The 72,089-nt window shown below is 46.5% G+C and overlaps 3 protein-coding genes and 2 non-coding genes across 5 annotated transcripts; 1 reads left to right on the top strand and 4 right to left on the bottom strand.

Moving 5' to 3' along the window:
- The first annotated feature begins 27,465 nt into the window (after positions 1–27,465).
- Positions 27,466–29,188, top strand: LOC123050216 (beta-fructofuranosidase, insoluble isoenzyme 7). The gene is made up of 3 exons (XM_044473041.1): positions 27,466–27,705; positions 27,835–27,843; positions 28,112–29,188. The coding sequence occupies exons 1-3, from the start codon at positions 27,633–27,635 to the stop codon at positions 29,068–29,070; spliced, it is 1,041 nt and encodes a 346-aa protein (XP_044328976.1). The 5' UTR covers positions 27,466–27,632; the 3' UTR covers positions 29,071–29,188.
- Positions 29,189–34,872: 5,684 nt separating this feature from the next.
- Positions 34,873–34,991, bottom strand: LOC123056248 (U5 spliceosomal RNA). Its single transcript, XR_006426681.1, has one exon. It is a non-coding gene; the product is annotated as a U5 spliceosomal RNA (small nuclear RNA).
- A 5,102-nt stretch (positions 34,992–40,093) lies between these two features.
- Positions 40,094–41,604, bottom strand: LOC123054766 (uncharacterized). The gene has a single exon (XM_044478612.1). It carries the CDS (start codon positions 41,587–41,589, stop codon positions 40,261–40,263), a length of 1,329 nt encoding a protein of 442 aa, XP_044334547.1. The 5' UTR covers positions 41,590–41,604; the 3' UTR covers positions 40,094–40,260.
- A 24,586-nt stretch (positions 41,605–66,190) lies between these two features.
- On the bottom strand, positions 66,191–66,309 carry LOC123056246 (U5 spliceosomal RNA). The gene has a single exon (XR_006426680.1). It is a non-coding gene; the product is annotated as a U5 spliceosomal RNA (small nuclear RNA).
- A 707-nt stretch (positions 66,310–67,016) lies between these two features.
- LOC123054765 (cell division protein FtsZ homolog 1, chloroplastic) lies at positions 67,017–70,021 on the bottom strand. Its single transcript, XM_044478611.1, has 6 exons — positions 69,689–70,021; positions 69,174–69,273; positions 68,749–68,978; positions 68,200–68,367; positions 67,675–67,908; positions 67,017–67,489 (listed from the first exon to the last, which is right to left on the bottom strand). Exons 1-6 carry the CDS (start codon positions 69,911–69,913, stop codon positions 67,235–67,237), a joined length of 1,212 nt encoding a protein of 403 aa, XP_044334546.1. The 5' UTR covers positions 69,914–70,021; the 3' UTR covers positions 67,017–67,234.
- Between the last annotated feature and the right edge of the window lie 2,068 nt (positions 70,022–72,089).

Below are 72,089 nucleotides of genomic sequence, written 5' to 3'. Positions count from 1 at the left end.
AATCAAACTTGTTGATTTTCTAGGGGTTGGTTGAGAAGGCCCGGATCTACACTTCCACCAAGAGAAATTTGATTCCCCCCACTAATCCCTTGCGGACCTTGTTACTCTTGGGTGTTTGAGCACCCTAGACGATTGAGGTCACCTCGGAGCCACATTCCATTGTGGTGAAGCTCCGTGGTGTTGTTGGGAGCCTCCAATCAAGTTGTGGAGATTGCCCCAACCTTGTTTCTAAAGGTTCGGTCGCCGCCTTCAAGGGCACCACTAGTGGAATCACGGCATCTCACATTGTGTGAGGGCGTGAGAAGAATACAGTGGCCCTAGTGGCTTCTTGGGGAGCATTGTGCCACCGCACCGCTCCAACGGAGGCGTACTTCCATTCAAAGGGAAGGAACTTCGGTAACACATCCTCGTCTCCACCGGCTCCACTTGTGGTTATCTCTTCCCTTTACTTTGTGCAAGCTATTGTTGTGTTGTATCATTTGCTTGCACTTGTTGTTATTGTTATTAGCATCATATAGGTTGCTCATCTAGTTGTAAAGCTAGACAACCTATTTGTTGCTAAACCTAATTTGTGAAGAAAATCTAAAAATTGTTAGTTGCCTATTCACCCCCCCCCCCTCTAGTCAACCATATCGATCCTTTCAATTGGTATCAGAGCCTCATCTCTTTATTAAGGGTTTCACCACCCGAAGAGTATGGTTGATGACGGTGGTATTGGGGATGAAGTGCCCGAGGCCGTGGAGTTGACTTCGATCACTCGAGACGACTTAAACAAAGCTATGGCTTCACTTAAGACGTCTATGACGACCGAAGTCAAGTCCATGCTTAAAGAATTGCTTGAGGGATTGAAATCCACTACCGATCCTTTGCTTATGGTTAATCCCACGGCATCAGAGTCGGAGGCCAATTCCGGGATGGAAGCATCTAAAGGCACTCAAACTTCTTCCCCTCATGAAAAGAATGGGATGGTAACCTTTGCCTTGGTTCCCCCTCCCTCGGTCTATGGAGGACCGGTTCCTACACCTCATATTAATAACCTTGGTCCTCCTCCTAAGCTTATTAAGGGTGATTTTGCTAATTGGGTTTTTCGCATCAAGTCACATTTGAATCACAGCTCAACAAATCTTTAGAGAATCATCGAGCAAGGGTTCTATCCACATGATCCAAACAACTTCACCCCAAGAGAAGAGGTGGACAATCAATACAATCATTTCACTTTGTGGATTCTTCAAGCCGCGGTTCCTCCCGAAGATCTATCACACTTGCGCCCTTTCACTCGTGCATAGGATTGTTGGGAACATATCACTTCGTTGTACAAGGGGAGTTCAACCATCCAACGGTCCAAATTTGAAGTGGTCCTTGATGAGGCCGATGAATTTGTGATGCTAGAGGATGAGGATTCATGTGAACTCTACAGAAGAGTGACAACTCTTGCGGTTCCTCTCCAAGACCATGGGAGCAAGGATACTGAGGACACTTGGATCAAGCACAAGTTTATCAAGGCCATCATGACTTTCAACAAGGCCATGTCCTCCGTGATCCATCAAAGGCCAGACTTCCACACCTTGTCCTCAAGCGAAGTGTTGGATGAGTTTATTGCCATGAACATCATGAACAAGACCGCTGACAATGCCATTGCCCGTGTTCGGTCAAAAAAAAGCTCACCCACCCTTGCTTTGAAGGCCAAGGCCATTCCTGGAGAAGAAGAAGATGATGATGATGATGATGATGATGAAGAGGAGAGTTGCCCCAAAGACACCAAATATGCTTATCACGAGCACATGGCTCTTGCGTCAAGGCAATTTTGGGGCAACAAGAGGAACTCAAGGCCCAACTTCACCAAGAACAACTCAAGTGGGTCAAAGAACAAGCAACGAGTGAGGACTTGCTACAATTGCAGAAATGTGAGTCACTTTGTGGTGGATTGTCCTTCTGAGAAGAGGGAAGACAACGGTGGCAAACTCATTTGCAAAGACAAAGCCAAGTCCTTCCAAAGCAAGAACAACTTCACAAAGAAGATACCTTCAAAGGGCTTGGTGGCACTTGAAGGTTACCCCTCTGATGATGATGAAGAAGATACACGCGGTGAAGGGATGGCAACAGCAACCTTGGCCATTGCTACCTCTTCTCCCTCCAAGGTGTCTCTCTTCGGTGCCCCCAACGAGAACCACATTGCCAAGTTCCTCATGGACAAAGGTATCAACAAGGTAACCTCAAACATCAAAACCACCATCACTACTACTCCTTCATTGTTAGATTGTGTGGATGTTAGTGAGGCGACGTATGTTGATGAGAATGAGTTTACCATGTTCGTGAGTAAGCTCAAGGGTGAATCCAAGAAGCACTTTGTTGCTCTCTTGGAACAACTTGGTGAGGCAAATGATATCATTGAATCCCATGAGGATACTATCTCCAAGTTGGAGGGGCATAGTCGTGACTACGCCGATGAGATTGCGGATCTCTCCATTGCTCTTGAGGAAGAGCGATGTCTTTGTTTGACTCTTGAGGAGTTACACAACGTTGATCATGCTAAATTGCAAAAAGATCTTGATCATGCTATCGTTCCTACTCGTGTGCTTAAATCCGAGAAAGTTGCACTTGGGGTTGGCCATGATAGACTCAAGGAAGAGTTTGATACACTTGACAAGGCTCACAAGGTCTTGAAGGGTGTTCATGCCTCTCTCAAAGAGTCTCATGATCAACTCCAAGTGAAGCTAACTAGGGAGATTTCCACATGTCCTCCTTTTGTTCTAATTGATAATTCCCATGCTACTAATCCTTGTTGTGAGCATGTGCGTCTTGTGGAGAAAAATGCCAAGTTGAAAGAGCAACTTGAGAAAGGCCTTGTGACATGCATACAAGGCGAAAAGAATCCCAATGACCTTTTGAGTAACCAAAAGGAAGTGGTGAGGAAGGAAGGACTTGGGTTTGTGCCCAAGTCAAAGAAGAACAAGAAAGAACAAGACCAAGCAACCTCTCCCACTCAAGGAGACTTTTGTCAAGGCGGGTGAGGGTACTCATGAGAAGAAGAAGAAGAATAAGGAAGTGGGTGGTAATGCCAAGAAGGGCAAAACCTCCCCTACCGACAAAGCCGGTGACTTTAACCCCTCTTATGTTTTATGTCGTGCTAGTGATGGACATGTTTATGCTAAATTCGTTGGTTCTTATTATGAGTACATTGAATGGTCTATTTGGGTTCCTAAGACCCTTGTTATTAACCTCAAAGGACCCATTCAAAAATTTCTACCTAAATCCAAGCATTGATATCTTGTAGGAGTTTGCTTCCGGTGGAGTGTCATAGTTGCTTGATAGTGGAGCAACAAATCATATGACCGGGAGCAAGGACTTGGTGGTGGATGTGCATACAATTCCATCTATGCCCACCCATGTCCAATTTAGTGATGCATCAACATCTAAGGTATTGGGACTTGGCAAAGTGGTCATCTCTCAAGTTTATTCTATTGAGAAGGTCATGCTTGTTGAGTCCCTTGCATACAATTTGCTTTCTGTTCGTCAACTTGCATTATGGGCTTTGCAACGTTCTTTGATCTTGATACCGTGGCCCTTTTGTGGAGCAAGACTCTTAAAGTAGCCTTTGTTGGGCATTTCGAGAACGGTCTCTATGTGGTGAACTTTTCAGAGCGACCCACTAAGACCGCGACTTGCCTAATGGCTAAAGTTGATGTGGTTTGGCTTTGGCATCGCCGACTAGCCCATGTCAATATGAGATCTTTGCAAAGTCTCCTCAAAGGGGATCACGTCTGTGGACTAACAAATGTGAGTTTTGCCAAAGGCCATGCTTGCAATGCTTGTATCGAAGGAAAGCTTCATGAAACAGCTCACCGACCCACGACTGTCATCTACTCAAAGAGGCCCTTTGGTCCTCCATCTTTTGATAGTCTTGGGGGAAGAAAGTATTGTTTGGTGATTGTGGATGACTACTCAAGATACACTTGGGTATATTTCTTCAAGAGGAAGAGTGGGACCCAACAAACCATCATTGACTTTGCTAATGAAGCTCAACGTTAACATGAAGCAAAGATTTTGATGATCAGAAGTGACAACGGCACCGAGTTCAAGAACTACACCTTGGATGAGTTTCTTAGTGGTGAGGGGATCAAGCACCAATATTCCGCACCCTATACCCCTGAACAAAATGGTGTAGCGGAGAGGAAGAACCGGACATTGATGGATGCGGCAAGAACCATGATGGCGGAATTCAAATCTCCGTACAACTTTTGGGCCGAAGCCATCAACACCGCATTTCATGCATCCAATCGGCTCTATCTCTGCAAAGGCTTGAACAAGACTCCTTATGAGATACTTATCGGTAACAAGCCCAATGTCAAGTACTTTCAGGTGTTCGGACGTAAGTGTTTCATTCTCAAGAAAGGTGTTCGCTTGTCTAAATTTGAACCTAGAGCTCAAGAGGGCATATTTGTTGGTTATGCTACAAACTCTCATGCTTACCGTGTTCTCAACAAGTCCACCGGGCTCATTGAGGAGACATGTAACGTACAGTTTGATGAGAATAATGGCTCCCAAGTGGAGAACAGTGGTCTTTGTGATGTAGGTGATGAAATTCCTCCTCAAGCCATAAGAAAAATGGGGATCGGTCAAATACTCCCCATTGAGGAACCCCTTGTGGTCGAAGGAGAAGGAAAATGCTCTACTCAAGTTGAGCCATCACCAACGCTTGACCCACACGCTTCCGAAGAACAAAGTGAAGTCCCTCATCTTGATGAACAAGATCATGGGCAAGATCAACCTCATGGAGATGGTGATGCACCAAATTATGCCCAAGATCAAGTTCATGACTCTGAGCAAGCTCAAGATCAAGCACAAAGTTCATGATCAAGAGCAAGCTCAAGACGGTGCTCAAGATAATCAAGATGAAGATCCTCAACTGCCTCTTGAGGAACTCTTGGAGCGTCGTGCCGCCAAGGTGGCTTCCAAGCTCGAGCGTCAACAACATGTCAAGGAGAATGTACTTGTAAGCTTGAGAAAAGGGGTAACCACTCATAAACAATTGTCAAACTTTTGTGAGCATCACGTGTTTGTTTCATGTGTTGAACCCCAAAAGGTACATGAGGTGCTCGATGATGAGGATTGGCTTGAAGCCATGCATGATGAACTCAACAACTTTGAGCGCAATCAAGTTTGGGAATTACTGCTGAGGCCAACGAAGGAACATAATGTCACTGGGACCAAATGGATCTTCAAGAACAAGCAAGATGTGAATGGTGTGGTTGTTCGAAACAAGGCAAGATTGGTGGCACAAGGCTACTCCCAAGTCGAGGGTATCGACTACAGTGAAACCTTTGCCCCCGTTGCATGTCTTGAATCTATGCGCATGTTGCTTGCATATGCATCTCATCATGGTTTTAAGTTGCAACAAATGGATGTGAAAAGTGCATTTCTTAATGGTCCATTGAATGAGTTGGTATATGTCAAACAACCTCCGGGATTCGAGGATCCCAAGCTCCCCAATCATGTATACAGACTCAAGAAAGCGCTCTATGGCCTTAAACAAGCCCCACGTGCATGATATGAGCATCTCACTGAGTTGTTGCAAGATCGTGGGTTTGAAATTGGGAAAATGATCCCACTCTTTTTACTAAGAGGGTCAAAGGGGACTTGTTCATATGCCAACTATATGTTGATGATATTATTTTTGGTTCTCCTAACAAATCTTTCAATGATGAGTTTGCCGCACTAATGACCGAGAAGTTTGAGATGTATATGATGGGAGAGTTGAAGTTCTTTCTTGGATTCGAAGTCAAGAAAAGAAGGGAAGGAACATTCATCAACCAAGCCAAGTATACCCACGACATGCTCAAGAGATTCAATCTAGAAGATGTCAAGCCGGTCAAGTTTCCCATGCCCACCAAATGCAAGCTTGACAGTGGTCCCAATGGTAAAGCGGTGGATCAAAAGGTATATCGCTCCATGATTGGATCCTTGCTTTACCTTTGCGCATCTAGACCGGATATAATGTTGAGTATGAGAATTTGTGCATGGTTTCAAGCCGCACCTAAGGAAAGCCACTATGTGGCGGTCAAGCGAATCTTTCGATATTTGGCTCATACCCCAAACTCTGGCTTATGGTACCCCAAAGGATCAAGCTTTGATCTCATGGGCTACTTGGCCACTCAGATTGGGTGGGAGATTGTGTGGAAAGGAAGTCAACCTCCGGAGGGTGCCAATTCCTTGGTCGCTCTTTCGTGAGTTGGTCTTCAAAGAAACAAAATTGTGTGCGTCTCTCTTCCACCGAGGCCGAGTATGTTGCCACCGCAAGTTGTTGTGCACAATTGCAATGGATGAGGCAAACTTTAAAGGATTACGGTGTCACTTGTGACAAAGTGCCTCTTCTATGTGACAATGAAAGTGCTATCAAGATTTCTCTCAATCCGGTGCAACATAGCAAGACGAAGCATATTGAGATTCTTCATCATTTCATTCGGATCACATAAAGCGCAGAGATATTTGAGATCATCTACATCAACACTCAAGAGTAACTAGTGGATATTTTCACAAGCCTCTAGATGAAGCAAGATTTCGCGAGTTAAGGCATGAGCTAAATATCATTGATTCGAGCAATGTGGCTTGATTCTAGGCACACCCTACCGCTCTCATCATTTTATCTTGTTCTAGATGTAGGCATGGACATTGGGGGGTGTTGTTCTCTCAATGAGCTCTCCCTCCCCCCCATTATGCATAAATCGATCAAGTCTTTCACATTAGCCATTTTTATGGTACTTGTGCTTCAAAGATGAGTATTGGTCATGGGCCCAAGGTTAAAATCTTCGCGGTACCATACCTATTAACTCAAACATAGGTGGCTTCGTCCACCTCCCTCCCCTCGTGATAGACGATTGTTGTTGGTCTTGAGGTCATTGTGTGTGTTTGAGACACTTCTTGTGTGGTTCTTTTTCTTGATTTTGTACTTGAGGTGTCTCTTCCCGTGTTGTTGTTCCTTGTCTTGTTCCTCTCATTCTTTTTCTTCTGGTTTTCCTGTTTGCATAAGCCTCTTTTATTTTTGCTCCTGCCTGTTTTTGCCTGAGCGGTACTACCATTGAGCATGCGCGGTACTACCGCTTATTAGCGGTACTACTGCCCGGACCCACGGTACTACCGCGCGGGGAGTTGAGCGAGGGCAGGGGGAGGTTTCTCTCCCCATACCCATTCACTCACCCCCTCTCTTCTCTCTCATGCGACGAACAGGCAGCGGAGGGCTGCCATCGGGCCACTGTCTCTGGGCCGTCTTCCGCGTTTTCGTCCAGTGGGATCGATCCCCACCTCTTCATCTTGCCATGGATATCGGTATTGCCCCCGTTCTTCTCCTCGTTGGTTCTAGTTTTTGTATCTAGGATTTAGGGCAATATCCATTGCATTCTTTGATTTTTTGCTAAATTGGGGCATGAGTAGGACGTAGAAGACTGCTAGAGTAGGTAGATTGAAGTTTGAACCGCGAAAATTTGAATTTGGCATCTCCGGTACTACCGGATCTCCCCGCGGAAGTTGTCGGCCCCTTTGACATCCGCCTCGAGCGGTACTACCACTTGAAGGTGGCACTACCGCTGGGAGATGCGGTACTACCGCTCAGAGCTACCAACTTCAACTTTTCCCCGCTCCACCTTCACTCTTGGGGCTTTCTTCTTCCTTGGCTTATGCATTTTGTCTCTTTCGTGTTCTTGTGTGTGTGTTCTAGGTGGTAGTAGCTCCGGGCATCAGGCTCGTTGCAAGAACCCTGCCCATACCAGTGGCTCCAAGCACTACCGTTCTGCCAATGTGTCAATGGGCAGCACCGTGCTAGAGAGTGCCTTGGTGCCTCTGAGTGGCTCCGATGAGCAGTCAAGACAGGAAGTCAAAGTGATTGTGTCCAAGAACAAGGGGCCCAAGGGAGCTCATCAGATGTCTGCTATGGAGTTTGTTACGACACGTAAGCGCAACCCGTACCGGGAGCCTCAGGATCCTGCACTTGTTCATCGCCCGTTCTGGAACCAGTTTCAGCAGTCCATCTTCCATGATGTGTTGAAGGCAAAGAAGAATCTATATGTGAAAGTGAAGTCTATTGATCTCTCTCACATGGAGAGGGACTTGCCGTACTTTGGGGCTGCTCTTTAGAGGTGCGAGGAGCTGGACATCAAGAGGATCATCTCTTTCAACAAGGATTTTGATGCGGAGCTTGTGGCCCAATTCTATGCCACAATTCACTTTGGGCATGATGAGGACAGGACCCTCTCCTGGATGACCAATGGTCAGCGTTTGTCTGCTTCTTGGAAGAACTTTATGGAGTTGATGTCGTATGAGGATAAGGGCGCCCAAACCCCAATTGGGTTTCGCCCTCACCGTGAGGCCAATGCTACCCACAAGGAGGCTCTGTGGCAGTTCTCTACCAGGAAGGTGTCTGATACTAGACATGTCTCCTACAAGCTTTGGCCCTTTCTGGATATCATGCATAGGATCTTCAAAACACTCTGTTCCCTCGTGTTGGCAATCAGGACATGGTGCACTCCTATCTGGTGGACCTTCTTCTCTTTTGCCAGAAGGAGCAGGGCTCTCAAGAAGTGTTGGATGTTTCTAATGTCATGTGGTCAGAACTCTGATGTGCGATCTTGGAGCGCAAGTGCATCATCTATGGCCCTTACCTGATGCGGCTCATTGAGGAGACATGGGCTTCTATGTTTCCAGATGAGGAGCTTCTCACTAGGGACCTAGTGTCTCATTATGTTATTCAGTTGAGGCAGAAGGAGAAGTGGGGAACGACTACTCCAGCCACATAAGAGCCAGTGCATTCTGAGGATGATGAGCAGGACTATGAGCCGTCTGAGGAGCCATCTTGGGCCAAGAAGCTCAAGCAGAAGATGAAGAAGTTGTTTTGCCTTCAGGCCAAGGGACAGTATAAGGCTCATGTTGCTAAGAAGAAGGCCCGTTGTCATGAAAATGCCATTATGAGACAGGTTGGCCTCACCGTTTCTGATGGCTCTGAGGACAGGTTCACTGATGAGGAGGCTTGGGTCCATGTGCACTACCCGTGGACTGATTCTGATGATGATATTGGAGGCCCTACATATGCTGCAGAGGAGTCTGACAGGGAGGAGGAGCATGATGAGTGATGTCCTGGAGTGTTGCTACCACCGTCGTGCTTAGCTGTCCTCTCTACTCTTTTGGTGTCTTGATGCCAAAGGGGGAGAGAGTGTAGGGATTTGCTGTGTGTTGTGAGTCGAGTGTCGAGTGTGTTTCTCTCCTTGTCGTTGCTTTCCTCGCTCGATCTCTTTCATTTGCTTTAGTTTGTATCTGTCCCGTGTGTTCGAGACCATATGGTGTGAGACATATGAGCTATCCTATCTCTATCTATCTATGTCAAGTACTTTATGTTAGTAATCGCTTGTGAGTTTTATCTTATATTTATGCTCTTATTCATATGCTCACATAGTTTCACTTGTCTGCCTTCATCTTACTATCTATGCAAGTATGGTTTGGTCTATAAAATATAGGGGGTGTGGATCCTATATGTGTGTATTTTGCATTCCAAAAGCATATCTAAAATAGTGCACACATCTAGGGGGAGCCCGTCTATATTTTGTAGATAGTGGGGTTGCACACCTCCTTTTGCTATATTCTTGTGCAAATCTCACGTTGTCATCAATCCACCAAAAAGGGGAAGATTATTAGGGCATATTTCTCCCTAAGTGGTTTTGGTGATTGATGGCAATGTGTTTGTGGACTGATCGTGTGCATTGAGTATTTCAGATGATCAAGCATATGGCACAAGACGATTTGTGCCCCTCTGAGTGTCAAGCGAAGACAATTTTCTTTCCCGCATTTCTTTTCTGGTGGACTTGAGTCGTAGGGAAAACCGTACTATCAAGAGGGGGTCCACGTCGGAAAGGTTTGGGTGAAATCAACACATACACACTCATATTGCACCCATCGACCCCTTCCGTTTCTTTGGAGTTGTCCTCCGTTTGCTTCGAAGTAGGGGAGAAGAGCTACAAGTGGTAGTACCGCTGGGCACAACGGTAGTACCGCCTATAAGCGGTAGTACCGTTGTTACCACCGCCCGTACTACCGCTTCTAGTTGGGGCCTTGGCTTTTTCGTGTCGGATGTTATGGTAGTAACTCAGGGCCTCTACCGTGCTATTCGTTTGCCCCTGGAAAGCTGACGGTTGTGGCAGCGGCAGTAGTAGCAGTAGTACCGCCTATAGGAGGTAGTACCGCTCCTACTACCGCGGCGGCCACCGCCCGTTCTCTATTTTCTCCCATGTTCTTCATTTCTCCTATACATCATGTAAGGAGCGGTAGTACCGCCCCTGGAGCGGTAGTACCGCCCTGGTGCGGTAGTACCGCTCGTCTGCAGGCTGAGAGTCGCATAACGGTTGTATTTGTCCTCCCCCCACTATAAAAGAGGGTCTTCTTCCTCTAGAAGATTTACCTCTTCCTTCCCAAACTCCATTGTTGCTCCAAAGCTCATTTTCGCCCGATCTCTCTCCCTAGCCAATCAAACTTGTTGATTTTCTAGGGATTGGTTGAGAAGGCCCAGATCTACACTTCCACCAAGAGAAATTTGATTCCCCCCACTAATCCCTTGCGGATCTTTCTACTCTTGGGTGTTTGAGCACTCTAGATGGTTGAGGTCACCTTGGAGCCACATTCCATTGTGGTGAAGCTCGGTGGTGTTGTTGGGAGCCTCCAATCAAGTTGTGGAGATTGCCTCAACCTTGTTTGTAAAGGTTCGATCGCCGCCTTCAAGGGCACCACTAGTGGAATCACGGCATATCGCATTGTGTGAGGGCGTGAGGAGAATACAGTAGCCCTAGTGGCTTCTTGGGGAGCATTGTGCCTACACACCACTCCAACGGAGACGTACTTCCCTTCAAAGGGAAGGAACTTCGGTAACACATCCTCGTCTCCACCGGCTCCACTTGTGGTTATCTCTTCCCTTTACTTTGTGCAAGCTATTGTTGTGTTGTCACCTTTGCTTGCGCTTGTTGTTGTTGTTATTAGCATCATATAGGTTGCTCACCTAGTTGCACATCTAGACAACCTATTTGTTGCTAAACCTAATTTGTGAAGAAAAGCTAAAAATTGTTAGTTGCCTATTCACCCCCGCCCCCTCTAGTCAACCATATCGATCCTTCCAGGCGTTGTTCTCCTATGTGGTCGCCTGCAACTGCACCTCCGCAACGGCAGCTTCCTGGCAAGTGGCAGCTTGAGCGCGGACAACATCGTAGATGGCATGTTGCTCCGTGACGAAGTTCCGGTTCATCGCGGCCATTGCCGCCACGTCTCCTCACTTGCCCGCTTGCCGTAGATCTGACCCTCCGCCAGCCGGTGCTGCTCTAGGAGGAACATGTTGTACCGCTCTTCCTCCTGCGCCTCCTGGAACACCGACAAAGGCGCCAGCGTAGGCTGCACCTCCGTCATGGTGGCATTGTAGGGTGCCTGCGCCTGCTCCATGGTGAAGCCGGCGTGCACATGAGGCACGGGAGCCGGGGCGGTGTCATCGGAGCCCGTCTCCATCATGGTGTCGACGGAGTCCTCGGGCAAGCTGACCTCGATCCGCCTAGCACGGCGGCTCTGCCAAGCGATAGCAAGGGCGGCCACGGCGTGCTTCATCGCCGTGGAAAGGCTCTCCCACAGAGCTTCACCGCATGTAGTCATGGCGGATGCGGTGCAAAGGAGGAGGATGGGAAGGGGCTTGTGTTGTGGTGTGAAGTTAGCTGGGTGTGGCCGCCTTTAAATAGCGGACTCCGGTGAGGCCACCGAGAGGATGGTGGTGGTGGTGGTGGTGGCCGAGACGATGGTGGTGGTGGTGGCCGACGAGAGGATGGTGGTGCTGGTGGCAGTGGTGATGTGTGGCACCCCGATCCACATGGAGCAGGGGGCCTTCGCACGTCAGCCCAGGATAACACCTGACCCACGACAGGTCCAAGATACAGCATTCCAAGTACAAGAATATTCATCAAATACATGTATAGAAGAGTACATCATTGATGAATACAATCATCTGGCATAGCCCTAAGGCTATTTAAATGGCGGCGGAAGTCTATTTAAATGGCGGCGAAAGTCTTGGTTTGACAGCATAACAACTCTGGCTGGGCTCCACAACTCACAGGACTGGCAAGGTTACGGCCTAGCACGACGGAACAAGCGAACAATCCAGGCAGGACCTACAAAACTGGCATGACACGCCAGGTCAGTACATTGAATGTACTTGCAAGACAACCAAATACATAGCATCCAAACAAGCAGAAGACAAAGCAAGAACCAAGCGCATGCAACAACCTATCTCATATCAATTACTAAACATGGCATGATATAGGTCAACCAAGCATGAACAACATCATAGCATCTACTAACATGGTAATAACATGGCATATCAAAACATGCTTATAACATAGCAATAGCAAAACATAGCATATCATCTCAATCATGGCATAATTTAACATATCACTTAAAGCATGGCATGGCATCATGAAACTATGCTGAATATAAACTACCGGTCATATCCAATGCAGACATAGCAGGTTAACTTTATGCAACTATCTGTTGTTCTTCCATTGTTCTTTAAATGCAAACATGATAATCATGCAATGCAACCAAACTTGAGCACTGAGTCCCTCGGACTCTCTTACCAACGGGTTGCCTCGCAACCGAACGGTGATCGCTCACGGATCACAAACGGAACCATACTCGGTTCAACGGGTTACCTTGTAACCAAACGGTGATCACTCACGGATCACAAACGGAACCACACTTGGTTCAACACTCACCGAGACCTCGTCTCGTGATCATATCAACACATCACCATGACATCTCACGACTATCTCATAGTCCAAGTCACCACATTCTTGTTACCACATTAATTAACTTAATTATTTCAGGTTTATCCTCCATTTCGACCAAGACCCGATAGTGTGACCTACTACGAACTGCGTTGCTATCGCTAAACTTAATAAACACTCTGCAGAGGTAGCACATTGTACCCACACCACGGAACACATGGCCTCGTCATCCCATTCGGGTGGACCAACGGCATTCCGACGAAACCGACCTACTATCATGACACTCTCCCGGCCACTCCGACTCACTCCCCACTGGGCTAGTCCTGGGTGGCCCCATGTCTACCAAAGACACCAACGGCCACCGTCGTGGCCAAACATAAATGGTCCCAAACGGGGACATGAGCTCAAAAACACTCCCGGGCACACAAGGCTTATGTCCGCCTACCTGATCAGGGTAGCGCGCGCCCATAACCTTCCCTCATTGGAGGCACCGGTGAGAGGCACGACAATAGATCGCATTAAGGCCTTCCCATAAAGGCAAAATGTGGCTGCACTGAAAAAGTTCGATTTGGTGGCACTATGACTCGATCCCATCGATGACGGAGGAGGTTTGTTATTATTAAGTCATTTTATTACCTTCTCCATCATCATGTACATGAATGCAACAATGATCATGCGTCATACAAATGCTTTAATACAATACCGAACTTCTCAAGTGAACAACTATAGCATAAAGAACATGACAATACCAAGTACTAGCATATCAACGGTGCATTACAATCATCATAGCATTTTATAATGAGGACATGAAAATAAAGTAGAGCAGTGCATGGCATTATCAATAATAACATTCTAATTAGCATGGCAAAAGATATCATCAATACACAAGCATGCATGATAAGCATAACGGAATAACTGCAGACGAAAACGATAAGAAACAACTGCAACTACACACACATAAGGTGCAAGCAAAGTCAACATGCAAGTTCGGGGCTCATGATAAGAGGTTGGCTTGCCTGGGGTTGACAAATACTTCAGGAAGAAGTGTGAAACGATCGCGGAAAGATTTGCCGGAAACAGTTCTCTCTCGGAGGGGGCTGTTTACGGGCAAGGGCAAAATGGTCATTTTCACTGTGTGAAAACATTATGAAAATGATACCAACGGAAAGAGCTCGACGAACAGAGAAAGTGAGCGCTGGAATCACCTCAACCGGAGTTACGAGCGCAAAGTTGTGGCCGTTCACTTTTTTAGGCAGAAAACAAACTAAAGCAGTGAACGTTCACAAAATAAGCACTTCGGCCGGCTGAGCCGAAAAAGAGAAAACGCCTTTCTTAGAATACGCCTTTAGAGAAGTAAAAACATATTTTTCATCTAAAAGAACAAAAGAATGCGCTTTCTAACCTGGGAAACGTACTCAGGGAAGAATACGTTTTCAGCGCAGGGAAACGGCTTCGGCTTCGGGCGCGTCCACTTATCCGACGTGGCAGACTGGGCAACGCCCTTCTCTCGCCGACAGGTGGGGTCGCGCGGGAAGGGGGCCCGCCTGGCCTGGCTTCTTCTTCCTCCCGCTCGGGATCGAGCGAGGCAGAGGGAGGGGGTTGCCCCGAGGGCGATCGCCGGCGACTCCGGCCACCGCTCGCAACGGCCGACCTACCCAGATGCTCAGGGAGGAGAGACGCATCTCGAGGTGGTAGCCGCTGCCACCGACGAGCGTTGTAGCGGAAGCAGCAAGGCACGCGGCGGAGAGGGGCTTCGGGCTCGGGTGGACACGAGGTTCTGGTGGGGGAAACGGACGGGCGGCGAGCTAGGGAGGGTCGCCGGGATGTGGCGCATCCATCCACGATGCGCATGGGGTGCGGGGGTGCTCGGGTGAGGGGTTGGGCGGCGGAGCAGAGAGGTGGGCTCGCCGGAAATCCGAGCGCTCCGGCGAGGGATTCGGTCGGGCTCGGGCGCTGGAGTGCTCTGGAGGGAGGGGGAAGGGGTTTGAGAGAGCTGGCTTGCTCGGGGAGGGTCGTGCACGTGCTATTTATAGACGGGCAAGGGCACTCAAGCCGGGCACCGCCGAACGCGTCCGACCACGGCTCTGCCGGCCGCAGCAGTCACGGGAGTGCACGGGAAGGCGACGAGGAGGGTGCGGACGAGGGACAGAGGCTCATGGAGACGAGAAGCGCTCGGAGACAAACGGAGGAGGAGGACAGGGGCGCGGAAGAAGAGGTTGGCCACAGTAGCGCATTGTTTGGTCGTTGGCACGGCTCGCCGGAGAAGAAAACAGAGGGGGCGAGTGGTCCAGAGGGAAGAGGACGCCGAGGGGGAACTGTTGGGCATTAATGGCGAGGCCAGAGCCGGTCGGAGCAGCGTTGCCAACGAGAACAGTGGCTAGACCACCGTTTTGGGTTGGCTACACTCGTGATCACCACGAGCAAGGCGCGCTCTGGAGTTTTTACTGAGGCCAGCTCATGTCTACCGCGTAGTCCTTCGAAGATAGAGTGTTACTACGGTAAAGAAACGAGCAGAGACAAATTGAGCTGAGTAAACTGAGCTCCACAAGTTTGCTGTTGCAAACTTGACCGCATCCTAGAGATAAAACCAGAGGAGTTAAAAGGTAAATTTGATGTCTGGGAAGCTTAGGGTAGCAAGGACTACGGTCCTGGGAATTATGAAGTCATTAGGACAATGATTTAGCATAGTTGCAATACAAATGCCAAATCTGACCCAGAAATCAAATGATGAAGAAGCACTCACTAGGAGTGATGTATTGGGCTAATACTTGGCTAAGCTTGATGATTTGATCATAGGTAGACGCTGCAAAAATATCATACCAAATGGACTTGCCAAAATGGTACTTCCTTCACAGCTATCAGTTTTTCCGAGAAACTTGAGAAAAATCCTCAGGGCAAATGGCAAACTCAAATGAGCCAAAAAAATGTTGGAGCTAGGTTATAGGAGTAGGAGAAGACCTGGGAATATTTTCAGCCATAATGGAGCAAGATAAAATGCACTTGCTTCACAAACTAAAAAATTGGACAGAAACCAAGAATCGCTCCTGTGCTCACATAGTTCAATGAAATGAACTGAATTTAGGTGGAGTCTAATGATTTGAGATACTTGAGAAGATGGAAAAGTTTCATCCCATTTGGAAACTCTATGAAGGTAATTCCTTCACAAAGTTGCATTCTGGTCAGAAACTTTGAGAAATTGCACAGGGAGCTAGGATGAATGGGTTGATCTCATATTTGGCATCCATGGGTTATTTATCCATGTTAATCACCCTGCCAAATTGCAGCTCCATTGGAATTAGGAATAAAGCACTTCCTTTGCAAAATTTCAGAGAAGGTAGAAACTTGCATTGCATCATGTGCCCAATTTTTGAACTGAGGAACATGAGATTAGGATGTAACTAGTGATTATATAGCAAGGACAAGCTCCACAATTTATGTGGGAATTTTCTCTGCTATAAAAATAGTAGTTCCTTTAGAAAATGGCAGAATAGAAATATTGGCATAAAATAAGAAAAGGCAATTTTCCTTATTTAATTATGTCCAATATGTTTGCCAGAGCTTTGATTAGGCATAAATATCAACTCCACCAATTCACATGAATTTAGGAGATGGCTAGCTATGCCTTTGGATTTTATTCCTCAGAAAGGCAAGAAAAGGAATAAATCACAATTCAAAAATATTGCATGGGACTCAGCAATACTTTTGCATATCCAAGGTTCAGAAAGATCGGAGGATCTCTAGGAACAATTGGGAGGATCAACAGATCAAGGAAAATGATGGCTCCTTTGTAAGCACAAAGGACATATCCAAATTCCAAAAATTTGGAATTAGGGTTTGAGAGGATTTGAGCTGATGCAAATGAGGTCTTGCCCACTGACAAAGACATGAGCAAGGTTTTGAAAGGTTGAAAATGACAAGAATCATCAGGGTCATCCAGCAAACTTAGGAGAAAGATTTTGAAAATGAGTGCCAGGAAGGAATAACAGCACAAAAGTTGATAACCCAATTTTGGGGCTGTTACAAACCTTCCCCCCTTAAAAAGAATCTCGTCCTCGAGATTCCTAGGGTTACAGCACAACTGAAACGATAACCACTCCGGGGAAAAACCTCGGGGTTAATTTTTTTAACCCTTTGGTTAAATTCAAACGAGTTGGGGGCACCGATAATTGGTACACCCGGGGAGGGATATGGAAAACCTGGATATATCCATTGCTAGGGGCACTCGAGATCAAACTCTCAAAAAATATTGCTAGATGCACCCAATGAATAGTGGTTTCACTTGCTGACACGTGGGTCCAGGGCCCACTGGCAGCCTCCTTCTACCTCCGGCTTGCTGCTTCTCCTACGCTGCTGCTCCGCGTGCGGCTTGGCGCAGTGCGCATCTAGCTCCTAGGGCGATGAGGACCCTAGTGCCTTAGTGCGCGGCGTGCATGACGCTGGTGCAGCGAGCACCCATGTCGCGGGCCAGCACCTTGTCGGCACTGCTCGCGGATTCGCCTCCTGGATGCCGGTGATCGAGCGACGAGCGGTTCTCCTGGACCTCGCTCACCGTACACCGGGGTTGGGCTATAAAAGACGGCAGCTCGGTTCTCCTCCAACGCACAAACACCATGCCGCTCTACTACCTCTTTGGTTTGGATGAAATCGAGCCGAGCTCCTTCAGCGAGGCTGTGTTCCTAGTGGCGCTGCGGTGGTTCCTGGCTGCTCTGCAGGGCACTTTGATCGGATCGTCGATCCTCTTGGTGGTGCTCATCAGGAATGACCGAGCTCGAGACAATGTGCGGCCAGGTGTGGTGGCTCGAGATGCAGAAGAAGATGGTGCACGGGGTGGTCCTCCGCCACGCTTGATTCTCCGTCACTTTGCACCGGCGGAGTAATCGCGTGCTGCGGTGGAGTGGGTGGCAACTTGCCTGCCCTACGCAAGGCAGAGACGATGGTGGTGGTGGGGACCGGATGCAGATGAGGTGGTTGTACCAGCCCAGGAAGCACACTGGGGTACGGGAAAATTTCGCGGATAGCTCCACGAAATGTAGGTGTCGAGGTGGAATCGGGGGTGAAATCTGTATCGGGGTAGATGTACTGGATCGGGTGAAATAAAGTTGGCAGTGTTCCTCCGGAAATGAAATCAGGAAAAAGAATTAGAGGCGAGGAATTTCCAGACGAAAATGCCTCTGCGAGACTCTGGGTTTAGAAATCCGGCACACAGAGCATGCACAGATAGAGAGGGATATGTGACTTTGCATTTCCCCAAGTACTGCCCGAAGGTACTCGTGGGTGAACCGAGTATGCATGCAGTATGCAGTATAATCTAAACTAGCAAACAGACAGAGGCAATAAACATGCATCGGAAAAACACACCAGACAAATCATACTAAAGTGTTTTAATGCTAGTGGGTATATGTAATCCTGGTATACATATACCTACACCAGCACGCATTTTATTAGAGACTCGGGACGAGTCAATGTTGTTTTTAGTGTATGTGATCTACTGATTAAAATCTTTTTAGCAACATATTGCCGACCCTGTCAAACATTTCTGCTTGACAGAGAGACAGTCAAAAACAAAACCAAAAAGCAAGAAAGCATATATAAAACACATCATATGGGTTACAACAGTGCAAGCATACAACAAAGCACGAAGGCGCTACGCGCTAAATGAAACTACTCATTCCGGGATACATAGTTCTATCCTCATATCGAGGATGAACAGACTGACGGACCTACTCGCAGAATCATCTCACTGCGTGACTGAGGTCATGCAGAGGACTGGCCTTGCTGGGGCTCTCCTGGAGGACGAAGACTGAGCCAATCTCCATCTTCATCGTCTGGCACTACTATGGGTTGGGGTTCGACTACTGGGGGTGTGGTTGAAATTGATCCGAGCAAATGCTGCTGGTGGATCCGTAAAAGAGCCTTGTCGAGGGTGATGATGTTTGGCTTGGGCCACAACACAGGCTGAGAGGATAGCACTGGTTCAGATGGCGTTGGGCAAACGACTTGAGATGCGAATTTACGAGCCTCACGGTAAGCTTCCTTGACGACTCGTACCACATCATTGTCCAGGGTTCTAAACTCGGCAAGCATCTTTGAAATCATCATCCCTTGGGCAGTGATATACTGCACTAGGCGAGCGATTGCGGGGTCATCTCCTTGGATAGCGGGAGAAGGCTGCATTCCTGCTTCTGCCACAATGGGGAAAAAGCATAACTCCCGCCTTGTTGCCACATGCGGGAACTTGGTTTGGAGGTGTAGGATAGCCTCCACAGCAGCGGCTTGAATGGCTAAATCAGTGGTAGGCATGGCTCTACCCTGAAAAATCAAAGGCTGGCCATCCACTTCGGGACCTGGGACGATGTGTACTCTTGCATCATAGCGGTGAAGGTGAGGGACGGGTGCCGATTGGAACACCAGGTAATCGGGCCTAGCATTACAGCCAAAGGCTTTGGTGAGCATCTCAGTAAGAAGGGGTAGAAAGCCTGTATGGTTGACGGCAAAGGTGCGGGTGTAAAACTTGGGAGCTTTGAAGGTGCTAGCCATGGTCGGGGTGTTACTAGCTAGGCTTCTCTGCAGGGACATGGCTAACAGCGGGGTGAGCGATACGGCGAGCGGAAAGGGGGCTTTTATAGGCAGCTATGCGGGACATGCCCGCATGGTGTGGCCCCTTTCCCTTAATGGTGAAGGGAAAGCGATGCGGCCGACCAGAAAGGATATGGTTGCTATTCGATCCACAGATAACTAGGCGGGGACAGCGGGGTGAGGACGTGTCGGTCTCGACTGCGCCACCTGTGGATTAACAGTGGCCATGCCGGATGCGAGGGATGGGTCAAATCCCTTAGGGTCATTATGGGTTAATGGTAGCGGTGATCTAATGCTAGGATAACCTATGCCAGCCTGGCTGCTCTGATACCATGTCCTGTGGTACCCCGATCCGCATGGAGCAGGGGGCCTTCGCACGTCAGCCCAGGATAACACCTAACGCATGACAGGTCCAAGATACATCATTCCAGGTACAAGAATATTCATCAAATACATGTATAGAAGAGTACATCATTGATGAATACAATCATCTGGCATAGCCCTAAGGCTATTTAAATGGCGACGGAAGTCTATTTAAATGGCGGCGGAAGTCTTGGTTTGACAGCATAACAACTCTGGCTGGGCTCCACAACTCACAGGACTGGCAAGGTTACGGCCTAGCGCGACGGAACAAGCGAACAATCCAGGCAGGGCCTACAAAACTGGCATGACACACCAGGTCAGTACATTGAATGTACTTGCAAGACAACCAAATACATAGCATCCAAACAAGCAGAAGACAAAGCAAGAACCAAGTGCATGCAACAACCTATCTCATATCAAATACTAAACATGGCATGATATAGGTCAACCAAGCATGAACAACATCATAACATCTACTAACATGGTAATAACATGGCATATCAAAACATGCTTATAACATAGCAATAGCAAAACATAGCATATCATCTCAATCATGGCATAATTTAACATATCACTCAAAGCATGGCATGGAACATGAAACTATGCTGAATATAAACTACCGGTCATATCCAATGCAGACATAGCAGGTTAACTTTATGCAAATATCTCTTGTTCTGCCATTGTTCTTTAAATGCAAACATGATACTCATGCAATGCAACCAAACTTGAGCACTGAGTCCCTCGGACTCTCTTACCAACGGGTTGCCTCGCAACCGAACGGTGATCGCTCATGGGTCACAAACGGAACCATACTCGGTTCAACGGGATACCCTGTAACCCAACGGTGATCACTCACGGATCACAAACGGAACCACACTTGGTTCAACACTCACTGAGACCTCGTCTCGTGATCATATCAACACATCACCATGACTTCTCACGACTATCTCATAGTCCAACTCACCACATTCTTGTTACCACATTAATTAACTTAATTATTTCAGGTTTATCCTCCATTTCGACCAAGACCCGATAGTGTGACCTACTACGAACTGTGTTGCTATCGATAGACTTAATAAACACTCTGGAGAGGTAGCGCACTTTACCCACACCACGGAACCCATGGCCTCGTCATCCCATTCGGGTGGACCAACGGCATTCCGACGAAACCGACCTACTGTCATGACACTCTCCCGGCCACTCCGACTCACTCCCCACTGGGCTAGTCTTGGGTGGCCCCGTGTCTACCAAAGACACCAACGGCCACCGTCGTGGCCAAACATAAATGGTCCCAAACGGGGACATGAGCTCAAAAACACTCCCGGGCACACAAGGCTTATGTCCGCCTACCTGATCAGGGTAGCGCGCGCCCATAACCTTCCCTCGTTGGAGGCACCGGCGAGAGGCACGACAATAGATCGCATTAAGGCCTTCCCATAAAGGCAAAATGTGGCTGCACTGAAAAAGTTCGATTTGGTGGCACTATGACTCGACCCCATCGATGACAGAGGAGGTTTGTTATTATTAAGTCATTTTATTACCTTCTCCATCATCATGAACATGAATGCAACAATGAGCATGCGTCATACAAATGCTTTAATACAATACCGAACTTCTCAAGTGAACAACTATAGCATAATGACAATACCAAGTACTAGCATATCAACGGTGCATTACAATCATCATAGCATTTTATAATGATGACATGAAAATAAAGTAGATCAGTGACATGGCGTTATCAATAATAACATTCTAATTAGCATGGCAAAAGATATCATCAATACACAAGCATGCATGATAAGCATAACGGAATAACTTCAGACGAAAACGATAAGAAACAACTGCAACTACACACACACAAGGTGCAAGCAAAGTCAACATGCAAGTTCGGGGCTCATGATAAGAGGTTGGCTTGCCTGGGGTTGACAAATACTTCGGGAAGAAGTGTGAAACGATCGCGGAAAGATTTGCCGGAAACAGTTCTCTCTCGGAGGGGCTGTTTACGGGCAAGGGCAAAATGGTCATTTTCACTGTGTGAAAACATTATGAAAATGATACCAACAGAAAGAGCTCGATGAACAGAGAAAGTGAGCGCTGGAATCACCTCAATCGGAGTTACGAGCGCAAAGTTGTGGCCGTTCACTTTTTTAGGCAGAAAAGCAACTAAAGCAGTGAACGTTCACAAAATAAGCACTTCGGCCGGCTGAGCCGAAAAAGAGAGAACGCCTTTCTTAGAATACGCCTTCAGAGAAGTGAAAACATATTTTCATCTAAAAGAACAAAAGAATGTGCTTTCTAACCTGGGAAATGTACTCAGGGAAGAATACGTTTTCAGCGCAGGGAAACGGCTTCGGCTTCGGGCGCGTCCACTTATCCGACATGGAAGACTGGGCCACGCCCTTCTCTCGCCGACACGTGGGGTCGCGCGGGAAGGGGGGCCCGTCTGGCCTGGCTTCTTCTTCCTCCCGCTCGGGATCGAGCGGGGCAGAGGGAGGGGGTTGCCCCGACGGCGATCGCCGGCGACTCCGGCCACCGCTCGCGACGGCCGACCTACCCAGATGCTCAGGGAGGAGAGACGCATCACGGGGTGGTAGCCGCAGCCGCCGACGAGCGTTGTAGCGGAAGCAGCAAGGCACGCGGCGGAGAGGGGCTTCGGGCTCGGGTGGACACGGGGTTCTGGTGGGGGAAACGGACGGGCGGCGAGCTAGGGAGGGTCACCGGGATGTGGCGCATCCATCCATGATGTGCACGGGGTGCGGGGGTGCTCGGGTGAGGGGTTGGGCGGCGGAGCAGAGAGGCGGGCTTGCCGGAAATCCGAGCGCTCTGGCGAGGGATTCGGTCGGGCTCGGGCACTGGAGTGCTCTGGAGGGAGGGGAAGGGGTTTGAGAGATCTGGCTTGCTCGGGGAGGGTCGCGGACGGGCTATTTATAGTCGGGCAAGGGCACTTGAGCCGGGCACCGCCGAGCGCATCCGGCCACGGCTCTGCCGGCCGCAGTAGTCATGGGGGCGCACAGGAAGGCGACGAGGAGGGTGTGGACGAGTGCCAGAGGCTCACGAAGACGGGAAGCGCTCGGAGACGAACGGAGGAAGAGGACAGGGGCGCGGAAGAAGACGATGGCCACAGTAGCGCACTGTTTGGTCGTTGGCACGGCTCGCCGGAGAAGAAAACAGAGGGGGCGAGCGGTCCAGAGGGAAGAGGACGCCGAGGGGGAACTGTTGGGCATTAATGGCGAGGCCAGAGCGGGTCGGAGCAGCGTTGCCAACGAGAACAGTGGCTAGACCACCGTTTTGGGTTGGCTACACTCGTGATCACCACGGACAAGGCGCGCTCTGGAGTTTTTACTGAGACCAGCTCATGTCTACTGCGTAGTCCTTCGAAGATAGAGTGTTACTACGGTAAAGAAACGAGCAGAGACAAATTGAGCTGAGTAAACTGAGCTCCACAAGTTTGCTGTTGCAAACTTGACCGCATCCTAGAGATAAACCAGAGGAGTTAAAAGGTAAATTTGATGTCTGGGAAGCTTAGGGTAGCAAGGACTACGGTCTTGGGAATTATGAAGTCATTAGGACAATGATTTAGCATAGTTGCAGTACAAATGCCAAATCTGACCCAGAAATCAAATGATGAAGAAGCACTCACTAGGAGCGATGGATTGGGCTAATACTTGGCAAAGCTTGATGATTTGATCATAGGTAGATGTTGCAAAAATATCATACCAAATTGAGTTGCCAAAATGGTACTTCCTTCACAGCTATCAGTTTTTCCCAGAAACTTGAGAAAAATCCTCAGGGCAAATGGCAAACTCAAATGAGCCAAAATTTGTTGGAGCTAGGTTATATGAGTAGGAGAAGACCTGGGAATATTTTCAGCCATAATGGAGCAAGATAAAATGCAGTTGCTTCACAAACTAAAAAATTGGACAGAAACCAAGAATCGCTCCTGTACTCACATAGTTCAATGAAATTAACTGAATTTAGGTGGAGGCTAATGATTTGAGATACTTGAGAAGATGGAAAAGTTTCATCCCATTTGTAAACTCTATGAAGGTAATTCCTTCACAAAGTTGCATTCTGGTCAGAAACTTTGAAAAATTGCACAGGGAGCTAGGATGAATGGGTTGAGCTCATATTTGGCATCCATGTGTTATTTATCCATGTTAATCACCCTGCCAAATTGCAGCTCCATTGGAATTAGGAATAAAGCACTTCCTTTGCAAAGTTTCAGAGAAGGCAGAAACTTGCATTGGATCATGTGCCCAATTTTTGAACTGAGGAACATGAGATTAGGATGGAACTAGTGATTATATAGCAAGGACAAGCTCCACAATTTATGTGGGAATTTTCTCTGCTATAAAAATAGTAGTTCCTTTAGAAAATGGCAGAATAGAAATATTGTCACAAAATAAGAAAATGCAATTTTCCTTATTTAATTATGTCCAATATGTTTGTCAGAGCTTGGATTAGGCATAAATATCAACTCCACCAATTCACATGAATTTAGGAGATGGTTAACTATGCCTTTGGATTTTATTCCTCAGAAAGGCAAGAAAAGGAATAAATCACAATTCAAAAATATTGCATGGGACTCAGCAGTACTTTTGCATATCCAAGGTTCAGAAAGATAGGAGGATCTCTAGGAACAATTGGGAGGATCAACAGATCAAGGAAAATGATGGCTCATTTGTAAGCACAAAGGACATATCCAAATTCCAAAAATTTGGAATTAGGGTTTGAGAGGATTTGAGCCGATGCAAATGAGGTCTTGCCCACTGACAAAGACATGAGCAAGGGTTTGAAAGGTTGAAAATGACAAGAATCATCAGGGTCATCCAGCAAACTCAGGAGAAAGATTTTGAAAATGAGTGCCAGGAAGGAATAACAGCACAAAAGTTGATAACCCAATTTTGGGGCTGTTACATGATGGTGGTGGTGATGGTTGCTGAGAGGATGGTGGTGATGATGGCGGTGATGATTTCTTCGACGAGGAGTTTGTTTGTGTTCGTGCATGACATTGGTTGGCTCGATCCACAACATACACATGTTATGTTTGTGGTGATTTTGGATCAAACTTTGTGTTCGGATGAACTATGCATGTTTCAATTTAAAAATCGCGATGATGAAATTATATGCTTGTTAACGGTTATGTTATGCATGTGTTTTTATAATATATATTGTGAAGTGTTTGAAGTTCATGCAGCTAGGACACAAAACATATGCAATTTGTTTTACTCCATTAGATTTAGGGGATCGGTTAGGTGTGGCCACCTACAGAGGATTAAAAGTTTAGTAGGCAGTGGCAATGCTCAAAGCACCAACGACACATAAATCGCAGCACCGGTCTATCATTGAAGAGATTAGCAGCTTAGTAGCCCTACATGCTAGAGAGATTGTATTCGTGCATTGTAGCCGATGGCAGAATAACGCTAGTCATGAGCTAGCCGCATATGGCCATAGTACCCCTCGTATGGCAGTCTGGTTCGCAGGCTTTCTTGTAAACTTGGTTAGGGCTGAGAGGCCTCCTTGAGTATTGAATCCCCCCCCCCCACACACACACACACACAACCACCCACCCACCCAAAAAAAGAAAAAGAAAGTGGAGTAGAAGTTTACTCCCCTAGTTTTACTCGGCCGGATCCTCTTCTATTTTTTATTGAATCGGCTAGGGTTGGCCTAAATAGCATTAGATGTCACGTTACCTTCCCAGCCCTACCCCCGCATCGCTCTCACGGGCGACACGAGGGGAGACCCAGCCGCCGCCCACCTCAAGCCCCTCCCCACCATCCCCCCTCGCCGTCGCTGGAGGAGGCGACCGGGCTAAGCCCGTGCCGCGGATGGCGGTGGTGGGGCGAGCTCTCTCTCGCAGCGAGGCGTTTTCCCCTCAGATTCAAGGCCGAGGCGGCGGCCGGCCATGGAGTTTGCGCAGCCTGCTCCTCCATGTGCGGCAACGCGTCGTCGGCTACCAGCGAGGCGCCCTTTCCCGGCGCCCTTGCTGCTCCCGATGCGGCGCCAGATCCGCGCACCGCCCCGATCTGATCCGGGGTGCCGCGGCGGCGTGGAGGCTGCAGGCTCGGCCTGATTTAAGGGGGGCGATCCTAGGGTTCCTCAAGTGACAAGACGAAGGATCTGGTCGGAGTGTCAGGTTCCGGAAGGCTCCGCCGGCGAACTCCCATGGGCGTGTTATGCCTGGAGATTGCTGGATCGGGTGGGATTCGGTCGTGCCCACTGGTTCTCCGTTAAGGAGGGAGCGGTGCGAAGCTCTGATATCTGTTGCCATCATGGGATATGTTTAGTTCCATGGTGAAGTCAGAGGTGGAGAATGTCATGGAAGCCAAGATCGGAGGACTAGTAATGGTGATTGGAGCCTTTCTGGCGATGAGGAACTTGCTTGGAGTTTCGGATTTTGTAGCAGCGGTATGTAAGTGGGGGCGGCAGCACAGGCGCGGTTCAAAGTCTTACCTCTCAAGGTGAAAATCCAAGGTCTGACGTTAATTGGTTGTGCCTGGCAATGGTCTTGTTGAAGGCATTGTTTTGAGAGCGAGGACTATCTTCGGGGTGAAAACCCAAGATCTATGATCGGGCGACGACGGCGTTTGTGCACTGTTTCCTTCTTTGAGGCGTCACTTTTGAAGAACTTGGACTTCAGGAGTTGTTTTGGTGGTGATTATACTGTTGCTGCATGGACTGCAATTCTGTAGCGGGGCTTTTCTTTTTTAGCTTCTTTTTTTGGTTGTGTGCATCCATAATGCCATTAGGGTATTGCGTTGTTGCAGAGGCCGGGTGTAATTGGTATCTTCGCGATAGATATATATTCTCTTTATCAAAAAGGCTGGTGAAAATGGCAAGCTTAAAATAATTCATTTGTTAGAAGAAAAAAATGAACAAAAAGCTCGTCGTGATCTTTCTCGTTGTTCTTTGCTTTGTGCTTTGGACAAAGTGACAGAGACATGTCTGTTGGTATGAAAGAGACAACAGAGGCTCTTCAAATATAAGGGGCACGGTTAAGTTAGTGTTGAACTTGAACCAGAGCAAACACCTTGTTCGGGTAAGCAATCCGAGGACCGCCGTGCGGTTATCTGAAGAGTGCCAACGCTAGTGAAACCATGAGTTATTTGATTCCCTGATGTTAATTTAAGCGGTTGAAGTTAGAAAGTACTCCCTCTGTGCAGAAATATAAGAGCGTTAGTGATCTAAACGCTCTTATATTTTTTTACAGTGGAAGTAGTAGAGCACTCTGGGTTTAGAGAGATGTAAGGACAAGATGTCACTAGAGAGTTTCCTTAGTAAAATGGTGCTCCCGGAAACGCCTGAAACCGCGTCGTCTTGACGACGTGGGATGCTTTCGTATTCCAATGATGTAATAGTATGTTGTTTCGACGGAATAATGAATTCTGAAAGACGTGTAAGAGATTTATATACAAATTGCAGGGCAGAAGTCTTTGTGATTGCGAAGTTTCGCCGGATGGTGGGGTTGTTCTCTCCTGTGTCAAGCAAGAAGCAACTTCTGAACCAAGCATCTCATCCGATCAGCAACCATTATATTTGTGGCACCAGCTAGTGGTAAGCGCGTCAGGCTGGAATATAATACACTTAAACATTGTCCATTGGGCGGTAATCCTATTGACTTGGGCTAAACTTGAGGACTTGGGGGTGGCAATTAGTAGAACGCTTTGCTTGATATCTTTAGCAAACCAAATTTTAAAATTAGACGTCGCTGTCCACTGGGCCAGGTCTTATTGACTTGCACTAAACTTTGAGGGAGATCCCAACGGCTATAAAGTTCGCATCTGCGATCCTGCAAACCAACAGTAAGCTCTGTCTCCTCTCTATCTTCACCACCGATTGGCAAGCGAACCAATCGGCAATAGCTTTGTCTTCTCTCTGTCTTCTTCTCCGGTCCGCACCATGAATGGACTCGAGCACCCGCGCAATGGCCGGACCGCCTACCACTTCCAGCCGGCCAAGTTCTGGCAGAATGGTATGTGGATCGTGTTATCATTCTCTTCATCCACTTTGATTTTGTGGGAGTCATTCTAACCATTTTGCGATCCTCGTTTGCGTCCCTGGATTTGGACGAACACGCCATGGATCGACGGAAACGAAACAGATCCCAACGGTATGTGTGGTTTCTCCCGCATTTTATGTTCCGCTTCTTAGATATTGTCGAATCAATTTGGTTGTGCTGAGTCATTCATACATGTATCCTGTATCATTGGGATGAATTTGAATCTTGCATTTAGATCCCCAAGCGAATCCCCTTTTCTCAGACGAAATTGTTGCTACGCGCAAGTGCTGTTAGTTAGTTAGCGAATGATGGATCTTGGTTTGCTGCAAGATTAATGGCGGAGTGACGGACTGACAGTAATCTTCCGTCGTACGCGCAGGGCCACTGTACCACAACGGCATGTACCACTTCTTCTACCAGTACAACCCCAAGGGCGCCACCTGGGGCGACGGCACGCTCTCATGGGGCCACTCCGTCTCCGGCGACCTCGTGAACTGGGCCGACGTCGGCAATGCGCTCGACCCCACCTCCCCGTTCGACGCCAACGGCTGCTGGTCGGGCTCCGCCACCGTGCTCCCAGGCGGCCGCCCGGCCATCCTCTACACCGGCATCGACGCCAACCGGGTGCAGGTACAGAACGTGGCCTTCGCCAAGAACCCCGCCGACCCGCTCCTCCGCGAGTGGGAGAAGCCCGACTGCAACCCGGTCATGCCCATGCCGGCGGACGTCACCGGCAACAACTTCCGCGACCCCACTGAGGCGTGGCGCGGCCGCGACGGCCTGTGGAGGGTCGGCGTCGTCGCGGAGGTCGGCGGCGTGGGGTCCCTGCTCGTGTACCGGAGCGCGGACTTCCTCCGCTGGGAGCGCAACGCCGCGCCTCTGCACGCCAGCTCGCGGGACGTGCCCGTGCTGGAGTGCCCGGACCTGTTCCCCATGGCGCCGCCCGGCGCGGCGGAGGGGCTCGAGGTGTCGGCGAGCGGCGCCGGGGTGTTGCACGTGCTGAAGCTCACGGACTTCGCCAAGGAGGACCACTACATGGTCGGCCGGTACGACGACGAGGCGGACACCTTCGTGCCGGCGGAGCCCGAGCGCGGCGACGATCCCGGCAACTGGCGCCGGCTCGACCACGGCCACCTGTACGCGTCCAAGTCCTTCTACGACGCCCGCAACAAGCGGCGCGTGCTGTGGGCGTGGGTGGACGAGAACGACGGCGGCGGCGTCGCCAGGGTGTGCCGAACGGCGGAGGCGATATGTAGCTCGGTTGCGCCGGACGTCGCGACGCATGAAGCTTCGATTGCAGGGTGTGCTGGTGCATTGCTGCATGCGCGATTGAGTTGATGCATTTGGAGCCTTGAGTGAGAGTTTGTGGTGATTTATCCTATATACTATATTATTCAATAATGAAACATTGTTTAACAAAATACTCAGTACAAATGGAAACAACCGGGTACACGTACGGATGTGGACTTTTGGCCGTGCGCACTGGCCGCGGTGATTGCCGCACGTCATGTGCGCGACGGACGAGCTAGCCTTGGCCCTTGAGCGAGCATGTGGGGCGTGGTCAACTAATTTGTGCTTGTGTGTTATCTCTTGATTTTTTTAGATGAAACTAGTAAGATACCCGTGCGTTGCACGGAATAAAAAAGGTGCATGTTGAGATTGACTTGTGCGGGAGTAGGTCTCATGTCTAACCATATTGATATCTTTTGTCTTCCGCCGGATGTGCAATCCTGCTCTCCAACAAAATTACATTTTTCTTTTAGTTGTGTGCAAAATTTCATGAAGAAAAAATATTTGTGATGCTTTGTACAAGATTAAAGAAAATCAATGCTCCAAGAGGCTTTAAAAAATAGTCAATTTTCGTTCATCCAGACCACCATTTATGTTATTCCTTCACGAAATGCTACGCACAGCTATGACACTCCAGCATATTTGTTGCCAAAATAAATAAGATATTTGAATTTTATTAGTATTTTTCTAAGTATACTATTCAACTATGTGTATGTGATCTTAGGAAGTCCATGTCACATCTTTCTTCTTCTACTTCTAATTAGAAATGCACACGTCCGACTAAACAATCAATAAATAAGAAATGCACACCAAAATTGAGTGTACAGCTAACATACTTTTTCTTGGCACACATGACATTTTCATGTATCGATGCAATTTCAGACTCAAGCTGTAGTGGATATAATCTATAGCTTACAAGCTATACATTGCCAAAGTGTGACTTGCCTGATAAATACAAATTTCTTTTTCTATTTTAGTTTGTTTTAAGTCATGTTTATCCCTACTAAGTTTTATTCTTGGTGTTTCAATATAAGAGCGTTTAGATCACTACTTTAGTATTCTAAACGTTCTTATATTAGTTTACGGAGGGAGTACCATACATTAATTAGAAAATTAGACCATGAAAACGTTTTCCCACAGCCTTACACCTACAACACTTGAAAATATCCTAATCAAGCATGTACAACCATTACACAGCAGATATAAGTTTTAATGCCCTTACCAGTAGTCTGCGTATTAACGTGAACCCCGTCTATCATCACCACAAAGATTTTGTTTCTTTTTCTTTTGATCATGAGGAGGAAAATTAATTGAATCCCCCTTCTCACTTCTTCTACAACTGAAAATTGATTGAATCCCCCTTTGTAGATCAACAAACAATTCGTTGATCATGAACGGATCTGAAACACAGCTGTACTCCAAAAATTGATAAGTTTTTTGATCTGGTAGGAGAGACACGGGTGCAGCCCAAGCTTGTCCTATTCCAGATCATGAACGGATGGTCATAGTGGCTCGAGGTAGTTGACACCAGCGCGGCCGGGAACAAGCAGATCGCCCCGGAAAAACTCCTCTGCATCTGCAATGCCCCGGAAAAATTCAGCAGCAGCAAACACACCGGTGCAGCCCAAGCTTGTCCTGTTCCAGATCGAGGACTCTCAACACTGCCTCCTCTTCCCAGCACACCCCTTGTTCAACCACCAGACACAGCAGCAGCACAGGATCTCGTCCTGCGGCAGCCTCTGGTCCTCTAGCTTCTTCTCTAGCTGCCTCGCCAGGCGAGGAGGGCCGGTTACCTCACCTCGTGGGCCTCGGGCCCATGTCGGCGAGGGGGCTGCGGGGCAGGCTGTCAGGCTGGCGTAGCGCACCATGCGACCCAGGGTCACGCGCTGGAGGAGAGCCGACGCAGTCAAGGAGGGGGGCCGATGCGGCAGCGCCTGCCGTCGTGACATAGGACTTGGCGGCGGCAATGGACTTGGCGGCGAGGCTGGGCTCTTGGTGGATGGATCCAGAGCGAGGGAAGTCCGAGAGGCAGCGGAGGAGAGCGGTGACGTGAGATCTAGGTGGCGGAGCTCTGTCTACGGGCAGCCATGGCTGCGGGAGCTCCGAGCTCTGTCTACGGGTGACCATGGCTGCGGGAGCTCCGAGCTCGGGTGTGGAGGGATCCGCGCCCAATTCAACTCCGGTTGTCGCGGCGAAAGAAAGGGGGGGTCGTTGGCGAGGAATTTGGGAGGGGTCTAGAAGACTCTGTATCCTTTTCGAGAGAAGGAGAATGAACTCCAGCTTGCTTTTTTACATGAGAACATCAGACAGTATGGGATGTCCCTGCTTCAAAATTCTGTCTAAGCACAGGGTGTTTTTGCAAAAGTGCAAGTGGCCCATGGCTTGTCTCAATCTCAGCCATACATTGCCAATCGGACGGCATAGATGACGTGAAGGCAGACACGCCATCATCACCAACTCGTATTTTTATAGGAGTAGAGATTTGCGTTGAACGACGGCGTCGACGACTCTGTCATTGTACCCAAGGCCAACCCTAAGGCGCGGGCCGGCCGGCCGCGCGCTTGCCGTCGGATTAGCCTCCCATGAGCCGTCGGATGCAGCCCAGATTGGGTCTTCTTTCCCCCGCAAGGTCAACGCGTGGGGCCTCCCATTTCTCTCCCTGCTCACGTCCGACGACCCCCAACGCGACGTCCGCCCTCCCTCGCCTCCTCTTCGATCGGTTGCATGCGTCGCCGCACTGCCGACTTGTGCCCCTCGTCCACGGACGTCGGAATTGCAGTATGGCTGCCTGTGAAGCTCCCGCTTCTGCCGTTTGCAGCTCTCCACCGGCTGGTTCCACCACGTGATCGTCGTGATTGTAGCATTCCCGACGTCACCGCCTCTGGCTCGACGCCTTCGTGGTCCTCCACCACTAGGTTCATCTACAAAAACAAAGCGCGAAAATGGTGTTCGCTAATGGTAGCAAAACTAAGTAGTGTTGCCATTAGGAGTTACAACTGCTCAAAAATGGCATCGTTAGTTAGATGCTTGCTCAAAAATGTCATTGGAACCTACAAAATGCCATCGCTCTGTTAGATGTTTGCTAAAAATGTCACTAGACACTGTTGCTATCAGGTCAAACCCGTTGACCATGTTATATGACCAAAACACCCCTAGACCCACATGTCATCTTTCTCTATCTCGCAATGATAAGGGTGGCGCCCAATTGTCGGGAGTAAGCAAGTGAAGAATTTTAGAGAAAAATAAGAACGATGTTGGAGATCGAGTAGGACCCACACTTTACCGTAGTGATATAGAGCGAGAGTTGGCATGTGGGTCCATGTGTATTTTGGTCATATGACATGGTAAACGGGCTTTGAGCTGATAGTAACTGTGTCTAGTGGCACTTTTGAGCATGCGCCTCAGGTGGCATTTTTTAGCAGTTGATGGCAAAACTGAGTAGTGGAACACAACTAATGGCATAAATGATAAAAACCCAAAACAAAAACAGTCCCAACAAAAAATGTGTCGCCGCCGACGGTCGCTTCAAAAGAACCTCGCCAGATCGAGATAACTTTTTTGTCGGTTGTAGCAAACAAAAAGTCGGTGCCAGTAAAACGACTCGAACGGTTGTAGCACCCGTCAAGTGTGGATGCAGTTTTTTCGCAGGCTCGTTCCAGCAAAACAAAATCACCTGTTCCAGCATCGGAGTCCGCCGCCTCCACCACTGGCATCTGCTGGTTGCGGCTTTTCACCCATACTGTTCCAGCAACTAACCGGTTGTAGCACCGGGGGTCACCGTCTCCATCACCACCAGCAGCTTGTTGTTACGCTGTTGCAGGCTGCTACTCGCCGCACCGCCCATCACAAACCACGCACGGCAGTTGCTAGTGGCCTGGAAAATGTGTTCAGAGGTAGGGGATTGGGAGGAGAAATACGGGGCGACAACTAGTGGTTGCGCTGCGTCCCAAAAAGATAAGGCTAAGGAGAGAAGCGGTGGCGTGGGGGGCCACAGTCACATGTGCATCTGCGTGCAACCGGCCGAAATCTTACCCGGTCGTCTGTATTATATAGTTTTTTATGTGCCCAAATGGCATTTTTTGGCCACATCAGCGCCTGAAAAGTGGGACCCACCGGTCAATTAGGTCATCAAACAGACTAAACTTCACTAGAATCTCTGTGGAGATGTGTCTCCGGCGGATATATCCTTGGTGAATTTGCTCGGATCTGGTCGTAGTTCATCTACGTTCGTGCGTTTTCAGTGGATCTTTCCGATCTACGCTACTCTTCAACGGCGGCGGTTGCTGTTCTAGTGTGCTCGTCCTATGGGGCCTTAGCACAGCGACTCTCCGACTGTCTACTACAACAAATTTTGCATGCTTCAGTGCTTATAGTCGTCGCTAGGTGGTCTAGGAACCTGAATGTAAATTTTTTTTGTGTTTTGTTGTACTTTTTTTTATTTTTTGTGTTTTGTTGTACTGTCATGATTGAAGATAAATAGATCGGAAGTTTTCTCACAAAAACAAACATTATCGCATTGCCAATGGAGCGAAAAGATTTATTTTTGTTGCCATCACAACATTTTGGATTTTTTTTTTTTGTTGCTATGGTACCATTTCCATTTATGAGCCAAAGTGCTCATCTTTCATGTGTTTTCTTCTTGGTTTTGGGGTTACGCTTATTACAGTAAATCAAGGTACTTGATGACTATGAATTTTTGTGATCGAATGCCAAATCGTTTCTTACCCGAAATAGTAGGAAAACATCCTACTATGAAATTTATATAGAAAAACTAGTATGGTTAGTACATAAGTTCAACAGTTAAGGGGCAAGTAAAAGGTACAATTTACATGGGTAAGTTAAAAACGGATAAGAAGCATGGGATCAACGCTTTTGAAGAATCCATGCCTTCAGTTTGTGTGTATGCATTTGCTTGGTCCTATGGGTCATCAGGATCAGATCTTCTCAAAGATGGGAGCGCCAGGTAATGACCCGAAGGAGGGATGTTCTAGAAGATGAGATCTTTCACGGGTTTTCGAACGAAAATGCCAAATCTGCTTTTCATTCCTGAAGAAGGGGCAGTACAGGAAGAGCAGCTGCATACAAACTGTGTGCAGACAACGGGCCTTGTTGGAGCAAGTTCATCTATCAAACGGAAGAAGGTGCAAGTAAAATGCTTTCACGTTTTTCTTGGTTTCCGGGTTCAGCATGACTTTGGGCATTCAGAAGACTAAAATGTCCAGACTAAGGTGGTGTTTGATTCTCTAAGGTGGTGTTTGATTCTCTAGTCCTAAAACTTTTTCTAGTCCCTAGGACTTTTTAAAAAAGACTCTCTTGAGTAGGGCGTTTTGGTGCCCAGGCTCATCTGCACCCGGTTAGAAAAAAAATCGTAAAAAATTCAAAACAAATTCAAAAAATTCCAAATAAAATTGTGTGGTAAATAATTTGATGCGTGAGGCCCGCTCCAAATTTCAAGTCATTTAAACATATGAACAGCTCTCAGCAAAAAAGACAAATCGGACCAAAACAGAACAATAAACATTATTACAAACCCCAATTTGTCTTTTTTGCTGAGAGCTGCTCATATGGCCAAATGACTTGAAATTTGGAGCGGTCCTCACGCATCAAATTGTCTACCACACAATTTTTATTTGGAATTGATTTGTTTTATTTTTTCGTCGGTGCGGGTGCAGGTGAGCTCGGGTGCAGAAATGGATTTTCGCTCAAGGAGGTGCTTCTAAGGAGTTCTATAGAAAAAATCCCAAAAAAATCCCTATTTGATTTGCTAGGGACTTTTTCTAGTCCCAACATAAAAAAGTCTCTAAAACGAAACACCCCTTAAGTAGCTAATGTTTACTAGTGAATTGTGGGGCCCTTCAGGTAAGGAGGATCCCCTTCAAAAATTAGCGTATGCTGCTAATTGCAGTGTGCACACGGTATTCTTTAGTAAAAGGCGAAAGAATAGTTCGCTTTGTGCCCGCTGCGCAGCTGCGTGCTTTGTAATGGAAGGCTTGGCCCTCCTTATATACTGCTGCATGGGTGCGCTGTGACCTCGAGGAGCGATGTGGGACTAATCGCTGCGGGACGGGAACCTTCACCACCGCGCGGCCGATGTAGGCGAAAAGGCCGAGGCGTTCACAGCCGGGGGAAGCCCACTGGGCTACTGGGCCAGGTAATACAACTATTGCATGCTTGTCACCGAATCCTCCATCTCTGGTGGCCGACCTGATCGACAACACAACTGTGTCATGGCGAGCCAATCTTCTACAACAGTATTTTTTGCCAATTGATGTTCAGGCAATCAAGAACATACCGTTGTGCACCACTCCTATGACAGATTTTTGGGCATGGCAATATGAAAAGAAAGGTCTTTTCTCAGTGAAATCGGCATATAAACTACTAGCAGAAACAAAGAGAAGAGGAGAGGACTTGCTTGAAGGGCGGGCATCTGTTTCAAATCCGACACAAGAGGAAAAGGGATGGTGTTCACTCTGGAATATCAAGGTCCCGTCAAAAATTAAAACGTTCATGTGGAGACTCGCTAGGCAGTCTTTGTCGACAGAGGATGTGAGGAAGCACAGGCATATGAGTATTGTTGATAATTGCCAACTGTGCGGTAGCATTGATTCATGGAGGCACTCTTTACTGGAGTGTTCGATGGCACGTTGTCTTTGGGCTTTGGCTGATGAGGAGACAGTGGAAGTGATGGCTGATATTAGTGAACCTACTACCAAACATTGGTTATTTCACGCTCGGGAAACATTATCACATGCACAGTTTGTGGAGATGGCAGTCACCTTATGGGCAATTTGGACAGCTCGGCGCAAGGCGATTCATGAGGAAATCTATCAAAGTCCGATGGCAACGCACAAGTTTGTGAAACACTTCATAACAGAGTTGGATACCATTAATGAGCTGTCTCGTAGGACGATGATGAGGCCATCAGTTCGGGTGCCAATCCGGCCAGTTTCGACTTGGACGACACCTCCGAGCGGGCACATGAAATTCAGTGTAGATGCGGGACTCTCTAACACAGGAACAACAACAGCTGCGGCAGTATGTCGAGACAGTACGGGCTTTTACTTGGGCTCGTCGGCTTTGGTGATTTCAGGAGTTACTGATCCTTCAGTTGTTGAAGCCATAGCTTGCCGAGAAGCACTTGCGCTTGCAGAAGACCTTTCACTTCAGAATTTTGTGGTGGCAAGTGACTGTAAAACAGTAGTTGATGACATACACGGAGGATAAGGCGGAGCATATATGACAGTCATCAAGGAGATTTGTAGGCGTAGATCCTCTTTTAATTCTTGTAACTTCTTTTTCGAAGGTAGAGCATCAAATACTGATGCACACAATCTTGACAAACACTCTTTATTACTTGATCAGGGTCGCCATCTGTGGCTTATTCAACCCCATGACCCTTCGTGTATCCCGCTTAATGCCCAGCTAGATGAATAGTGTTGGCAACTCTAAAAAAAACGAAGCCGTGCAGGTCCTGTTCTTTTTTCGAGAAAATTTACGATTTATTCATCTTCAAACATGGCAGTACAACGAATACCAGAAATAATAGAAATTACAATCAGATCCGTAGACCACCTAGCGACGACTACAACGTGCAGGCAATATAAAAAGTCAATACTGCTTTTCTCAACCAAAAAAAAGTCAATACTGCTATAAGCTGTTTTTTCCCTTGAAATGAATGGAGAAAGCTCAACTCATCAGCTGTTCTTGCACGCAATATAATGTTCTGTCTGAGAGAGAGACAGAGAGAGAGGCTGTTTACCACTTGTAGTATGTATATGATGAACTGATCGAAGAGTGTACCAACTTTGGACGATGAAATAAAAGCAAGTAATCAGCACCACCAATTTGACAACATTGATTTATTTATTACACACTACGCTTCATGACTCATTCATTGTATTTAAAGGAAGAAGTAAAAGTTCATCTTGGAACAATCCATAAGTGACTATCCCAGGAATACAAGACAACACTCTACACAACCACTTGGACTGTCTGGATCTGATGATTTGCACGGGCAAGCTAACGCCACCACACAAGGAATTTGGTGGCAGTGAGGCTCCTAAGAAAACACCAAACTGGACGCCTTTTTAATCTTAATAATCGAGAAGCACCAATTCTCCTATTAGCTGTTATAGCTGCCTTTTTGCATGGATTATTTTCCCATCATTCAGTATTATGATGTCCTGCTATCTAGGCATCCAACACACCAACTTCAAAATGATTCTACGTTTTGGGCATTGCTATGCTCTTCCAGAGCATCATGCATCAAAAGGTTTCTTGGTTTGATGATCCTTCTATTTCCAGGTTTGTTACTCGTTCTTCGCCCTGCAACTTATCTTTATCTGCGACAGTGTGAACATCATGTTTCACTTCTAACTTTTACAGTGGTGCACCTGGTGCAAGGCTGTTTATTGGTGCTTTGAACATCCGACGCCTTGTAGGAGATAACTTGGCCATTTGCTTCTGGCTCGAAACTTATGCTGATCCTCATATGTGTGGTTACTTTTCTGGGTTTGCAGATTTATATATTCAGGTGAAGTCCTTTGAAAAGGTTCAGTGAAGATGCTAAGGTGATATCAGAGTAAACCCTGTTTTGAATAATTTTTTTAATTAAACAAACAGAAAATAATTCCTCATAATTTTCACATTAAGGAAATGAAGATGTGCACTTTTCCAGAGACCATGCAGTTATCATTTTACTAGTCACATATTCGAAGCTTGTCATCAATATAATGTGGTTCTTCTGAAGTGATTTACAAATAATCTCGCCTAAAACAAAGGATTGCTACAGGTGATGCATGAAGATGCAGGCCAAGTTGTAGCTGAAGCAATTAGCAGGATACAAATTGTACCATCTTTCTGGGCAGAAAAGAGAATAATTACAATGCATAGCAAGAAATGGCAGGCTTCAATGAAACAGGGAATTAGAAGTGGAATGGTTGGGGGCCTCAGATTCAGCTTCTCAAACTTAAACGTTGCATCTCACATATGCTCTTTGTTTCTATGTTGGTGCACAGTTTGTACATGACGGCAAATCAACCTTTAAAGATGTTTTCAGAGTAAGATATACACATTTGACATGTAAGGTTATTTTATTTAATGACTAATTAAATCCGCCTGGTTGTTTGCAGGTTTATTTTGCTTTGGTGTAACAAGAGGGTTGTAGGCTTGTACATCACTATGTTTTGATTTTCGGCCGAAAAAACGGATTTCGGACGAATTTCAGCCATCTCGGCCTGGGGCGGAAAGTACCTTCCGGCCGAAAAAATAGATTTTGGTTAAATTTGGCAATTTTTAGCCAAAATTCGGTTAATTTCAGCCAATTTTTTTTAAAATGGCCGAAATTTGGCCATCTCGGCCTCGGGCGAAAAAAAATCACAAACCAAAAATCAAAACTCTCAACCTTGAACTGCTTTATTTCAACATCACTGACAGGAGAAGTATGAAGTGCTACAGAATGCAGACACAGTTTTTTGGATACTCCAAGTGTTAGAATGCCCAAGCATAAGTTCCACGAGAATATTAGATACAATGCGAAACCAACTTGATTTGGCGTTCCACAAACTTTCAACTTTGAACAGCATGTACACAAAGAGAATCAAAAGAGACAAAGTTAGAAAACAAGAAGATCAGAAAAGGCAAGGAAGTTACTATGCACTAAGATTTTGTCTTTCGGTTGTTTCATTCCAAAATAATGGAACCAAGATATTTCCCGAAAATATGAAGACTACTACGAACAAGAATGGAATTTCATTGAGTTTATTATGTTTGCCACAGTTGTAAACTTATAGTGACAGGTTTAGAATTGTTTGTCAAATGCAGACTACTGCACTTGTTGGAGGGAGTGGCAGTGCAACCTTTGCAGCAACCAGTCATGTTTGTTGTTTATTCAGTAAAATGTATCAACCCAAACATCAATATAAAAAAATCTCTAAACATTCTGCAACATTTTAACTGCTTTAAAATGACCTGTAATTTTAAACAACATTTCAGATTTGCTGCATACTAAATTTTTGAGCAATAGCTAGCGGACGGGTTTAGCAATCCTGAAAGAACATGCATATTTTACAAAAGGATAGCTGACAGGCCATACCAACTATTCCGTGCATGAGTAAATAAAAAGAAATCGACAAGTCACGTTTTCTTTGCCTGCCCAGCTGCAGCTATCAAAGTTCACCTCATTTATAACATTGGAGTAAGTTATTTCGGATAGTTCACATGTTTTCTACGGATATTTAGTTCTGTACTAACAGGCCATGTGAATTAATCACTAATTCACCAGACTGCAAAATTCACGAAATGAAGTGAGGCACCAATGAATTCAGTGATGAGACTGAAGCTAATGCAGCTCACAGTTTGTTTTGGTAAATGCAGGCACCTTTTTTTTGTGAGAATGTACATGTGTTTATGGGTAGACATGAAAAAGAAGGAGAAACTAAAGGTCTCTAGATTATGAAGTACTCCCTCCGTAAACAAATATAAGAGCGTTTCGATCACTAAAGTAGTGATCTAAACGCTCTTATATTTCTTTACAGAGGGAGTACCTGACATGAGTTTCCTTAGGCAAGCCTATACCATTGCACAGACAATATCCTCTACCTGCAAGTACAATAGCAAGGTTTTTCTAAAAAAAAAATGGGCATAGTTTGAAAGGAACTGAACAAGATCTCGGTAATCATCGCAACTACTTGCTTCATATTCCGAAAACTTCTTTGATTTTTGTAAGAACGACTTGACAAAAACACAAATACCTTCAGTGAAAGCTTGAGGCGCTGTTGTTCCAGGCTGTTGGATCGCCAGCTCTTCCAGCTGCCCCCTCTCAATCAGCCATGCCTCTCCCATATCTGACCTTTGAAGTGGCACAGCTTGTGGTTTACGCACACCCAACTTTGCAGTCAGTGATCCAGAAAGTCAAAACAACTGTGATGGGAACTGAAATTCGCAAAATGGTAAATAATGAAACATTTATGGATATTTATGAAGCAGCAACTCTCCCATGACGAACATGAAGTATAAGCTCAATATACTAATGTAATCCTCTGATAGAACGGTAAAAGGGAGAAACAATGCATCATCAAAGATATATTTTAGAAAGCCACATAAATCTACTCCATATTAAAAAATTACCGAATTATAATTGGCTTCAGAATTACATAGCAATTAAGATTATGCAATCTACATGTAGAAGTTAGAATTACATAGTGATCTGGATTCTACATAGAAGTCAGAATTGTTGGTTCATGCAAATATGAACCTGGCGGGCACTTCCTCTCTACAAGCAGTTGCATAGTCTTCAGCAAGGTGTGGTGCAGCTTCCAGGTGAGGGCATATGAACTTCTCCACAAAAAATTTCTCACTGATAGTGAGTGCTCTATAGCAGTCCCGGTCGTGATTTAGCAATCCATTTTCCTTGAGAAACTTTACAACGTAGTACCGGGGTCTGACGCGGCCCTCCAAGCTGTACGTGAGCATTGGCGGACGATGAGCAATGTATGCCGGTTCAAACCCCGCCTCGGAGATGAAGAACTCGGACCTGAGCTGCAGCGATTCCTTACTCCTCATTAGCAACGTTGGAGCGTAAGAAAAAGCAATGCCCACCTCGGAATCCGACCACCTGAACATTTTCTTCAAGTGCTCTACCTTGGTGGTGATTTTCTCCTCACTGAGGAATGCAACGACTTGCAGCGCATGTCTGAACATCCGAGATTCACGGTCTACACCAAAACCTTCGACGCACGCCACTGCTGTCCGGATGCGTTGGGTGCTGATGCCGAGCAGGGATGGCGTATGTGCGTAGAGCTTGGCAATATCGCAAGCACCTAGCCCGCACTCCCGCAGGAAGGTGACATTGGGCTCGACCACCCGCTCGAGGTCGGAGGAGAGAACGGAGCCACTCTTGAGGGCTCGAAGGAGGTTCTCGTAGGACCCGAAGAGGGGCAAGCAGTAGTGCAGCCCGGCGATGATGGATCTGCAGCGGAAAGTGACGCCGATGAGCGATGCGAGGCGCGCGATGTCAGAACGCGAGAGGCCGAGGCTGATGAGCCCCGCGACGTTGGGGGCCAGGGTTCTCTCCACGCCCGCACAGAGCAACTTGGGGTCCTTGCGGATGACAGTGGCGACGTCGGCGCCGGAGAGGCCGAGGCCGGCGAGGAAGGCGAGGACGGCGTCGGGGTTGGCTGGGGACTTGAGGTGGGAGATCTTGGGGGAGGCCTTGCGGGCCTGCGCTGGGGTGAGGCCGCAGGTGGCGACGAGGTACTCCTCCACGGCGAAGCTAGGGCTCGGAGAAACGGCAGGCGCGGCCGCGGAGAGGAGGCGGTGGAGGGAGGTGGAGGGAGGTGGGAGGAGGCGGGGGAGGATGCAGCCCCGGAGGCGGAGCATGGCAGCGATGTTGGCGCGCCGGAAGGCGGCGGCGGCGGCGGCGAGGGAGAGGGGATGGAACGATGCCGGAATGGGGATCCAATGTCGTGGAGAAGATTTCCATGGTGGTCTGGTCCAGCCCAGTCCAGTGTGCGTCACCTGCTGCTTGCCCGTGGACGGGTTTGCCTGCTCCGTAGGCAATGCTCCCATCCCTGCTCCGCTCCGTCCATTCTCCATCCAACGACCAGATTAAATCACGTTTTTTTATCAAAAAAACACCAAATGCCCCGTACTTTATTAAAAGTCTTTGGATTGGATGGGTTTGTACGTATTTTCTTCTGTCCACTTCAGTCGGCCGCTTGAGACAGGTAGGATGCGTCTGATTACTTCTTTTTTTTATAGTAATAGACTTTTATTCCTCAAATAATGGATAGATCGTTTATAAGCAAATGAGAAATAAAGTCAGGGATGCGTCTGATTACTTTCTTAGTTTCTTTGCAGGGCCTGGCTGCGAGGAAAAAAGGAGAAAAAACGAGACAAAAAACAACATTCTCCACTAGTTTGGTTGCCTGTATATGAGGTCTTGTCATCGTGAAGCAATTTTCATCCGGTGTTTGATTGCATACATGCATATAATTAGGAGTTAATAACTACACTTAATAACGACGGGGTTTGGCTTGACGCCAACGGCCTTCATTTCCTCAAACACGTTGAGCACGCCGTCGAATTGGACGGCTCCAGAACTACATGTCCAGGTTGCAAAGATCTGGCGGGACGGCGCCGGAGCCCGACGGGGCCGCCCCTTCCTCCCCTCGTAGATATATGAATACGTATGCAGGAATCTCTATCTCTATCTCTACTACTAATAAACAAGCAAACAAGAACTTCGTTAAGTACACCCAACAATTTGTCCCACAAAACACACGGAACAATCAGCACCACACAATTATACCCGCACATCTCTAACAGCCATCATTGATCTACTGCCTCTACGGTGTGGACTTAGCAAATACCCTTGACTGACCGTGCTCCACCTCCACCAGCCCCGCGTCCATCCCCTACAATCACGCCGTTCTCCTGGGAAAATAAGGAAACTAAATTAATTTGGCTCCCATCGCCCTTAACCTCCACTCTGGCCACCACCGCCGCATCCTGCCTGCACGCCGACCTCGCGGCACTGCACTGTAACGTCGCACCATCGCCATTGTTGCCGAGCAACGTGGAGTCCGTCCGCGAGCAGTGTTGCATCCTTCCGCGAGGTCGCCAGGGCAGGGAGTCCAGGGCTCCAGACCACGGAACGCCCAGGACCCTGCCCTCGCAGCGTGGCATCCCTACGCGAGATCCCCACTGCTAGGAGCCCGCCCTGCCCATCCCAGCAGCCAGCCAGATACACGCAGCTGTAATTCTTCCCTCTACTTTAGTCTCAACTTCTTCCTTTGACCTGTTGCAGCATTACTCGGAATTATAATTTTCAGAATATAGTTCTAAAATATAAACATGTGCACATCACAATACTACAAGCCGTTTGTTTTACATCTGTAGCTAATGGTTAGTCTTTTGCCTACTGTGATTTCCAACCTAATTGATACATGCATCCTATCTCCTAGACCTGGTGTCAACTAAAATTGCCATTCATATTTTAGATAACATCTAAAGTTACGTGAGGATAAAGAATATAACTTCATTGTCCCAAGCAGATACGTCGGGATAAATAATAGAAGTTCATTTCCCCACCAATAAATCACAAATTATGTACATGTCAAAGCAACATTCTATGTTTGCGGCTCAACAGCAGAGCCAATATCATCTTCTGCCTTCTGGCTGCGTGGACGTCAACATCAGGGCCAACCACAGAGTCTGGTCCTGCAAGGGGACCTGTCATTACAACTTCCTATTAATAATGTAAATACAGCTCTGATGGAGCACATTATCAACTTCCCAATTTTTAATGACATGAATATTCACATGAAGGCCAAGGGTATGTCATCTCCCAAAAGTGCGGGAGCGCGCACCCCATTTCAGGATCTAAGTAACAACCGATTATTGGGTAATTGTCGTCAGCCTTTTCCTAAATTGTGATACTGTATTTGTTGGTGCTTATATCCTAACTTACGGTATGTACTTATGCAGACCCCAAAGAATTGAAGAGGCAGAGGAACAGAGAGTATTATGCACGCAATAAAGATGATATCCTTAAAAGACGACGTGAGGCCCGTGAGAAGAAACAGGCTTCAACTACATTGCTTAATGTCGATCAAAATGTACCTCATACACCCCTGGCCATGTCCCGAGGTAAAATTGCCCTTATACAGCATTCTTGTGTATTGTTCACAAGACTGATGACATGCATGGACCAAACTAACAACAATATGTCATAGATGTGGATCCTAACGAAATGCAGAGCCAACTGGTTGGGGAACAGTATTCACAGAGCATGGATGGTGTCTTCAAGAGACAACATCAAGACTACAGTGATATAGAAATGACCGTTGTGGTTGCCGATGTCAATGAGCAAGAAAATGAAACACAAACACCGGTGCCCATGTACGGAGGTAATGGTGATCAACAAATTATATACAGCCCTATGTGTTCATACTAATTAACTTTATTACACATATATGCAGACCCTAAGGAGTTGAGGAGGCAAAGGGACAGGGAGCGGTATGCACAAAACATGGATGAGATATTAAAATGACAACGCCTATCCCGTGAAAAGAGAAAGATTACTACTGGCCTCAACGATGATAACACTGTGTCACACACACCACCTACAGGACAATCCGGTGTCACCCAACTACAAAAGTTGACAGGTTGGGGTGTACCATAAAATATTGATTGCATATTCTTACCTCATCTAATATGCCAAAAAAATGGGTACTCATGTGCTGCTGAAATTTTGTGGCAGGCTTGTCAAATATACTAAGTTCATCTCATGAACAAATCCCTCACGACAAGGAAAATTATTTAACATGCGAGGATGAATCCAATTGGTTGCACAAGAATGATGCGTATCAGAGGCAACTAATAGCTGGAAGCTCAAAACGAGCTATTGTTGTGACTCGAGTACAGAAAATGCAAAGCCCCCTCAGAGATATTGCCCGAGGTATATTTAACTGGCTTTGCCTTCCGGTCCAGCCACCATTCTGATTGTAATCATCTTCTGTACGAAAATTAATTGTACATGCAGGACCTCCCACCCAAATTTCAGGAGTTGAGGTACCACAACTGAGCATAATACGTGATCCAGATTGCACAACTGAGCATGCTGGTTAGTTCGTCAGTATAGTTATGTTGTTGGGGTGCCGACAATGTATATTTGATAATAAATCCCTGATTTTCGATTGTTTCTTCAGGTATACACCCTTTTAGGGGATCCAACCAACTTGAAAATACGCCAGAATATGATACGAGCGGGCCTGCGCAACCGGCTCCACTAGGTACTCAAAACACTAATAATCTGATATGGGATTTTGACGATCCAGCATGCTCATGCTCAACTGATCTTATGATTTTTCATAGTGGGCAATGACCAGAAAGATGATCCATATGGAATTTTTGAGCCTGTTGTTGAACAAAACAATTTACAAGGTATTTTGTATATACTATCATACACACATAAAGGTCATCGTACATAATTTAGAATCATTTCTGTATGACCAATATATTCCCTACTAGACTGCTTGGAGCCATTGCATAATGGAGAAGCTGCATACCATGAGCCTGATGAAGAAGCTAGAATTTTTATGGATCAGGGTATGTGCATTGCTATTTTCTAATTTAGAAATCTAAAATGCACATATTAGTAGTATTTACTGATAATACATGTGTTGTCCTGTGCTAGATGTTGCTTTTGAATCGTACCAAATTGGACACCATGCTACACGAGCAGTGCCCGTAGCAAATACTGATGACTTCATATACCGAAACCTACCTACAAAGCACCATGTCCTAAGAAATGTTGCGGACTGTCGCCACTGTGGGGCGTTGCGGTTTCCATTCGAGGGGCCAGCATTTTGTTGCAGAAAAGGAAAAGTCGATTTGTTTACTCCAGATGTTCCAGAAGAGTTGAAACGGTTGTTTACAAGTCAAGATGATGAGGACGCTAAGTATTTCAGAGAACATATATGGTATTTCAACTCGCACTTCTCATTCACAAGTCTAGGCGTCACCCTTGATCGCCGAGTAAGCACTGCGGTAGGAACTGGCATATATACATTTCGTGCGTGTGGTGGGCTGTACCACGCTCTTGACAATCTGGTGTCGACTGATAATGGCCCTCGGCATTTGCAACTCTATATTTATGATACAGATCAAAACTTGGTTCACAGGGCTAATAGGTCTCCAGATCTTAATATAGACCTCATACGGCATATTCTGAGAATAATACAGCGTAACCCTCATGCGCAAGTTTTGAAGAGCCTTGGGTCTGTTCCGAATCTACATGAGTATAGAATCTCGCTAAACACAGATATCAAGCTGGATCAACGAAGGTACAATGCCCCCAACGAGTTCCCAAATGGCAGCCATATGCGTTGAAGGGAGTGACCCACAAAATTGCTTTGACAGGGGTGTTGTTGTGCATGGAAAAACAAGAAACCGGCCCCTGTATATTAGAGCATACTATGGGTGCTACGGCCCATTGTCATATCCACTATTCTTCCCACGTGGAGAGACTGGCTGGAATCGTTGCATGCCATATATTTGGGCCCCAGATGACATGACCCAAAATTCAGTACATATGTCTGCACTGCAAGGAAACCAAGCCTCTGATTTACACATAGGTATGATGTTCACTGTTATTTTATATACAAGCTATTTGTGAATGATGATGAGAGCTTTTATGTATCAGTTGAAGACTTGATTAGAGAAAGAGAAGAAGATGGTGATTTTGCAGCGCATGAAGCCGATAATCCTGCACCACAAGGAAACCAAGCCCCTGAATTATATACAGGTATGATGTGAACTATTAATTTATATACTTTCTATTTTTCAGGGGCTTGGTCAAAACTTGTGTTTTCATCTACATCTGTCATATCTATCAGATGGGAACTTCATTAGGGAAAGAGAACAAGATGGGAATTTTACACCGCATGAAGCCCATGGCACTGATTTACCTTCGGGTATTAATCATCATTGCTTATTCTTCAAATATTATGTTGTCGATCATTATGAATGTTGTCGATCATTACAAGTCCACCCACCATATTGATATTGATGTTCTCAATCTTGTAGATGACAATGAGGATAACCCAGATGACGATTTTGGTGACAATGAGGTCAATGCAACACAATCCAGAAAATTTGTTAGTGCAAGGGAGTACTACTGTTTCAAGCTGCAAGTCAGGAGGAAGCTTTTTAACATCGTCTTGTTCGGGGGGCGCCTTTTCCAACAGTGGGCTGTTGACATGTATATCAAGATTGAGACTATGCGGCTTGATTGGTACTCAAAGCCGGAAAATCAGAAGGTTATACGCGCTGACCTCTACTAGGTAGTGTGCTTGTGTTTATTCTAATACATCATAATGCAAAAGAAATGTTGACACCGTCGTTGTCGGCGAGTCACGCGGAGATCGAATTGGCAAAAGAATTGTGCTTCCACGTACATTTCCTGGTGGTGATCGCGACATGCAGCGGAGGTTCTTGGATGCTATGGCAATAGTGCAGCGGTGGGGTAAACCGGATTATTTTATCACCATGACTTGCAACCCCTATTGGGAGGAGATAACCGAGAAACTGTTGCCTGGACAACTGCCACAGGACCGTCCAGACCTGGTGGCAAGAGTATACAAGGCTAAACAGCGAGATATGATGGACTTACTAACTAAGGGTAAGCATTTCGGAGAAGTCGCAGCCTATGTACATGTAACTGAGTTTCAGAAGCGAGGTCTCCCTCATGAGCATATACTTCTAATCATGAAGGCAAAAAGCAAGTTAGCGACACCAGATGACTATGATCGAGTGATATGTGCAAAGATACCGGACAAAGAGAAACACCCCATTCTACATGATCTGGTCGTCAAACACATGCTGCATGGACCATGTGGCGAGTTGAAAAAAGTTTCCCTTGCATGATTGATGGGCAGTGTCGGTTTCATTACCCGCGAGATTTTTGTGATGCCACACAACAAGGGAAAGACTCATATCCCATCTATAGGCGGAGGGACGATGGGCGTCGAATTAGGATCAGAGGAGCAGATTTGGACAATAGGTGGGTGGTCCCTTACAACCCTTCACTACTTATGCGATACAACTGCCACATTAATGTCGAAGCATGCTCGAGCATCAAGGCAGTCAAGTACTTGTTCAAGTACATCTATAAAGGGCATGATCGTACATCCTTTGCATTCGAGCAGGATATCATCAATGATGGTGGAATCATCAATGAAATCCGACAATATAGGGATGCACGCTATGTATCTCCTTCAGAGGCTATTTACAGGATTTTTGGTTTTAAAATGTTTGGTGTCAGTCCATCTGTGCTACAACTCCAGCTTCATTTGCCAAATATGCATACAATTGCATTTAAAGCATGTGAAAATCTTGCAAATGTTGTAGCTCGACCATCTTCTTCCAAGTCCATGCTTACAGAATACTTTGAGATGAACCGGAAGTTTCCAACAGCACGAAAATGGTTGTACAGAGAGTTTCCAGAACATTATAGATGGATACCTGGAAATAAGAGGTGGCGGAATAGAAGAAATAAAAGATCACAGATTGGAAGACTTGTGCATGCACACCCTGCTGAAGGAGAGAGATACTACTTGCGTGTGCTCCTAAGTCATGTCTGAGGTGCCACTTCATTCGATGATTTAAAAACAGTAAATGGCAAGCCGTGCAGTTCCGTCAGGGAGGCATGTGAGCACTTAGGCCTCATTGAGCACGACAGGACTCTTGATGACTGCATGACGGAGACAGCCACATTTCAGATGCCTTCTGCCCTAAGACGGTTATTTGCAGCTATACTCATGTTTTGCGAGGCAACAGAAATCCGGCAGTTGTGGGACAAACACCTGGCATCAATGTCTGAGGATTACCGTCGTAATCAATCCAATGAGGCAACACTTGAGCAGATGGTCCTCAGAGATATCAGGGATATGTTGCAATCCATGGGAAAAGATATTACAAGCTATGGACTTCCGGATTTACTTGAGAACGATGGTTCTTATGACGGTGAGTACAAAGAGGTAACAGAGGAGAGTCAAATCAGCGTGGACAAAGAACACATAGATTTATTTAGCAGTTTGAACAATGAGCAGCCGGCTGGTTTCAATGAGATAATGGATCATGTGATGAAACAAAAAAGCCAGATATTCTTTGTTGATGGTCCAGGAGGCACTGGGAAGACATACTTGTACAAGGCATTGCTTGCAAAGGTGCGTTCGATGGGCCAGATAGCGATCGCAACTGCTACATCAGGTATAGCGGCGTCGATAATGCCCGGAGGACGGACTGCGCACTCCAGGTTCAAAATTCCAATCAAACTCACTGACAACAGCATGTGTAGTTTCACAAAGGAGAGTGGTACAGCGGAGTTGCTTAAACAAGCGTCCTTGATAATTTGGGATGAGGTCGCTATGAAAAAACGTCAAGTAGTTGAGACGCTTGATAGATCCCTGCAGGACATAATGGACTGTTCTTTGCCATTTGGGGGAAAGGTTGTCGTCTTTGGTGGGGATTTCAGGCAGGTCCTTCCCATTGTGACACGTGGGACAAGAGCACAGATCACGGATGCTACACTTCTGAGATCCTATCTGTGGGAGAAGACCCGGAAGATACGCCTCGCGCGCAATATGGAATTATTCTTTGTAATATTGCTCTCAGGAATAAACTTCAAGGAGACAAGCGAACAATGCAGCCACCTCAAGGCGATAAATTAGCACAAACATTCAACACCAAAGAGGCAGAACCTATAGGGGAGAAGCTGGCAGAATCAAATGAAATGGCCGACAAAGGAGAAGTGGAGAAAAAGAAAAGCACGCGGGTCACTGGTTCCGAGGTGATAGAGGCATATTTTCTTTTCCAACTATGTCTCAAATAGTTCGAATTCTAATTATATTATATCCTGCATACAAAATATTCTTTGTAATGTTGCTCTCAGGAACTAAACTTCGACGAAACAAGTGAATGAACGGGGCTAGCTCAGGATGGGGAATTACCACAAACATTGGGCAACGAAGGGGCGGAAACTATAGGGGACACTCTGGCAGAATCAAATGGAATAGCCAACACAGAAGAAGTGGAGAAAAAGCAGAGCACGCAGTCCACTGATTCCGAAGTCTCCGAAGTGACAGAGGCATCTTCTCTTTTTCAACTATGTCCCAAATAGTTCTAATTCTAATTATGTTACATCCTGCATACCAATTATTCTTTGTACTGTGGCTTTCAGGAATTATCCTTTGATGAAACAAGTGAACAAATGGTGGCAGATGAGGATGAAGATTTAGCACAAACTTCCGGCATGGAAGGGCCACAAACAGGGAAGCCTATCCGACTACATAACAAACCCAAGAAGGAACCAGACTATGTGGTGGCTCCAGAAGGCACGGACAAGTCCTTCTATGCCTTGCTTTTGCTACATTTATTTTCTTCGTTATTAATAAATGTTTTGACTTACATCATGATAGATTATGCCTGCACCGGCGATGATTGGTCCGTGATTGAAAATATCATGACTGAACCAAGCGATAAAAAAAAATTAGTGAGCATCAACTACTCATATCTCAAAAAATTACAATTAGTACGCCTTTTAACTGAAGGAGAATTTGTTGGCGACGAAGTAAGTATATGTAGCTTTATATGATAAGAGGATGTTATTAACATGAGTTCCTGTTATCTCCTAACCAAGGTGTGCACTTGATATTGTAGATCATAGACGCATACATACATTGCATAAGTGCTAGAGAGCATCTACAGATGAGGTCAGGTGGAAGTGTGTTCTTAGAGAATGCATGCATCTCTAAGATGATAAAGGAATTTAGCTCTATACAGGATGACGCACCAAGATGGGTATTACAGAGAGCTAAAACTTATTTGGAACATGATATGGTGAGTCTCAGTTCCGTACATATTACTATGAATACAATAGAGGACAAATGTTTGTATACACGGGACCTAAACTAACAAAAAACCTATTTTCAGATATTCGTTCCAGTTATTGAAGAGTTTCATTGGTACCTAGCAGTTATAAATACCGGGAAGCGATGTATCCAGGTGCTCGACTCGGTAGGCCCAGGAATGAACCGCAAAGACTTCACTACTATGGTTAGTTATTAGTCCCACTGCACCATCTTTTGATAAGACAATTTTCTGTTATTCTTCGGTTGTGATGCTAATACTTTGTCATTTACTCATGCAACAGCTGAAAGGACTGGAAAATGTATTCCAATATGCTAAGCTTCAAATGGAACTAAAATCTGATAAGTGGAAAGACTTAAACATCAGTGCATGGCCAAGGGAAGAGTGTATTAAGAGCAGACTGCAGACAGATGGGTATACCTTCTTACTCAAAGCAATCGACATTATGTGTTTTTTGTATGTCCCCATTAGTTGCATCACAAAAGAAATTTCTCCACAATAAGAATAAAGTATACAAGCTGAAAGGATACAGACTGCAGAATAAAATGAGGCTATGCACCGATTTGACGGGGACAAGCAGGGGTCGGAGAGACTAACCTGGACCCGGACGAGCGATGAGAAGCATAGGGAGGGTCCCGAGCAGCAGCACAGCACGCAGAGGTCTTCGTGGTCATCCATGGAAGGAAGGAACTGCAGATCGCGAGCTCTTGCTCCGGACTGAATCGAACAGCCAAATAAAGTTGTGGTCGGAGAGCAGAGCATCCGGATCGAGGGGATAAGAGTTGAAACCGGACCTTGCTGGCGTCCCGAGCAGGGGGAGAAGGGAAGTTCATGGCACGCGGGAGAAGGTGGAGACGCTCATGGCGGCGACGGCGAGTGCGTCAGGAGGAGGGAGGGCCCCGGCGTCGCCGACGCGCATGCCGAGCTCGAGCACCTCGGCGACCTTATACGAAGAAGGGGCGGGGCAGATCAAGGGCCTACGCGCCCGCCGGCAATGGTGACGAAGGGGAGGGGCGGGGCACATCACGGGCCTCCACGGCGGCCGGCAGTGGTGACGAAGGGAAGGGGCGGGGCGCATCAGGGGCCTCCGCGGCGGCTGGCAGTGGTGACGAAGGGGAGGGGCGGCCACCACAGATCGCCGGCTGTGGATGGGGAATCTGGCGTGTGCCAGTGAAGGAGGAGGGAGGGAGGGAGGGAAGAATGGGGAATCTGGCGTGTGCCTGTGAAGGAGGAGGGAGTGAGGGGGCAGTGGAAGGTTCACTAAGTGAGTTTTTTATTTAATACTCTACTACTTTACTAACCTCCACTGTTAAGCACGTTTCGGAGAGGGATTATGAGTGAGTGCGGGGTTGTCCAAACCAAAATATATTAACTTCTTACATTATTTTTCATACATTCCGGAGAGGGATTATGAGTGAGCGCGGGATTTTCTTTATCATCACTTCTTTGTTACAGTCATGCTCATTTGATGATTTTAAAAGTCTTCTTATATAAATATCTATAAAATTGATAAAAAAAAAACTATTGAATATATTTAAATTTTGTAATCATGCAGGTCATTTTGTGGTTTGTGGATGGTAAATTTTATGGAGTACTTCACAGGAGAAATTTTGTCTGACTCTCTGAAAGGATCGATACGGTCGACTAGAAGGGGGGGTGAATAGGAGACTACAAATTTTACTCTTTCTTGTCAATTTTAAGGCTTAGCGGATAAAAAGGGTTCACTAGATATGCAACTAGGTGAACACAACCTATATGACAAGCAAGCTCTAAGCTAAATATGCTAGGCAACAAACTAATTAGCAAGCCAACAAGCATACAAGGCTAAGTAAAGTGCGGGAAAGGATTAACCACAAGTGAGACGAGGACGCGGATTTTATCCCGAAGTTCACTCTTCCTTGGGGAAGAGCTACTCACCGTTTGGAGCGGTGCCGGAGCCAAAGCTTGCGGAACGCCACCGAAGGCTCACCGTAATCTCCTTCGAGTCACCCCCAATGGATGAGCCTCGAATCACTCGGGGTTGGTCTTGAAGGCGGCCACCACACCTTTACAAACTTCTCCGGAGCACACCACAAGCAAGGAAGCTTCCGAAGGAACCTCTAACCGCCTAGGAGCCCAAGCTCCAAGAGTAACAAGTCATGGTGGATGAATGTTGCGGGGAACGCGATTTGGTTTGGTCAAAGTGTAGATCGGGTCTTGCTCTCCCAATCCCCAAAGTTTCAACAAGATTGGGTGGAGGGATTGAGAGTAGTGAGCAAAATGGGGTGTAGCAATGGAGGAGCTCAACAAGACATTAGGGTTGAGGGATGGAGGAGGAAGGGGGCTTATATAGTGTTCTTGGCCGGGAGGGGATTTCTGCCCGTTGGACCCCGTGCGCACGGGCCAAGTCAGCCCCGTGCGCACGGGGTGTCCGGTGAGTTTCGAGGTACCCCGTGCGCATGGGGGTCAGAGACCCCGTGCGCACGGGGTGTCCCGAAATATTTTGACTACCCCGTGCGCACGGGGCTCAGAGACCCCGTGCACACGGGGTGTCCAGAAGATTTCTGATGAAACATCACAGGACACCACGGCAAGGCACACAATAAGTGGAATATCTGAGGAGGTGTAGGAGGGCTGGTGTATCTGTCTTGGAGGCATTCCCACACGACACTAAATCCACGAAGACCCCTCTTGATAGTGCGGTTTTACCTACGACTCAAATCGAACCAAAACGAAAAACCTTCGAGTCGCCGGTAACCACGCCTTTGATCTTTTTGGACTGGGGGGTCGCACACCTCCATCAATGGACACCTTGGAACCAAAGTCCTGAGATAAACTTTAGCAACCAACATTAGTTCCACTAACCACATTGTCATCACACCAAAATATAATCTAAGTGATACTTGCACTTTCAATCTCCCCCTTTTTGGTGCATTGATGACAATATGGTTAGGACATGGCATACAGGATACAACTTAAGTAAACAGCCATGCGACAATAGTTGATCAAAGGAGCTCCCCCTATATATGTGCAAGGAAAAAAATGCTTGATTATGCATCAAGCACACACATATGAGGCTCCCCCTAGATCCACATTGTCAAGGCATGCGATCAACATAATAATACCCAACACGGTGCCTAGATCACATGCAAGTGTGGTGAGCAGAAAACGTGAGACTAACCTATAGAAGCTTGATCATACTCCACAAGATATATCAACATAAGCATAGATAAATTCCATAAAGTAGATAGTCTCTCACATAGACTAGGTAGCTCACGACCACACCGCGAAAGCAAGTAAATAAGAGTATCTCAAGCCAAATAAACACAACCAAAACAAACGAGGCCTTGAGATCTCACCCAACTGAAACCAACTGCAAACGCCCTTAATAGAACACTTCTCCCCCTTTGTCATCAAGACAACAAAAAGGGAAAAGGCGATGCTAACGAGACTCTAGACAAGAGGAGGTGTGCTCGAAGCATCATCATCATCATCATCATCAAAGTGCCATCCCTCCAAGGGAAAAGAACGAGTTGTGGCCACACTGTCGTTGTCCTCGGACCCTGGACCAACCTCCTCACCAGCTGCAGCACGCTCAGCCTTCTTCTGACGCCTCACCAGCTTGCCCTTGTTGATCTCCTTGACCTGACGGCGCTGAATGGACTGACACATTTTGAACATGTTGCTCACGGTCTTCAGAAGAGACTTCTTCTCCTCTCTGGTGAAACTGGCATCAGTAGCGACCTGCTTCCCTTTGCTACGCTGAATCCGCACATAGGATGAACATCCCTCAGTGTAGGTAGCACGATCCTCAGGCTGGGGTTGCGCCCCTTCTTGGGAGGCACATATGGTGGAGGAGCAGCCGGAAGCCAGTTGGCATCACGCTTCGGAAAGGAGGTGCGGTACTTGGCAATGTACCTGGCGGGACAGACAGACTCAATCAAAGCTTGGATGAACGGAGCATAGATGCATGACTTGTTCTCCTGAACACACTGCCTGATCTCAAAGAACATGAAGTCCAGAACATCCACTTTCTTCTTGTCATGAAGGTAGACAAAGATCTCCAACATGGAGCTCCTCAGATTGTGAGAGTCCCCGGTCTTAGGATTAAGCATGTACCTAAGAATGTGACGCGTAGTATCATAGGTTGGCTTCAAATTTTTGATAGAACCGGTGGTGAAGGCCTTGTCTGGCTTGTAAGCAAAAGCAATCTCATCCTTGTCTCTACCTGTCCCCCGAGCACGGCCATACTCAGGATGCTCCTCAGCAAAGAACCGATACAGAATGATGTCAGAGAACTTGGCCATGGAGGCCTCACACTCATATGTGCCAGACATCCAAGTCATAGTGCGAGCCTCATCACTGTGGAAGTATACGGTGGCAAAGAACTGCATCACAAGATCTTCACTGTACGGATGGTGGAAGGCGACGAACGGGATCAAGCCAAGCCTCCCAAGAGCATTATACACACCGGGATAGATATGATCATTGTCCCGAAGAGCCTCCACATTGATTTTCTTGTGGGGGGCAAACTTGTTTTTCTTGGTCATGATCAGCTCAGAGAACACACGGTGTTGAAAATCACTCTTGAATCTTGGGTCAACCCCTGCATCAGTGTTTGGCACATAGGGGAAATCCTGCCTGCGAGCCCAAAGCTCTGGCTTGGTCCACTTAGAGAGAGGTAGATTCTTGACATTCCGACCTCCTGGGAGCACATGTTCCTCTCCTTCCTCCTCATCAACATCATCAGCAGAATCATCCTCATCTTCTATCTCTGCATCTGCGGGGTTCTCATAGTGAGCATCTTCCTACGAATCATACTCCTCTTCTGAATCCTCGGAGGCTTCAATCACTGGCTGCTTGGAGGCAGCACGGCAAACACGGCCCAGCTTAGAGCCCTGACCAATTCTTTCGGACGGCTGACGAAGAGCCAAAGTGAATTCCCTGGAACCTGCCTTGGTGCGCTTGCGACGGAGCTCGGACCTCTTGTCAGCAGAGTCTGAAACACAACAGCAACAAAACACAACAAACACGAGAGACACAAATAAGTACAAGTGCTCGAGAAGCTGGCGAGGAATGGAAGACAGAGAAGAAACAGGACTGGCACCACTGTGTACCCCGTGCACACGGGGGTCTGACCACCGTGGACACGGGGGTCCCGTGCGCACGGTACAAGGCAACCACTTCCAGATCGTGATCCGGGAGTGAGTGCGGCAGGGAGAACCGCCACAGTAATTCCCATCCGATTCTAGTCTATCACAAGGGAACGACTGGCCTAGACTAGTATAGGAGGAAACCCTAGACTAATAAGGATCCAAGGAGGAAAAAGAAGGACAAGGGGAGGGGGATACCAGAGGAGGACCCCATCCCGGGAGATCTCCACGGAGCAGCGAAGTCCCACGGCGCACGGAGGAGCACCGGCGACAAGGAGGCGACGGCGGCGGCCTGGAGGCGATCTGGGGCGTGGAGGGGGAGACTGGGTGGGAAAGAACCCAAACCCCCCACGTCCCACCTCTTCAGGGCCAGAAACCGCAGACCCCGTGCGCACGGGCTAAAGGCCCTGTGCGCACGGAGGCCCGTGCGCACGGTACAAGGGCCGTGGGCACGGGGTCCCCGTGCGCACGGTACAAGGGCCGTGGGCACGGGGTATCCAGAGGATTTTGACAGGAAGAAGCTTGTTGGGTTATGGCTGAATGCAAATTCTTACCAAGACCCCAAAGAGCATTTCCGCCTCACTTCTGAACACGTCGCAGAAGAAATCCAACACTACTAGAAAGGAGTATGTGTAGCACTTGCACTGGAAGAGAATCGAGAAACACACACACACCGAAACACGAACACAAGGACAAGAAGAACCACACAAAAAAAGAAAAAAAAGATTCAACCTCCAACGGAGGGCGGTGGCCGAAGCCACCATGTTTGAGTTTGTTTGGTATGGCACCGCGAAGATATGAACCTTGGGCCCAAGACCAATACTCATCTTTGAAGCACAAATGCCATCTTCAAATGGCTAATGTGAAAGATTTTGTTCAATTTATGCACTAGTAGGATAAGATAGCTCATTAGTTGAGCTAGCTCCCCCTACTTAGGTGCCTACATCTAAAACAAGACACTAGTAGAGTATGTGTGTGTATGCAAGAACCTCAATCCAAGTTACTTATATCCATGATATTCAGCTCATGCCTTAACTCGCGGAATCTTGCTTCATCAAGTGGCTTGGTGAAAATGTCGGCAAGTTGCTTCTCCGTGTTGACATGGAATAAATCAATGTCTCCCTTGGCCACATGATCTCGAATGAAGTGATGACGAATCTCAATATGTTTGGTTCGGCTATGTTGCACTGGATTGTCGATGATCTTGATTGCACTTTTATTGTCACAAAATAGAGGCACTTTGTCACATTTGACACCATAATCCATCAAAGTTTGCCTCATCCATAATAATTGTGCACAACAACTTCCTGCCGCAATGTACTCGGCCTCGGCGGTTGAAAGGGACACACAATTCTGCTTCTTTGAAGACCAACTTACCAATGACCTCCCTAGGAATTGACATGACCCGGAAGTGGACTTGCGGTCTACCTTGTCTCCGGCCCAATCCGAATCCGAATATCCCAATAACTTGAAAGTTGCTCCTTTGGGATACCAAAGGCCCAAGTTTGGGGTATGAACCAAATATCGAAGGATTCTTTTCACTGCCGAAAAATGGCTCTCCTTGGGAGCGGATTGAAATCTTGCACACATACACACACTCAACATAATATCCGGCCTAGATGCATAAAGGTAAAGCAAAGAACCAATCATAGAGCGATATACCTTTTGATCCACATCTTTACCATTGGGATCAAGATTAAGTTGGCCATTTGTGGGCATGGGCGTCTTCATGGGCTTGACATCTTGCATTTTGAACCTCTTGAGCATGTCTTGAATATAAAGTGCTTGGTTGATGAAGGTTCCTCCTCTCAATTGCTTCACTTGAAATCCGAGGAAAAACTTCAACTCTCCCATCATGCTCATAGCAAATTCCTTGGTCATAAGATTCTCAAACTCAACGTTAATAGCATGGTTAGTGGAACCAAAAATAATATCATCAACATATATTTGGCACACAAACAATTCTCCTTTTACCCTCTTCGTGAAGAGAGTGGAATCTATTAACCCGATCTGGAACCCCTTCTCGCTTAAGAACGTCGTAAGGTGATCATACCAAGCACGAGGTGCTTGTTTAAGTCCATAGAGCACCTTATGGAGTTCATAAACGTGAGAGGGATGATTGGGATCTTCGAAACCGGGAGGTTGTTTGACATACACCAACTCCTTAAGAGGACCATTAAGAAATGCACTCTTCACATCCATTTGATACAATTTAAAATCATGATGTGAAGCATATGCAAGCAAGATACGAATGGACTCAAGACGGGCAACGGGGGCAAAGGTTTCACCAAAGTCCAAACCTTCAACTTGGGTGAACCCTTGTGCCACTAACTTTGCCTTGTTTCTAGTGACTTGTCCATGCTCATCTTGTTTGTTCTTAAAGATCCACTTTGTTCCAATGACATTATGATGTTCTTTGGGTCTCTTCACAAGAGTCCATACTTTGTTGCGGGTGAAGTTGTTGAGTTCTTCATGCATGGCATTTACCCAATCCGGGTCGTCAAGTGCATCTTCAACCTTAAGGGGCTCAACACAAGAGACAAACGAGTGATGTTCACAAAAGTTTGCCAAACGTCTACGAATAGTTACCCCTTTGTTGATGCTTCCATAAATGTTGTCGATGAGATGTTGAAGATGCTTTAACTTGGCGGCCGCTTTTTGCACTTTGAGGGTAAGCTCTTCTTCACTTGGTTTTGAACTTGTGGAAGAAGCTTGGCCTTGGGAATGCTTTAGCCTTGGAGACACCCTTCTCTTCACAACCTCTAGTTCTTGATCACTTGGATGTGATGATGTGGAAGACACTTGAGGTTGGGATTGATCTTGATCTTGATCAAGAGCTTGACCTTGGGCCTCACGGATTGGTTCTTCGCCATTTGGTTGAGCTTGCCCTTGATCTTGCTCGGGAACATGGGGGACTTGATCTTGTTCTTGGATAGGTTCATGATTTCCCATAGCATCTTGACCTTGTGGTGGCGGTGATGACTTCCCTTGTGGAGAATCCACAAGAGGGGCTCTTACTCCTTCTTCTTCTACTTGGACTTGGGGTGTTTCTTGTGGACGAATGTGGCCTATCCCCATAGTCCTTATAGCTTGTGAAGGAGCCTCATCACCTACAACACTAGGAACAATTTGCTCCGCACGGGAACCGTTATCTTCATAAAACTCCACATTTACCGTTTCCTCAATACATCCGGTGGATTTGTTGAGAACACGGTAAGCATGAGAGTTTGATGCATATCCAACAAATATGCCCTCATAAGTTTTAGGCGCAAACTTAGCTAAACGGGATTTCTTATTTAGAATGAAACACTTACAACCGAATACTCGAAAGTATTTGACGTTAGGCTTTCTCCCGATTAGGAGTTCGTAGGGAGTCTTGTTCTTGAGCTTACGAAGATAAAGCCGGTTTGTAGCATGGCACGCGGTGTTGATGGCTTCGGCCCAAAGCTTGTATGGAGACTTGTACTCGTCAAGCATGGTCCTTGCCATCTCAATGAGAGTCCGGTTCTTCCTTTCCGCAACACCATTTTGTTCGGGAGTGTATGGCACGGCATATTGATGCTTGATCCCCTCATCGCTCAAGAACTCGTTCATAGTGTAATTTTTGAACTCGGTGCCGTTGTCACTTCGAATTGCCTTGATCTCACAATTATGTTGACGTTGAGCTTCTTTGGCAAAGTTGATGAAGGTGTCTTGAGAAAGAACACCCATGTATATCTTGTATAGTCATCGACAATGACAAGGCAATACCTCCTCCCTCCCAAACTATCATAAGATGGAGGCCCAAAGAGATCCAAGTGAATGAGCTCGAGAGGCCTCAAAGTGGTAATGATAGTCGTCACCTTATGAGCTTTTTCATGAAGTTTTTCGGCAATGCAAGCACTACAAGGACGATCTTTGGCAAAAGACACATTGGTTAGTCCAAGGATGTGCTCCCCCTTTAAGAGAGCTTGTAAATTTCTCATGCCAACGTGTGCTAGCCGACGGTGCCAAAGCCACCCCACGTCGGCCTTGGCCATTAGACATGTTGCAAGATAAGTTTTCTCATTTGAGAAATCAACCACGTAAAGGTTGTCTTCAACATGCCCAACAAAGACCACTTTGAGATTGCTTCTCTTAAAGACGGTCACATGAAATTCACCGAAATGAGAATCATAACCGGCACGTGCCAATTGAATCGTAGAAAATAAATTGTAGTGAAGGGATTGAACAAGCATGACATTCTTAAGTGATGCATCACTAGAGATTACCACCTTGCCCAAACCCAATACCTTGCCCTTGCTATTGTCACCAAAATAGATGTTTGAAGTGGCCTTGAGTGAATCAATGAACTCCACAAGCATCTCCCTCTCTCCGGTCATATGATTGGTGCAACCACTATCGATCACCCATTGTGTTCCACCGGACGTATAGTCCTACAAGAATCAAGCTTTGATTTTAGGTCCCCATTTTGCAATGGGTCCTAGAGAGTTAGCAACAAGGGTCTTAGGAACCCAAATAGTCCAAGCATAATCATCATAGTTAGTGCCAACAAATTTAGCAAAGGTATAACCATCATCTCCTCTCATGAGGACATAAGATGGGTTGTTCTTGACGGCAAACTCTTTGGGAATGGCCTTGTCCCTAGTAACCTTGCCATCCCCAACATTCCCTTTTTCCTTCTCCTTCTCCTTGTGTCCTTCATGAACAAATGCTATCTTTTGTTGGGGAGGAGGAGTAGGACCGATCTTCTTCTTGTGGCTCTTCTTCTTGGTCTTCTTCTTCTTAGAAGAGGGGTCAAACCCAATTCCCTCCTTGGCAACACACTCCTTTTGGTTGCTCAGGAGGTCATTGAGGTTTTTCTCCCCTTGAATGCACGACACAAGCCCTTTCTCAATTTGGGCTTTTAACTTCTTATTCTCCTCTTGGAGAGAGGTGCAATCATGAGCAAAGTTAGCCGTACAAGATTCATCATTTAAATCAATATGAGGGACGGAAGTAAGAGCCTTAATGGTTGTAGCTTTAAGTTGAGCATAAGACTCGGTGAGGGCAATGAGGTCACCTTTGACAACCTTGGAACTAGTCACAAGGAGCTCATGTTCCTCAACAAGTCTCGTGTGATCAACTAGAAGCTTTTCAACCCTTACTTTAAGGGCATCTTTGTTCTCAAGAGCAAGTTGCAACGCATCATCGGTTTTAACAAAGTCAATTTTATGAGAAGACAAGGCTTCCTCAAGTGATGCTCTCATGACACTCTCTTCATGTAGCTCGTGCTCAAGGAGTTCGACTCTCTCTTTTTCCTCTATGAGGAGGTTTTCAACGTTCTCAATAAAATCATCGCGTTCGGCGAGTGATTTAAGGAGATCTCTAAAACGAGAACGAGCTTCACCATGAAGAGTTTTCATGAAAGCCATCAAGGATTCCTCATCATTATCCACACCATCATCACACTCATCCTCCACTATCTCACATGAAACATTGGGAGTGTGGATGAAGGGTTTTAGAGATTTGGACTTTGTTTTTACCTCTTTGGCCATGAGGCAATGATGAGTGAACGGCTTGTCCTCGTTGGGAGAGTCGAAGAGGCCGGTGGTGGAGGAGGAGGTAGTGGCATGCATGGCAATGGCGGCCGTGCCCACATGATCATCATCACCGTCATCTTCATCTCCGGACATGTACTCCTCATGAACAAGAGCCTTGTCATCTTTCCTCTTGGAAAACTTGGTGAACTTCTTCTTCTTGAGCACAAGCTTCTCGGACTTGTCTTCACGTCTCTCATAAGGACAATCGTGCACAAAATGTCTTGGGCTATCACAATTGTAGCATTTTCTTCGTCCAAACGATCTTCCTTGCAGATTCTTCCCTTTGTTTGCCATGGTCCCGGAATATTTCTTGACCAAGAGAGCCAAGTCTTCCGCAAAGTCATTTGCCGGGCATGAGGTGTCAACATCTTCCTCACAAGTCTCTTCAACAACTTCTTCATCCCTTGAGGGTTGGGCAACTACTTTCCTGGCCTTCAATGCAAGATTTGAGTTCTTGGTGGCTTGAGCTATGGCAAAGGTCTTCTTGGACTTGGTCTCCAAAAGAACATGAGTTGAGAAAGTGGATACAACTTGTGCCGCGGTCAACTTTTGATAGTCCGGGCGTTGATGTATCATCATCACCATGGTATGTTCCGTGAGAACCATAGCATCAATGAACTTGTCCTTAATGAAATCATCATTTGCCCAAGTGCACCCGAAGGTTCTCAAATTGAGCACAAGAGACTTCAACCTTCGATATACCTCTTCTGCGGACTCACCCTCATTTCTCACAAATAGGTTGACTTCTTGCTTGAGCAAAGCCAACCGAGATCTTCGAATTGCTTCATCACCTTCGAGGGCCTCCTCAAGGCAATCCCAAATTTCCTTGGCGGTCTTGAGTAGAGCAATGGAGTCACTATAGTCATCGGTCACCGCGGTGCGCAACATGTTGTGGGCGGTAGCATTGAGTTGATCATCAACCGCTTCTCTTGGAGTGAGATTCATGGGATCCTTGGGGTTGAAACCGTTGACCACAATCCACCATAGTTGTGTAGATGCACTGCGAATATGAGAATCCATATCTAGCTTCCACTTAGCAAACGCGTTAGCTTTCAAAGGGGGCGGAGGCCCCACAGGATTAATGCGAGGGTGCTGCAAGGGTTGTGGTGAGTAAAAGGGTTCCACGGCATTGTACTTGGGAACTTGAGTGCGAGCCGGGGATGCAAGAGGTTCTCTCGAATCATCCGCATCATGAACCGCATTTGGATCAAATGAGTTTGAGGCGGATGTCGAGGGCTTTAAGCGAGCATCAATTTCCTCCTTGACCGAGGAGCGAACTTCTTTCAACATAGCAGTTTTGAGGTCCGCAAACATTCAAAGAATATCGGCCGCGGTCAACAGGGCCCCCGGGTTAATGGGGGCGACGGGAGCAACGGCCGGAGCAACAAGTACGTCGGCCGCGGCGGGGGGTAGGTTTTGACCATCCTCCGCAAGTGGTGCGTCACCTCCCTCATTCCCTAGATCGACCATATCCTCTAAGGTTGTAAAACCTTATATTAGAGAACCTGGCTCTGATACCAATTGAAAGGATCGATACGGTCGACTAGAGGGGGGGGTGAATAGGAGACTACAAATTTTACTCTTTCTTGTCAATTTTAAGGCTTAGCGGATAAAAAGGGTTCACTAGATATGCAACTAGGTGAACACAACCTATATGACAAGCAAGCTCTAAGCTAAATATGCTAGGCAACAAACTAATTAGCAAGCCAACAAGCATACAAGGCTAAGTAAAGTGCGGGAAAGGATTAACCACAAGTGAGACGAGGACGCGGATTTTATCCCGAAGTTCACTCTTCCTTGGGGAAGAGCTACTCACCGTTTGGAGCGGTGCCGGAGCCAAAGCTTGCGGAACGCCACCGAAGGCTCACCGTAATCTCCTTCGAGTCACCCCCAACGGATGAGCCTCGAATCACTCGGGGTTGGTCTTGAAGGCGACCACCACACCTTTACAAACTTCTCCGGAGCACACCACAAGCAAGGAAGCTTCCGGAGGAACCTCTAACCGCCTAGGAGCCCAAGCTCCAAGAGTAACAAGTCATGGTGGATGAATGTTGCGGGGAACGCGATTTGGTTTGGTCAAAGTGTAGATCGGGTCTTGCTCTCCCAATCCCCAAAGTTTCAACAAGATTGGGTGGAGGGATTGAGAGTAGTGAGCAAAATGGGGTGTAGCAATGGAGGAGCTCAACAAGACATTAGGGTTGAGGGATGGAGGAGGAAGAAGGGGGCTTATATAGTGTTCTTGGCCGGGAGGGGATTTCTGCCCGTTGGACCCCGTGCGCACGGGCCAAGTCAGCCCCGTGCGCACGGGGTGTCCAGTGAGTTTCGAGGTACCCCGTGCGCACGGGGGTCAGAGACCCCGTGCGCACGGGGTGTCCCGAAATATTCTGACTACCCCGTGCGCACGGGGGTCAGAGACCCCGTGCCCACGGGGTGTCCAGAAGATTTCTGATGAAACATCACAGGACACCATGGCAAAGCACACAATAAGTGGAATATCTGAGGAGGTGTAGGAGGGCTGGTGTATCTGTCTTGGAGGCATTCCCACACGACACTAAATCCACGAAGACCCCTCTTGATAGTGCGGTTTTACCTACGACTCAAATCGAACCAAAACGAAAAACCTTTGAGTCGCCGGTAACCACGCCTTTGATCTTTTTGGACTGGGGGGTCGCACACCTCCATCAATGGACACCTTGGAACCAAAGTCCTGAGATAAACTTTAGCAACCAACATTAGTTCCACTAACCACATTGTCATCACACCAAAATATAATCTAAGTGATACTTGCACTTTCACTCTCCTACACAGGTATTTTTCGATGTGTATCATTATACTTACATTCTATGGTGTATCACTATTTAACTATGAGTTCTATTTTAATAGGATCATATCACAGATTTTAGAACAAAACTAGCAGTCATTTTAGTGGACTCGGAATTGAATGATGATAATATAAGAAATCGAGACATTGAAGATGACGAAAACAACACAGATCCCACGGATTGTATGATTCTGGAAACACCCCCTGAGAACCTCAAACCATTGAGTACATTGTCAGAAGTTGAGCTCATCTCGCAATCATTTATCCTTTCGCCCTCTCTCACTCCAACATATGATAACTTAATAGATGAACTTTGTTTGTTCATCGGTATGGTTGATGATGTCGCTCTACTAGAGTAAGCCATATATTTTTTAGTTCATTTTGTATTTTAATAAATTACTCTGATTTTATTATAATTGACAGAATTTCAATTTTACAGAAGCGAATGGGTGAAAAGCTCTGATCCTTATCCCATTAGTTTGAATTTGAGACAAATAAAAAACATATTAAATAATGATGAATGCATGGATGTTGATTGCTTCAATATGGCTGTACGGATACTAGCGCACCATGAAGTCCAGCTTTTCAGAGACATTCCATGTCACTACATGGATCTAAACCTTTGTGTAAGTCATTATAATCCTGTATTACATTTTGCCTCATGGAACTAATATTTTCTTTTTCTTATTTTAGTCCATGTCCTACTATGCACGAGACTCGCGTCATCGTGACAATATGGACATTGCTATGTTGAAATCGATGTTTGATAGCTGGCCAGACAGTAATGAGTATCATATTTCATAGCGTGATATAGTAAGTTTGAAAATTTTAATTTATAACAATGGTTTGTCATGCCTTAACTAATGTTTTCTAAATTTTTAAAGCGTATGCATCGTTGCAGATTTTATTGCCATGGGATATTTCTATTGTTTGTTCTTGATGAAAATAAAAAAGTTGTCTCAATTATGGATCCGATACCAATACCTATTTTGGGAAAAAATTGTACTTAAGACTGTGGTCAACAACCTAAACCGTGCGCTCCAAGTTGCAAACCCTGCATTCAAAGACGACATCTCTAAATGGGAATGCAAAGTTCCTGTTGTTCCAACAAACTCACATGGGTATGAATCTTTTCAATGCATTACAAGATTAATTGATTTATTCAATAGGCAATGTAATATTTTTATAAATGCAGTGCCTTGTCGGGTTATTTGGTGTTTAATTTCATGCACTCATTGTGCGATGGACAGCTATATTTTCCCATACCCCAGGTTAGTATTTACACCATGCTTATTTGTATACACATTGCACATTATTTTGTTATAACAATGTTGCATAATGCATATGTAGGATTATTTTGAACTGAGAAAGCAATCTTTGGTGCATATTTTAAAGTATGAAGAGAATGAAGCTCAAAACAACATCCCATCAATTGAACAAAGCATCATAGATCGCATCAATAGATGGACCTTCATTGCTTCAAATGATGGACCTTCAAGAGATGCATAGTTGTGGTTTCTAAAATTTCTTTTTGTAACAAATTATAATACAATTATTATGTCATCGTGCATTTTATGTGAAGACATGTTTCTGGATCATGTGTTACACGCGCGCTCATATCGTTGGCATAAGGCACCATGATAAAGACAGTTGGCTCGGTAATAAAAACTCACTAACATAAAAAATAGATTCATAATAAATGTTTTATTACTGATTATGATCCGTGCGTTGGATCACAAAATATGTCACTCTTTTGAAAATATATTTTAATATTATATTATATCAACTCATTTTGTTTGAGACGTGCGTTGCACGTGCATGCTTACTAGTCACAATAAGAAGATATTTCATCAAGGAGCTTCACATGAGCGTAAAAATTCAGCCAGCAGGTATAGTAGTAAAAAAAAACGATCAGGCTATAGAATTCAGCTAGTACTAGTAAAATTCAGTAAGGAGCCTCACATCCGTGTAAAATTCATAAGTACAGACACGGGCAGAGCTCGCCGGCCGCAGCGTGAGGCTCCTGCCGTTGTCTCGGACATGAAGCTATGCATTAATGGGTAAGGAGCGTACGTCCAGCACCTAGCAGCAAACGTTTCCTCATAATTTAAGGGGGCAAATTTTCTGAAGCTAAGGTAGAGAGGGCTATTACAGGCACGAAGCAGAGCTCCGCATCCGATCATCCAAAGTTCGAATTGCAAAATTTAAAATTGAATTGTGGGGCCCTCCAGTTAAGGAGGATCCCCTTCAAAAATTAGCGTATGCTGCTGATTGCAGTGTGCACACGGTATTCTTTAGTAAAAGGCGAAAGAATAGTTCGCTTTGTGCCCGCTGCGCAGCTGCGTGCCTTTGAATGGAAGCCGTGGCCCTCTTTATATACTGCTGCCTGGTAGCGCTGCGACTCCGAGCAGCGATGTGGGACTAATCACTCTGGGAAATGAGAGCCTCCACTCCGCGCAGCCGCAAGTAGGTGGAAAAGGCCGAGGCAAAGGGCTCACGGCCGGGCAACCCTGTGGGCTTCTTGGCCCGGTGATACTTACTACCAAAGGCTACACGACGCAATACGAGATGCTTTCTTGTCCGGTGTTGTGCACTTGTGCTGCATATATTCTCATCGACAAAACCCCCTGAAAAATTTAAAAAAAAATGTTGTGTTGCATTCCCTCAAAAAAAAAAAAGTTGTGTTGCAGACATGCATGGACGGATGTATATTGCTTGGACATGACTGGTTTTTCTTGATCTACTACTTGACAAATCTCATGTATGTCGACAACATTTTAGCATTTCTATTTTGGCAATATAAATAGGCAGGCGGGTACGCGCACCATATGACACTGGATCAAACTCTCCATGAGAATTCATAGTTTGCATTATTTGTAGTTTCCTTACAAGAAAAGACGGATGAAATTTGAAAGAGTTTGACAATTTCCGTAGTCCCCTCGTTTTCGAGCAAGAAAGTGGATACACTAACACGCAGAATCTAGCCGGATTCAACAATCGCACACAAGCTCATACACACCCACAAAATGCAACAGGCGAGACCTGGGGTTGCCAAAGCTGTCAACGAACAGAACACTTTCTAAACCAACCGAGTCAAGTGTCTGAACAATACATACACTAGGCGGGAACCTAATCACTACGCAAAACTAGTTTTAAGAGTGTTTACACGGCCAAAAAGAATAACACCGGCTAAAAATCTCTACTGCCTCGAGAAAGTGAGAACCACAGCCTCACAATCGCAAGGTTGTTTGCCTGCTGAACAGTGTTCAGGAGAAGAGCCTCCGGGACCATGTCGGGACGGCCACCGCCGGTTGTTGCGCCGCAGCAGCCGTTGCGAGGCTAGCCACTTTTTCTTTCGCCTCCAGTATCCGTGCTCCCTTCGGGTCAGCCAGAAGGGACTTCTGGAAGGACTGCGGAAATCCTGTTGCGATGATGGTCACGTGGATCTCGCCGTTATAACGGTCGTCGACCACAGCTCCGAAAATTATGTTTGCCGAGGGATCAGCCAAGCTTGTCACGATCTGCAGAAAGTGAATGAGTGGTGGTTACTCTCAAAACAGTCAACAGTACATCACTTCCATGTCAATGACCTAAATATGCATGTATTGGTTCTACTGCCAGCTGTTTCGATGTTCTAATGGCCTTCATCAATTCTTCAAAGACCATCAAAGATAACGGTAAGGAGTCAGTGATGTTGTTCACGCACCTGAGAGACCTTGTTCACTTCTTGTAAAGTGATGTCCTTCCCACCAGTGATGTTGTACACGACACCAGTAGCTGCCTCAATGGATGACCCTATCAAAGGGGCAAGAGTTGCCTGCTCAGCAGCTTCTTGGGCACGGTTTTTGCTGGAAGAAACACCAACTCCGAGCATGGCAGTTCCAGAATTTTTCATCACAGCTTTCACATCAGCAAAATCAACATTCACGAGCCCAGGTATCTGCAGAATTTCAGATAAGTATTATGTCATCTTTATACTGCTATAAAGATGTCAATTGGTAGTGCCGATCTGTTCACATTTGGCTTACACCACATATTGAATTTGTCACAAATGGATGGAATTGAGGGCAAACTTAGAACTAAAAATCTTTTTAAGCATACAGTTTTGTTTTTAACAATAGCAAGAACAACCTTTTTAAGCTTATAGTATTGTTTTTAACCATAGCAAAAACACACAACATTGTGCTAGTCACAACTAAGTAACTGCAGCATAGAGAAGGGGAAAACCCACCGTGATAATGTCTGATATTCCTTGGACACCCTGTCGAAGGACATCATCTGCCAGGAGAAATGCGTCTTGCAAGGGCATATTCTCATCAGCAATATCTAACAACCGATCATTTGGAATCACAATCAGAGTGTCAACACTTCTTTCAAGCTTCTCCAATGCTTCGAGTGCCTGAAGTGGTGACAAGAAATTAAAATAACTAGAGAAAAACAAAGTCTACTTAAGCAGGAGTGGTCCAAAAAGAAAGAGTAACACCGCAAACAGAAATTCCAATGACTAGCAATCAAATGAATTCATATCAGACAAATGATGGTAGTTAATAATCGAATGTATTTTAGGGGTATTTTCACAAAACAAATAGCAACAAACTGTATACAACAGCATTAGGGGACTGACGCTAAGACTACTGTAAGGACTGAAAATGACATTGCTGGAGGTAGGGCTAACTCTTGTAGCTAGCGTTTGCATAACAGTCTATATGATAAATAAATAAAAAGTGCCAACCTTAACCAAAATTACCAAATATTTCTCAACGAGGCACCAAAAATATACCTGTAGAGAGCGCTTGCGTCCTTCGAAGCTGAATGGGTAGGTGACAACACCGACAGTAAGATAACCGGCCTCCTTTGCTATCTGGGCAACAACTGGAGCAGCACCGGAGCCAGTACCACCTCCCATCCCAGCTGTTATGAAGACAAGGTCAGAATCTCGGAGGGCATTAGCTATCACTTCCTTTGATTCCTCGGCAGCTTGTTCTCCCAAATTAGGATTTCCACCAGTACCTGTTTGCACAGACATACTTAGTCTCGTTAACAATATGCGCTATTTACAGTGGAATTTACAGTCCGCAACCATGTGTCATCTGGTATACTGTTTGATTTCTGTTCTATTTTTCAGCGCACCAACACAAAGTTTGCATTAGGGGCGAAAACGCCCATAAAGACATCCTTCTTTCATAAGAAGATAGGAAGTATTACCCAGCCCACGAGTCAATTGTTCTCCAATTTGTAGCGGATGTTGCGCCTGGGAATTCACAAGAGCCTGGGAGTCTGTGTTTATAGCATAAAACTCGATTCCCTGAAATTGTATAATGCATTCATCAGTATTTGAGAAAACAGACAATGAATGTGCAGTCATCGTCACTGTACAATTATACTGCATTAGACTTCCCTAGATGCTTCTGTGAAGGCAAGGAATAATTTTCAATCTATAAGCACACATTTTATTGTTTAGGAAACAATGTAGTAAGCATACATGAGCATTCGTCACACCAGCCTACATAGACTCGTATGCTGAACTAAAGCACACCACGGGTGGTGGCCTGGAACGGATGGGGAGGAAGGAAACAATGCCGCTGATTAACTCGCTCGCTTGCTAGGTTCGAATTTCAAATCAGACTAGGAAATGGATCTACACGCCGAGCACGGGGCAGAAAGGAACCCCAGTTCCGCGGGAGGAGGGGAGGAGGTCCAAGCAAGGGGCGCCGCGCTACCTGGAGGCCGCTGCCGATCATGCGGTTGACGGCGTTGTTGCCGCCGCCACCTACGCCCACGACCTTTATCCTCGCCGTCTCCACGGGCGCGAACGCGAAGGAGCACCGCACGGCCGCATGGCGCGGCCGCCGCGGGTGGTTCCGGCACCCGCCTCTATGGGGTCCCCGGGGAGGCAGACCCGGGAGGTGGAGGAGGGCGGAGGCCGACGAGGTGGACGGCGCCATTTTCCCTTGGCCGTGCGGGGAATGGGCGTGGGGAGAGGTGGCCGGGAGGAGAGGGGAGGGGATCTGGCGTGCAATACTCTAGGGTTTTGGGGAGATTTTGGAGGTTTTTGCTTGGCTGGTTTTTCGGAATCGACCAAATATCCCCTGTCGTGTCTACAGTACCTTCCCGGCTGCGGTCGGTTAGGTTTTTTTTGGGGGGTCATTTCTTTCTTCTGCAAAATATCTGCAAAAAAAGGAAACGGTTCAGCAAAACATGAAAATGTGAGATGATACTTTTTGAAACTTCGGTGACTTTATTTAATCAAAAGACAGTTAGTAGTACATCGATATGTTTGATACGCCAAGTCTAAGCGTGCCATGTACAATGGTGAAATTGACAAGATAACACATTTTTATCCTGTGGTTTGTGTCAAGAACGAACAAAAACGTGTTATTTTGTCAATTTTGCATGCATTATATGTGCGTGCAAATATAAGTTGCTCCCCAAGCTTCGAGGGTCTTTTGGATACACGAATTATGTGTTGTGAGCCTATGACAATGCTTATGTTGCTACTTTTTTAAACAAAAAATCCCATATATTAATCAGTTTAAAACATGCTTACAATCGTTCATTACAGAATACGCCACACATGACGGAACACTATAGTAAAGAAGATTGTCCGGCCTATTGTCAAAACTAAACTTGGCAATCTCATAAGCCGCCATGTTTGCGTGGCGATTGATCTTGACGATCTTGAAATTATTTGTAAGCTTCATAATACTTCGTGCTTCCCTCTTAAGATCAACAAAAAGGAACCTGTCAACAAAATCATTTGCAAGAAAGGGAACCACAAAAGAGCTATCAGATTCTACAATAAAATGGGTTTATTGAGACTAGTACCAACATAGAGCCCGGCAAGGCACGTGCGAATCTCCGCTTCATCAACACACGTGCACGACCCAATAAAATCCCAAGAAGAAAGAATGACTACTTGGCAATCCCAAGAAGAAAGAATGACTACTTGGCTAGCAAGCGACAACAAATAATGTTTGCCATGACCAGTGTTTGACTTGACTGATTAGACAATATTATTGACTAGTGGGCATCTTCTTATAAGATTTATAGCTTACAACAACCTGTGTTACTTCTTTTGGCAACTAACACTTGATTACATGTTTTGAAAGGATTAAGGCAAAATCGTACGACATGAGGTTGGTGTAGTCCACGCACATGCGCCACGTGTAGTTTTTCTTCAATACCGTTACTGGGTTTGCCAGCCACTTCGGGTGTGTGACCTCTCTTATGAACTTGGCCGCGAGCAAGCGTGTTATTTCTTTCCCTATCGCCATTCGCTTTTCTGCGGCAAAGCGTCGCAGGGCTTGTTTCACCGGCCTCGCATCCTTGCGAACGTTTAGGCAGTGTTCGACTTTGTTGGTTGGCACCTTTGGCATGTCGACGGGTTTCCGGGCGAATATGTCCTAGTTGGCTCGGAGGAAGGCGAGGAGCTCAGCCTCTTGGCTCTCTGAGAGGTCTCCGCCGATGGTTAGCGTCTTGTTGGGATCATCCGGGTGTATCTGGAATTTCTTTGTTTGTTTGGCTGGCTAGAACATGGGCCCTGACCTTGGTTTATATGGGAGCTCGACCTCTGATCACCCTATCCGTTTTCTTGTCTTGGCGAGCTCGACGGAGGCCAAGGCGGCCTCATCGAGTTCCACGTTGGCAACCTCGGCTTCGTAGGCCTTTTCGAGCTCCCCCGTAAGGTATTTGTGCCGTTCGGACCCGACATCTTCAGCTGTATATAGCCGTAGGATGGGACCGCCATGAATTTCACATATGCGGGCCTGCCCAACATCACCTGCTAGTCGCTCTGAAAGGGAGCAACCTCAAACTGTATGGTTTTGTTTCGGTAGTTGTGCTCGTCTCCGAAGACGACCTCGAGCTTGATCTGCCGCAAGGGGGCGGGTTGGGCGGCCCGACAGCACCCCATGAAACCCCACGTCCGACCTATGTAGACTAGACATTGAGATCTTCATCTTCTCCATGGTGTTAGTGAAGATAATATTGAGGCCGCTGCCTCCATCCATTAGGACGTGTGAGAGGCGGCAGCCCGCCATGATTGGATCTAGCACCAAGGCATGCTTGCCTGGAGGACGGCGTCCTTGAGGTGATCCCCGACGTCGAAGTTTACCGTTTCCT

The sequence above is a fragment of the Triticum aestivum genome, chromosome 2D, assembly GCF_018294505.1.
Source record: "Triticum aestivum cultivar Chinese Spring chromosome 2D, IWGSC CS RefSeq v2.1, whole genome shotgun sequence".
NCBI classification, from domain to species: Eukaryota; Viridiplantae; Streptophyta; class Magnoliopsida; order Poales; family Poaceae; genus Triticum; species Triticum aestivum.
The sequence above is the reverse complement of the archived record's forward strand: the minus strand, read 5'-3'. Positions and strand labels throughout refer to the sequence as shown.

Bases quoted from the DNA above. Each gene is read 5' to 3' on its own strand.
- LOC123050216 (XM_044473041.1), top strand. From the start codon at position 27,633: ATGAATGGACTCGAGCACCCGCGCAATGGCCGGACCGCCTACCACTTC.
- LOC123054766 (XM_044478612.1), bottom strand. From the start codon at position 41,589: ATGGGAGCATTGCCTACGGAGCAGGCAAACCCGTCCACGGGCAAGCAG.
- LOC123054765 (XM_044478611.1), bottom strand. From the start codon at position 69,913: ATGGCGCCGTCCACCTCGTCGGCCTCCGCCCTCCTCCACCTCCCGGGT. The intron at 69,274-69,688 runs GTAGCGCGGCGC...ATACAATTTCAG, and splicing joins TGATCGGCAGCGGCCTCCAG to GGAATCGAGTTTTATGCTAT. The intron at 68,368-68,748 runs GTATATTTTTGG...TCACCACTTCAG, and splicing joins GACGCAAGCGCTCTCTACAG to GCACTCGAAGCATTGGAGAA.